Below are 70,550 nucleotides of genomic sequence, written 5' to 3' on the forward strand. Positions count from 1 at the left end.
GGGAAAAGAACTCCAAGTTTCAGCCAAAGTTATTGCTTTTGTTTTTTTTTTTTAACGTATTGCTTTTGTATTAACCATCGATTGATTTATTTTCTTAGATTTTATTTATTTGAACCTTCTTGTTTTTATAGGCTTGGCCACGTTCACAATAATTATTAAAATAAGACCGTATTTTGCTCCTTTATAATAAATATACATTTACGTTTTGAGTGACTGGTGGAATTTCAGCCAATAGAGCCAGAAGATATTCGACTCGTCAGCTGTCCGCTAGGATTTTGCCTGTGTTTGATGATGACTTTTAGAAGCAACAAGGAATGTGAAATATAGGCCCGGTTCATGTCGCTGTCACCGACCTATCACTGATGGTGACCTGCCATTGTCACTATCACGGATGAGATGACAGTACGTTCACATATTCGCAGGTCAGGCCAACGGTGGGAAGGACAGAAGTAATTCCAATAATTCTTAGATTCTTTTTTTTATTATTATTTAAAAAAAATTTTAATGTTTATTTATTTCTGATGGAGAGAGAGACAGAGCACGAGCGGGGGAGGGGCGGAGAGAGGGGGAGACACAGAATCCGAAGCAGGTTCCAGGCTCTGAGCGGTCAGCACAGAGCCCCACGCGGGGCTCGAACTCACGAACCGTGAGATCGTGACCTGAGCCGAAGCCAGACGCTCAACCGACCGAGCCACCCAGGAGCCCCACTAATTCTTAAATTCTTAAACTAATTCTCACTCATACTCTACCAGTTTCTATTTGGGTTATTTTACGTAAGGCTCAGTAGCACCCGACTTTGATCATCGACCCCCATTCGTGCTTTCATTAGGATTTTGGGTCCCAGGTGTCACCCCCTTTTGGTGCCTCCTCAGCCCCCAGACAGCCGTGGAGGAGACGTGGTCTGTCCCTCGCGTGGTGTCATAGGCCAGGCTCACATGTGGGTCCTGGAGGAGGGAGGTGAAGCCGTAAAGGACCTGGTTCCTCCTCTGTCAGACGCGGTCGTTAGCTCTGATCACTCAGAGCTGCTGCTATGAGGATTAAGCAAGAGGGTCCATGTGAGGACGTGGTGAGGCTGGTGCAGGGACCCTTCCCCCCCCACATCTGTGCAGACACAGACCGCTCCCTCAGCTCCAGCCACAACCAGCCAAAAATCTGGTATCCCACTGAACTTGTGCGACTTCCATTAAAAAATGAACTTTCATTTCGTTTCGTAAAAAAGATAATAATAGCTTTTTTTGCAGCCTTTGCTCTGTGCCAAGCATGGTGTATTCGGCCCTTATCAGCCACTCTACCGGGGAGAGACACGGCGGAAGGCCCTGGCCTGGGTCATGCAGCCAGGCAGTGGCAGAGCTGAGAGTTGAACCTCACGCTTGCACTCGAAACCACGTCCAGACGACCACGGTGATGAAAACGATAGTGACAAACAAAACTGCCAGCCGGTGTTTCCTGCGCGTGACAAGACTCTCTTCCGCCCAGGAGGGGCTACTTAGGGATCCCCACTAGAGGGGAGAGAAAGTGAGGCTGCGTGGGGCACAGTAAAGGACAGGGGTACAGTTTCTCCTTTGTTAGACTAACGACTCTCTCCCCACGCCCCCGACGGCAGCACCTTGAGCTGGGACAGGCCAGGTCTGTGGCCAACACTGAAGATTAGAAGAAACACAAAGCTCTCTTAAACCTCAGTAAGACCACTGATTGGCCCGATGAAAAGTGGGCAAAGGATACGATCAGCAAAGAAATCCCCACAGACTGGGGGGAAAGTATCTGCAAAACACGTTATCTGATTTAAAAATATATATTGTATTTAGAATATATAAAGACTTCCCAGAAAAGAAGTCAGTGATGAGATGGACAAAAGGGGAGCCTGGGTGGCTCAGGCGGTTAAGCGTCTGACTCTTGATTTCGGCTCAGGTCACGATCTCACGGTTTGTGAGTCCGAGCCCCACGTCGGGCTCTGCGCTGATGGTGAGGAGTCTGCTTGGGATTCTCTCTCTCCAAAATAAATACACATACACATTTGAAAAAAATAAATAAAACATATGGGTTGTAATAGTGTGTGGAAAGATGTTCAGTGTTGTTAGTCATTAAGGAAATGCAAATTAAAACCACAATGAGGTATCGCTAAACACCCAGGAGAATGGCCAAAATCAAAAAGACTGCTCACACCAAGTGCTGACGGGAATGTGAAGGTACTGCAACTCTCATGCACGGCTGGCCCAAGAGCAAAATGGTTGCAGCCACTTTGGAAGACGGTTTAATGGTTTCTTCAAATGTTCAGCATTTACTTGTCATACAATCCAGCAACTACACTCCCATACATTTACCCAAGAAGAATGAAAACATAAGTCCGCACAAAGACTTGTCCAGGAATGTTTATAGCAGTTTTTTTTAATGTTTATTTATTTTTGAGAGAGAGACAGAGTGCGAGTGGGGGGCAGAGAGAGAGGGAGACACAGAATCCAAAACAGGCTCCAGGCTCCGAGCTGTCAGCACAGAGCCCGACGTGGGGCTCGAACTCACGAAACATGAGAGAGATCATGACCTGAGCCCAAGTCGGACGCTCAACCGACTGAGCCCCCCAGGTGCCCCTGTTTATAGCAGTTTTACTTGTAATCACCAAAAACAAGAAACGATCCAAATGTCCATCCAAAGGCGAGTGGTTTATTCCTACACTGATACCATCTACACGGCAGTAAAAAGGAACAACCCTTGGTATATACCACGACACGGATGAACCTCCGAATAATTATGCTGAGTGAAAGAGGCCAGACCAAAAAAAAAAAAAAAAAGAGAGAGAGAGAGAGAGAGAACAGACCATAGAATTCCATTAATACTTCCAGAAAAGGCAAACTAATCATTAGTGACCAAAAGTAGATCATTGGTTGCCTGGGGGTGGGGGCAATGGTGAGGACGGAGGGAGGAAAGTCGAAGAAGAGGCATAAATCAGGAAACTTTCGGGGATGACGGATATGTTCACTGTCTGAGTTGTGCTAGTGTCACGCGGGTAGATATGTGTCAAAACTTAGCAAATTTCCACCTCTATATGTGTAGTATCGTATGTATTCTGCCTGGAGAAAGCTGTTAAACACAGGCACACACATGATGAGACACTATGTCTCGCCGATGAGAATGGCTAAAGTAAAAACAAGAACAAACACTGAGAATAGAAATACGTGAAGCAGCTGGAACTCCCTCCCCCATTTCTGGCGGGAGAGCAAAATGGCACCGAGCTCGGGAAATCAGTTTGGAAGTTTCTTGTTTGTTTGCTTTTTTAATCAAGTCAAACACATACTTTTACTCTACAACCCAACGATCCATTCTTAGGTATTTACCCCAAAGGAATGAAAACTTAGGTTCCCATGAAAATCTCCATGTGAACACTTATAGCAGCTTCATTCATAACTGCAAAAAAACAGAAGACAAAAAAACAAACCTGGAAACAACTCAAGGGTCCGTTCGCTGCTGAATGAATAAACACCGTGAAACAGGCAAACAGCGGAAGACTTAATCAGCACGAAAAAGGAACACGTTACCGACCTGCTCCACGATGTGGATGAATCCCGCAGATACTGTCCCAAGTGAAAGAATCTGGCTTCTATGGGACTGGAATGTTCTGTCTCTTGTTTCCTGATCTGGGTGCTAGTCTCACAGGTGGATTCACTTTGAAAAAAGGCATTGGGCTGAACACCTCCGAGGCACACGCCTCTCTGCACAATTGTTCACTCTTAAAATAATAATCATCCAGAGAGTTCAGAAAGAAAAATGTGACAAGTCAGTCTTCCTCCTGCCCCTGACCCCAGCCTCCAGTCTCTTCCGCAGAGGCCACCAGACACAGATGCTGACACATGTCTGTATTTACTCCTGAAATGTTCTAGAAGGGCCTCTACCGAGAGGAATTCTTCCCGGACGCTGGGGTCCCTGATTTTTATTTTTATTTTTCTAAAATGGCCTTTTGAGGACGAAAGGTTGGACGAGGACTATGCAGCCAGGCAGGTCTAGGTTCGAATCCCTGCTCTGCCATTGGGTAAATGCCACCTGCTTCTGAGACTCAAGTCTCCTCCTCTGTGAAATGGGGATGTGATAGTGACGGGGTATGCAGTCCCCCGAGGGCTGGCTGGTGCAATAAGCTTCATTCCTAGGTTCTAGAACCGGCTGCTTGACCTTCGTCAAGATCCCAGAGAGCCTCTGCCCTCTTCCCGCAGGCCTAGGTAAAAAGGGAGAGACTGAGAACTCAGAGTGAACTCAGACCTTCCTTCCTCTAAACTCCTCTATGGCTCCCATATTCTCCACCAAAGAAGGTAGTCCACAGCCTTCTCTAACTAATTCAACAACTGTTTATTGAGATCCTGCTATGTGCCAGGCACTGCACCAGCTCATGCCGGCCCAGACCTCACAGTCGGCAGATAGGGAAGGGTGGTGGGCCAGGGAGGGAATGGGGCAGGAATATGCAGAGTTCAGGGTCTGTCCAATCGGGTGCTAGCGTGAGGCATGGGGGCCAGGACTCAGGCAACATGGAGGTCATTGGGAGGCTGGGAGAGATGGCTGGGAGAAGGTCAAGTGAGAAAAGAATTCTAAAGAAATACGTTGCAGGGGTGCCTGGGTGGCTCAGTCAGTTCAGCCTCTGATTCTTGATTTCAGCTCATGGTTGGTGAGTTCGAGTCCCACACTGGGCTCTGCACTGACCGCACAGAGCCTGCTTGGGATTCTCTCTCCCTTTCTCTCTGCCCCTCCCCTGCTCTCGCTCTCTCTCTCAAAATATATAAATAAACATTCACAAAAGAAGAAATATGTTTCATTGCGTCGTTTCCTTCCCTGTCTCCTCTCCAGAGGCCCAGTTTTGTCAACGGGCACCACCCTGCTTTTCAGGGCTCAGCCCCACATCTGGCCTCGCTAGGATCCCTCCTCTCCCTCCTATTCATACTCACTCCCCCCCCATCAGTCCCTCTCCACCCGCCCCCCCCCCCCAGCACAGACACAAAGCCAACTCCCACCCCTTCTTCCTCCCGGCTGTCCAGCGGAAGCCTCGGCCTGCAGGTGCCTCCTCTCTTGTCTCCCACTTCCTTTCTGTCCCTCAGTCTATTTCCCCCTCACAGAGGAGTCATTCCTCTGTGTGAAGTCCCCTGGCAGCTTCACAGGACTGAGAGTAAGATCTGAACACCCGGCCCATGATGCCCTGCAGGTGGGCCACTGCCGGCCCCTCCCACCCCATCTCCCACCTCTCTCCCCTCCAGCCACACTGACCTCCAAGCGCATCCCCACCTCGGGGCCTTTACGCTTGCTGTTCCCCCCCCCTTGCAGTGGCCTCCGCCCACTCAGTTCTCTCTGCCAGGCCGACTCCTACTCCTTCATCTGGGGGAAGGTTCCTCAAATACCCCCACATCCCTGACCGAGCTAGCGCCCTGCTGTCCTCCCACGGCACCCTGCGCTCTTTCCAGGCAACATCACCCCCTCCCTGGACTCTCCGAGACTGTCTGCTGCTGTACCGCTAGTTCCTGGAACGGGGCCTGGCGCACAGTAGGGCTCCGTGCACGTGCGCTGAATGCGGGCAGACAGGACCGGGCTACTGTCGCGGGGGCTCCCGGCTGGAGCTGCAGACCGGCCCTGTGCCCAGGGAAGAGACCCAGACGGGAGAGTGAGAGCACCCCGGCTTCTCCTTCCCAGGGGGAAGTGGGCCCTGCCAGCAGAAATCACCCTGACCCTGAGGCAGGGAAGATCCGCTTCAAATCCTGGCGTCTGAAGAGAGTCACCGCATGACCCCGAAATTCCAGTCCTTTATTTCCCAAGAGAAATTCAAACATCAAAATTTGTACTTTATATATGGCAGCCTATTACATGTCGGTTACACCCTGAGAAGATTGTCTCACACACACACACACACACACACACACACCGGCTAAGGTGGCTGAAATACAAAATGAAACCCTGATAAAACACAGTGCTGGCAAGGACGCACTCACAGTGCGCACAGTGTGGACGCGCTCACGGATTGCTCGTACAGGAGTGGGCACGGCGACTGTCCCCAGGAGAGCCGAGAAGGGGAAAGAACCCCGACGTCCATCAGCTGACAAGCGGATGAACAAGATGTGGCCTGCCCGTCAGTGGCACATCACTGGGCCAGGAAAAGAATAAAGTGCTGACGCTCTACGACGCGGATGAACCTCCGAAACATGATGCCAAGTGCGAGCAGCCACAGTGATTCCACGTGTATATGGAGCGTCCAGAAGAGCCCAGACCTCGCAGACAGAAAGCAGATTAGTGGTGGCCAGGGGCCGAGGGGAGGAGGAAACAGGGAGTGGCTACTAATTGGGGGGGGTTCTTCTTCCGGTGACGAAATGTTCTGGAATGAGATGGTGGGGATGGTTGCACAACCCCGTACGCGTACGAAAAACTGCTGAATTGTGCCTTGTTCGCGGAGGAATTGTACGGTAGGTGGATTACAGCTCAACGAAGCCATTAAAAAAATCCTGTTGCCACCAGTGGCCTCACAGCTGTGCGTTCTTGGGAAAGTCCCCCAAGAACTGAGCTCGGTCTGCCGCTCTCCCACTCAGGACCGACCGCCTACGGGTACACAGCCCTGCATGGTAAATACTCATGCTCTTGGTGAACGACGGCCGCACTGGGGCTGGAGAATGGGCTGCCCAGAGACACGGAGGCTGGGGACCAATTCAGCTCAAGGGCGATGCCCAGGACAGACCTCGAGTGCCAGCCGGACATCACCCTGCAGCCCTCGGGGAACTGACAAGGTGGCTGTGATTGCCAAGCGTGACTTCCTTCACTCTGGAAGGTTGCCAGCTCTTGAACGTCATTCTTCAGAGTGTGAGTGTGTGTGTGTGTGTGTGTGTGTGCGTGTGCGCGCACTTCTGTTGAGAAAGGAAATCACATGCTTATCATAGAAAATTCAGAAATCTAACAAGAGGAGAATTAAGGGGCACCTGGGTGACTCAGTCGGTTAAGTGTCTGACCTTGGCTCAGGTCATGATCTCGCGGTTTGTGAGTCCAAGCCCCACATTGGGCTCTCTGAGAGAATTAAAACCCCAGCAACCCCACCATCCAGAGAGAAGCACCATTGACCCCCAGGGCACGCACTTCCCTCTGCATGAAGGCGAAGGTGGGTGAAAATGGAGGTCAAATTCGACATAAGTGGAACCACACCATTTTTTCAAGCTGCTGTGCAAGTCGGTGCTTGCTCCTGTCAGTACATGTGGGTACCTTTCAAATCCACGAAAATATTGATTCATTGGCTGATGGTAAGGCAAGAGACGCTCACTGGAAGAAGCGATGATAATAGAAGTGAAAATTGTATCAAATGAAGTGCCCTCTGCTTCACGAGCACCTCAACCTACGCCCAGAGAAAATCACTATGCACAGGGGCATATCTCTTGCAGATCCTTCTTTTTTTTCTTTTCTTCTCTTTCCTGACCTTCTTTCCTTCCTGTCAACAAATACTGACTACTAACCACTCATTGATTTATTTAATCACTCAAGAAATATTTGGAGTGTTTTTCACGTGCCTGGCTTTTATTTGTTTTTGTCTGCTATTGTGCTACATACACAATACGCATTTTATTTTTTAAGTTTATTTATTTTGAGAGAGAGAGAAAGAGAGAGAGAGAGGACATGTGAGTGTAAGTGCGGGAGGGGCAGACAAAGAGAGGGAGAGAAAGAATCCCCAGCAGGACAGAGCCCGACACGGGGCTCAAACTCACGAACTGTGAGATCATGACCTGAGCTGAAATCAACAGTTGGAAGCTTAACCGACTGAGCTACCCAGGTTGTCCCTACACAATATATATTTTATTTATTTATTTTTTAAACATGTATTTATTTTTGAGAGACAGGGCATGAGCAGGGGAGGGGCAGAGAGCGAGGGAGACACAGAACTCGAAGCAGGCTCCAGGCTCTGAGCTGTCCGCACACAGCCTGACTCGGGTCTTGAACTCATGAACCAGAGATCATGATTTGAGCCGAAGTTGGACGCTTAACCGACTGAGCCACCCAGGAGCCCCCACAATACATATTTTAAAGGTTGTATCATCATTTATAATAGCTGCCAGTTCCCAGGATGCCCCAGGACCCCAGCTAACAGCCCGTGCCCTTGTGCTGGGCATTTGGGTTGTTTATGGCGTTCTGCCCTTCTGAAAAATGCTAGGCAGAATGTGTTTATGTACTTTTAATTGTATCATTGGGTCAAAGGTTGAACATGTTTTTAGTGATGTGCCAAGTGAAACCTGGAAGGGGCAGGGACTCATCCAGGGTCACGGAGTGAGGCGTGGGTGGCCCTCTCAGACCCACGAAGAAAGGATCGAAGTCCTTAGGAAAGCCCCCTGTCCTGCCTCCGCACTCCCACGAGCAGGGGGTTCCTCTCTCCCTGCTGCTGCCTTGTCGGCCCCCACTAAAGCGTGTATTTCAGGCCAGAGCACCAGCTCCATAGAACTGGGTCCGGGAGCACGGTCTCCCTTCCCTGAGGCCTTCTAGCTCATACCCGCAGAGGTGCATTCAACGCCAAACTTCCGTGGAGAGTCCTTCAGCTCCCCGGGGCCCTGGCCCGCTCAGGCCCCCAGACTTCGTCAAGGACCAGGAGACGCAAAGAGCCAGAAACACTAGGATGACCCTGTGGTGATCTTGGGAATTACTCTTTCAGAGCCTCGATTTCCCTACGTGTAAAATGGACATAATACCAGTCAGTGTTTACTGAGGTTTACTCTGTGCTAGGCCCGAGGCCAAGCAATTTGTAAATATCCACTCATTTAATCTGCGCAATGACCTCCAGAAGCAGGGGCTGTTCTTCAGATGAGGAAATGGACACAGAGAGGTCGAGCAATTTGCTCCACATCACACAGCAGGCAGGCAGTACAGTAGAGATGTGAGCCCAAGCAGTGTGGCTCCAGAACCCAAGCTCTTACCCACTGTGGGACCACCTCTTATACCCAGATCGCCCAGGGTTGTTGTGCGGATTAAGCCAGGTGGTCTGTGCAAAACAGATAGCGAGCCGTCATGCAATGTTTACTATTATAATCATTATTACTGTGATTTGCCTGCTCTTTGCCTCACTCTTTATTTCCCTCAGTGGCTGAAAAATCCAGACAAAGCGTCGTCTTTGTGCCCTCCCTCACTCTTCATGTCCGTAGGTCACCAAGTTTCCCAAATGTCTGTTGACTGCACCCTTTCCTCTGCCTCATTTCCACCAAGAGGGCAGGGGGCTCCCTGCTTCTGGCTTTGCTCCCCACACAGCCACCCAGAGTATCGTCCCAATCCACTTGTGTCCCTCCTCTGTGTAAACCATGCTATGGCTCCCCAGTGCCCTCAGGATAAATGTGAAATTTCTCCCCAGGCTGGCTGGCATAGCTCTGGCCCTAATCTCTATTGACCTTTCGCCCCTCTGCTCCCCCCATGCCCCCTCTACCTACTCACCCTGTAAGTCCTGAGACTGAGGACTGACTAAAACACTCTCCCTTTCAGAAAGCACAGAGGCAAAGTCTGACTCCCCAAATCTCCTCCTAAGCACCGCCCCACCCCCCCCTCCGGGTTTAGCGGATGACTAATAAAAAGATCCAGGCCTTGAGGAAGATTTGCCACTTGTAGTGGGTTAAATTGTGTCCCCCCAAAAAGGTATCTTCAAGTCCCAACCTCCAGAGCCATTCAACGTGACCTCATTTTGAAACAGGGTCTTTGCAGTTGTAATCACACTAAGATGGGGTCATACTGGATTAGGGCGGACTCTAAGTCCAGTGATTGGTGTCCTTACAAGGAGGGGAGAGGGCACACCCAGAGGAATAAAGTCACAGAAGGAGGCCATGTGAAGCCAGAGGCAGCGGGGTGGCAGGGGGAGGCAGCTATAAGCCCCCGAACACCAGGATCACCAGGAGTCACCAAAAGCTAGGAGAGGCAGGGGAGGAAACATAGATCACTCAACTGGAGATGCCCAGAGTGGGTCCAAGGCCCAGGGCACAGAGGGAGATTGGGCCAGGTGGGTGGTCCCACCCTCACGGAGCTCCTAGTCTGGAAGCTTCTCCTGGTCTGCAGGGACCACACAGAATGTCCCCACCCCATCCCACCCCACCCACTGGGGACTGAGCTCTCTTTTCCCTGGCCATTCCGCCCCCATATCTCCACATACTTTTGGCTGCCTACCTGGCTGGAGAAGGGTATGTGGTTTGTTTGTTTTTTAAGAAGACTGGGGATAGGACAAAATGAGCCCATCTGTGCCATGGCTGCTGGGCAGGCCAGGGTAGTAGGTGAAGACCCAGACTCTGTTCCACTGCAATTTAGAAGGTTTTAGCTCTACCCCAAAGATAGAGCAAAACGACAACAGTAATAAAAGAAGTCAGAGTTTGTATCCTTACTCTGCCACTTATTTGCTGGGTGACCTTGGGCCAGTTACTTAACCTCTCTGTGTCTTGTTTTTCTCTTTCTTGAGTCAGGTGTGACAGTGTAATGAGTTGATCCATGTGAGGCACTCAGTGCCCGGCACATAGAAAGTGCCCCGTAAGAGTGGTGACTGTGTTGGGGCGCCTAGGTGGCGCAGTCGGTTAAGCGTCCGACTTCAGCCAGGTCACGATCTTGCGGTGCGTGAGTTCGAGCCCCGCATCAGGCTCTGGGCTGATGGCTCGGAGCCTGGAGCCTGTTTCCGATTCTGTGTCTCCGTCTCTCTCTGCCCCTCCCCCGTTCATGCTCTGTCTCTCTCTGTCCCAAAAATAAATAAACGTTGAAAAAAAAAATTAAAAAAAAAAAAAAAGAGTGGTGACTGTGGTATATTTCCTGGGGGCACACATGTATTCATCATTCGGCAAAATTTTACCAAGAGTACACCTCCTGCACAAGAGAAATGAGGGATCAGGGATGGGACAGTGAACAAAGCAGATAAAATTTCCACTCCCGGCGAGCCGACATTATGGTGGGCGAGACGGTCAACACAGAAGCTGTGAATGGTGAAAATATGATTCGTCGGACGGTGACAAGTGCTGTGGGGAAAAACGTCAAGAGGGGAAGGCACTGGATGCAAAGGGGAGACGGATGGCTGCCAGGACCCAGCCTGTGGTTCTCTGAGAGGAGGAAAAGAGGCAAGTGCAAAGGCCCTGAGGTGGCAGGGAGCCTGGGAGGCTGGAGGGAGTGAGGGCATCGGGGAGGGGATAAGGCAGCGGTGAAGGGGCAGAGCCAGCACTGTGGGCCAAGGGGAGGGCTCAGCTCTTCCTGTGAGCGAGACTGGAGTACATGCCCACGTAAATATATATATTTATTTTTTAATTTAGACAAATACAAACTGAGCCCTTCACCACACTGGGTACAGTAAAGGCACTAGGATAAGGTGTGTTAATCACACGTCAAAGGAGCCTCCCATCTAATCTTTTCAATGTTTTTTTTTTTGTTTTTTTTTTTAATTAAAGAATAAACTCCCGGGGCTCCTGGGTGGCTCAGTCGGTTGAGCGTCCGACTTCGGCTCAGGTCATGATCTCACGGTCCATGAGTTCGAGCCCCACGTCGGGCTCTGTGCCGACAGCTCAGAGCCTGGAGCCTGCTTCGGATTCTGTGTCTCCCTCTCTCTCTGCCCCTCCGCTGTTCACACTCTGTCTCTCTCAAAAATAAATACACTTAAAAAAAAAAACAAAAAGGAGCAAGTAGGACCCGGATCCCCGCCTGCCAGAGTACCCCCATCCCAGCCCAAGCATTGCCCTTGAGTAGCCGCCAGGTCCCTAATGGGGCCCAGATGTGCCCAGAGGTGGCCCTGGCCCCAGCCCTGACCGCCTGGACCCTGCGCGGCGATCAGCTTTACAGCCAGTTTCTTTCCTGGACTCGCCTTAAAGAAGAGCCCAGGGGAGGATCGAATGGCCCCGCCAGACCCTGCTTCCCACTCCATCTCTGGGAGCCCCACGGCTCTGAGCTGCTTGGGCCCAGACAGAGGGGGCAAGTTCTGCCCTCTGGTAGAAAGCCAACCAGTAAAAAGAGAAGGAACGGCGGAGCTAGAAAATCGCCACTCGGCAACCACCACAGTAATAACTGATTTAGGCAAAAATCGCCAGTGAGGCCTGGAACGGTCGGTGGAAGTTTGGGGAGTAACGGGATATTCACACGGCCTTGGAATGTCTCCCCACAAGATACGGATTAAGTACAAAAGGGGAAAAAGAGGAACTTTATCCCCGCAAAACCTGGCAGACCCTCCTTAACCAAGTGGTCGAAGTTGACGTCACCCGAGACGGAACAAGGGGACCTCGTGTGCCTCACGATACCTTGCACTGAGAAAGACACAACGCCACTTCTGTGGTTTCGCCAAAAGCGCACCGCCCAAGCTTAATCGCGAGGAAGCATCAGGAACGTCTAAACTGGGGGACATTCTACAAAATAGCTGGTCTGGACACTTCAATAACGTCAAAATCGTGAAAGGCCAAGAAAAGAGCTATTCCAGGATAAAAGAAAATAAGGTGACAGGACCAGCGTGGGATCTCCCCTCACCGGCACCCCCCGCGTGCTGTGGGAGACATCACTGGGACAGCTATAGAAACTTGGTTATGGCTGTGCATTGGATAACAGTATTGCACCAATGCTCAATTTCCTGATTTGGATCATCAAACTATATGGTTATATGAGAGAATGTTCTTGTCCTTAAATATCCATGCTCAAAAAAAATTTTTTTTGAGAGGGAGAGGGAGAGAGAAAGCATGAGTTAGGGGAGGGGCAGAGGGAGAGAGAGAAAATTTTAAGCAGGCTCCGTGCTCAATGTGGAGCCCAACACAGGGCTCGAACCCACGACCCTGGGATCATGACCTGAGCTGAAATCAAGAACCGACTGAGGCACCCAGGTGCCCCTCTATGCTTAAATGTTTAACAGTCAAGGGGCATCAATGTCTACAACTTGCTCTCAAATGGCTCCAAAATAAATAATGTGTGGGTACGTGTATATATATGTGTATACAGAGAGCAAATGCAAGCATAAGAAAATATTCAATGTTTTGAAGAATCTGAATGAAAGAGTCCAGCTTTTTGTACTTTTCTGTCAGGTTAAATTATTTCAAAATACAAAGTACTTTAAAAATCTAAAAAACTGGGGCACCTGGCTGGCTCAGTTGGTAGAACATGTGACACTTGATTCTCCAGGTCATGAGTTCGAGCCCTACATTGAGAGTAGAGATTACTTAAGAAAAAAAAAAGTCTTTAAAATAATAATAATAATAATAATAAACTCTAAAAACTGTTTCCCTTCTCCTTCTCTCTTTTTCAGACCACCCCATTCCACCTCCTGTGACTCCCTAGAGAAATGCTTTTATTATTTGATTGTAAATCCAGAGTTTCCATATGCAAATACAAACAGGAATGAAATACATGTTTATTTCCACCTCCTCTTCTTCCCACAAAAGGGAGCATGTACTGCAAGTCATTTTTCACTTAGCAATATGGCTGAGCGGGGACGATCCCATATCAGGACGCAGGGACGCCCCTCATTCCTTTTATCCCCACCCACCTGGGCTCCCCGGGGCCAACAGCCCTTTTTGTTTTAATAACCCCAAATAACCCTCACCTACTAGCCCTCAGGTGTGCACCCCAGCCACCCGGCCTCTTGAATCAGTCTCCCACGGCCTCTGTCACCCTGGGCCGGGCCAGCATCATCTCGGCCCCGGGACCTTGGGATTCCCAGCTCATCCCCCCCCCCCCACCCCTGCATTCTCCACCAGGAGCCGGGCGGGCGAGTAAAGCAGGCTTCACTCCCTGCTTGGGTGCCCACGGCTGCCCAGAGGCTTGGCGGCTACACTCCCGAGTCCTCAGGAGGCACACATCCTCTCCGGGATACGAATGCTTCACCCATCCCACCCCGTCCCCCTGTCCCCGGCCCCCTGGTCTTGCTCTGCGTGGGGCAAGTTCATTCCAGCCTCCAAGCGGTCGTGCTTGCTGCTCCCTCCCGCCTGGAACTTTCTCTCCCTTCAGGTCTCAACTGGACCGTCAATGCCGCCCGCCCAGGGCTCTAGTTCCGCCGCCAGCGGCCTGCCTCATGGGGTGAGCCTGCCCCATCGCTCGAATTCTGTCTTGGCAGAGTGTCACCGGAGGAAAGCGGCTTGTGTGGTCAGTCACTTGTTTTCTGTCTCCCCCACTAGAACCGAAGTTCCACGAGTGCAGGGGGGACTGTGTTCACCGCTGTGCCCCAGGGGCCTAGAACAGGGCCTGGCACACGCAGTGCTCCTCAAGACCTACTGAACGAAGGTCCCTTTCCGGTCTCCGGGAAGGAAGGCACAGCCATCACCCCATTTTATGCAGGCAGAAACTGGGGAGCCCAGAGGGGCAGCGCCTGGCTCTGGGCCCTGACAGGGGCACAAGCCAGGCATCCCTGACTCCCAGAATGCTCGGAGCCTGGCACACCCCATTCCGGGTGTCGGGGAGGGGTTTCCAGCAGGCCTGTCCCCCCCCCCCCCGTCCCCACCCCGGAGTGTGGGAAGTCATTTATTCCCTCACCATTGGTGTCGGCACCTACTGTGGGGTGAATATACATGATGGCCCAGGGACACGGGACACAGTAGGCCCTCAGCAAATTGGTGCCCAGCCCCCAACCCCCGCAACTCCCTAACTTCCCTTCAGGGAGGCCAGCTACAATTTGGCGATTGTTAGAGAACTTTTTTTTTTTTTCTTTTGGGAGGAAAGCTGCAAGTCATTAAGGGCTGCTCCCGGCCCGCGGGTCACCATTTCCTGTTTAGAAGAAAGAATCATCTCTCCTTTGGAACATGAAGCTCCCCCCACCCCCGGCCTGACTCTGGGGCTCTGGGACGCCTGGGAGTCCTGCTCGGCTCCCCGCAGGAAACTGGCACCTTCAGCACCTTTTGTGCTCAGAACGGACACTCATTTTCTCCTGGCCCCAGGAGGGCCCCAGAGGTGAGGTCACCGTGACAACCAGCCAGGAGTGAATTATCCCAGCCTAGGACGCAAGCTAACCGTCTTCCCGTCCTGTCCTCGAGCAGGAAGCTGAATGACCCCTACCCTTTGGCCTGGCTTCTCACCCTCTCGGCTCCAGCCAGCCAATTTCCTTGCATCAAAGGCCATTTGGTACCCAGCAGCCAGACAGAGGTGTGGGTCCGACAGGGAGGCCAGAGTGGGGCCCGGAGCCCTTGGAAACAGGAAGCACATCCTCTGTCCCCTTCGTGCTCAGCGCATTCCACTCCCTCATCTGGGAGAAGCAGCCAATCCCTCCCCAGACCTGCAGTGCTGGGGCAAAGCCGGCAGCCTGGGAGCTGGCTTCTCACCCTGTGGGCCTGGTCCGCCTCAAAATGGAAGGATGAATCGATCAGGGTCACATGTAAAGTGCAAGGAACCTGCGCATCCCCCCCCCCCCCCCCCCCACTGCTCACTGGCCCACAGGTGTTCCCACCCTCCCCATCAGACAGGACACGCAGGCTCAGAGGAAAACCCACGTGCACGAAAAAAGTCCCTGACAGTCAAGTCAGAAGTCCAAAGCCACATGACGTTTAAGAGAACAGGATTTAAGCCCGTGTCGGGAATATCCGAGCTCCAAGGACCCCTGGCCCCTCCTCCCTTCCTGAAAGCCCTTTAAAACACCCACCCCTCTAGAAAACTAAGTAGACTTTCTTAATACATAAATTAACCACTTTATTGAATATCAATAAACTGTACATATAACTATACAAAACGTTTCCTTAGTACAAAATGTTGCTTGCAATATAAATACCAGTGTACCTTTAAAAATGTAAACATCTTCCTCCCAGGCCCACCTGTCAGACCCCAAAAATAGTTCTGGGAGACACATCGGTCAGGCTGAAGCACCCCACTCGGGCCCCCAACAAGTGACAGCAATTACTCACAGTCTCTTTTGAGACGTTGTTAAATTGCCCATGAAACAGGTGCCACCATGACAAACAGGAGGCTGAAATAGCTGCCCAGGCCCGGGGGCAACCTGGGGTCCAGACCAGTCCTTGTGTCAGTGACCGCCCCCACAGGCCCTGGGGGTGAACCTGCGCGGTTAGTCACACCTCCTGGAGGGGTGGCCTGAGGGTTCCGGGTGGGGGAGGAGTGGGTTCCCCTGAGTGGGGGGAGCTTCCTATCAGTCTGTCTGCTTTTGTCCCGGAGCTCAAAGCAGCTGTATCCAAACACCTCTGGATACACAAACCCACACAGAGAGGCCAACTCCAGAACACTTGGCTGCAAGCCACCCTCCCCACCAGCCGTTCACAGAAACGTCCAAGGGAAGGCCTCTCTCAGAGCCCACCGAGGCACCAGGGCAGAGAGAACTGGAAAAAGGTCCTCAGAGTCCTGCGGGGCAAACGCAGCCAAAAGGGGGAGCTCAGAAGGGAAATCCGTGGCAGTTGGAAGGATGGAGGCCGCAATGGCCGGGGGAGGGTCTGGAGAGGCAGAGGAGCTTTGAGGGTCAGCGGGGGCCCCCCGAGCAGCCTGACTCTTGGTGCTTGTGCAGCAGGGACATGCGGGAAAAGGTTCGGGAGCAGGTCTTGCACTGATACTTCTTGACATCCGAGTGGGTCTGGAGGTGGGCCCGAAGGTTGGAGCGGTCGGCGAAGGCTCGGCTGCAGTGGGAGCAGGAAAAGGGCTTCTCTCCTGAGGACAGAAAACGGGAGAGTCGAGTGCTAAACCACTTGGGGTAACAGCTGGCATTTATTTGAAATCCTGGTCCCCCCACCCCGGCCTTTAGAAGCCAGATCACCCCAACCCTGAAGGAATCCCATGACCCAGAAAAGCCAGGCCCTATTGTCTGGTGCCCAAAGCCCTAGATGTGATGGGGAGTTCTGCCACCTCCCACCGGGTGACCTTGAGCAAGTCATCTGGCTTCTCTGAGCCTCCATTTGCTCATCGGTAAAATGGAGCTGTTCACCCCTGCACCTATAGGAGTCAGTAATCCAGAGACGGTAAGTAAAGCCCTCATCATGGCAAGCTGGCCGGGGGTGCTCAGCCCACCATGACAATGATGGTGACGGAATTTACTGAACACTTACTTTGTGCCAGGGACTCTCGCCTCATTTAGTCCTACCTCTGTCCTCAGTTTAGAAACGGTGAAACTGAGGCACAGAGAAGCCACGTAGGATATGCAGGGTCACCCAGCAAGAACCAAGCACCCTGATTCCAGAGCCCTTGATTTTAACCACTACACAGACGGCCTCTCAGGTAAGGGGGCTCTAGTGGGTACTCCTTATTATCACGCCTGGATTGGATTCACTTCATCGGGGGACAAAGCTGGAGTCAACCTTAAAGGCTCCCGGCCACACCCCTCCCCCCAGCAGGTTAGGCCACTTCTCTGAGCTGCTTCCCCATCGCAGTGCTGCTGCCTGCCGTTCTTTCCTTCCCTTCGTTGTCAGTGATCTCAAGTCTTGAAATTCAGGGATCTCCCCTGGATTCACCCCAAGCCTCTAGCCCAGGGCCTGGGACCCCGCCACAAGGCGACAGAAACCTTTTACCTCCTGACTTGTTTAGAACCCCTTTCTACCTGTGCCCCTCGTACCACCTGCCTGGCCCAGGCCGTGCTGAAAAGAGTCTTGCTCCCGGAGCTAGGTACACAGTACGTGCTCACTCAAGAAGTGTTTATACGAAGAGAAGTCTGTTGTTTTTTAAAGCCTCAGAGGAGCCTGACCCCTCAATCACCACCAGATAATGCTGTTCACCAATTTTTCCTAATTCCTGCCCCAACGAAGACGATATAGTACACAGTCCGAAAACACTGACAATGTTATTGTGTTTTCTTGGGGGTGCAGCATTTCCTACTAAATAAGAAGGCCAAATAGTAGCTCATTAAACAAGTACTTATCAAGCTTCCACTATGTGCCAGCCAATAAAACTGAACATTCTTTACTACAAAGTAAAATTCTACCCTCCCACTCTCAGCCTGATATGCCCCTAGGCCATGGCCCACTGGTTAAATCTGTGTTGGAATTCAAGACCAGGGAATGAATGAATTCCATCAGCCTCTGGGTGCCTGGGGCACTGTGCTGGGCCCCGGGAGGGAGGGGTCCAAAGTCAGATGCCTGAGGCTGACTGTGGAACCGTCCACTCAAGGGCTCAGTCTCCTGGGGCAGAGAGACAAGGCAACAGGCCACACCACGGAGCAGGGGGACTTAGCAGGAGGACTAGGGAAGGGATGTCTGAGTTAACTGGCTTGGTCACTATTGAGCACCCTCTGCATACTAGGCCAGGAAGGTCTGATGACTGCACAACAAGGTCCACATGAAGTTCTTCCTCCTTCACACACTCCCTGGTGAACTAAGGGCTTACTGGACACAGATCTGGGTAAGGGGGCACGGAGTCCTATTTCCCCAGGGCACGGAGAGCCACTACCCTCTCACCTCCTTGACAGAAGTGAAGCGACCCTGGCTCCAGCCTTCTGAGCTGTGACTTGGGAAAGTGATTTCCTTCTGTGCCTCAGTTTCCTGATCTGTAAGGTGGGGGTTACAACGGCACCTCCTTCCTGGGGCTGTCGATTTATTGCATTAACCCAGGTAAAGGAGGCCCTGGGCAATACCCTTCCCACACAGCAAGTGCTCAGTGAACGCTACCTTTATGCTGCGTAGGATCAGACACAACCGTGAACAAAGGAGGGAGGCCTTGGTAGGATGTGATGGGGTGGAGGGGTCTGTGTGTGCAAGCAGCAGGCACAGACCTGCACCCCTTGCAGATCCCCCACCCCCGCAGACGTCTTTATGGTGATCCTGGCGAGTGTGAAATCGGCACCAGGCCGGCGGGGACAAAGGCCGCCGAGGGGGGCACTGTACATGCGATACTCCCCGGATTAAAAGGGGCCTGACACGCTGCGGGCCAGCAGCTGAGGCCGGGAACAGGTGCTGGGCACCACTGGCCCATGCACCTGCTCCACTCCCCCAGCCCCCACCCACTGGGCCCACCATTAAGACACACAATGGGAGTCAATGAGGATGGTGATGGTGCATTTCAACAGGCTTTTTGTGTCTGAGCCATGCCTTTACATGAAAATAATGTCAGGATGGGAGGGGGGAGAAGCTGGGGGGCTCAGGGGAGCACCCCAATGGTTTCAACTCCCCCAAATAGAGCCCTCTTCAGCCCAGGACAGAGGCCTGGCAGTTGGCGGGACCTTTACATCAGGTCCCTTTAAAATCAGGGCTGTGTGTGCACGAAGTGAGAGAGACAGGGGTGGGGGGAGGTGGGTCGTCTGCAAGCGGGGGGGGGGGGGGGGGGGGAGGGAATGCCCGGGACACTTTGTGGGAGTCATAATATCAATAATGCCTGCAAAACGCCAGGCCTAAACAAACCACCCCACTGACCCTCATGGCTCAGAGGTCGGCCACTGGGCCAGGAAATGCCAGAACTGAGGTCTCCAAACCCGTCAGCCTGACCCCAAAGCTGCTAGCTACGACCCTTGAACCTTCTCCCAAAGTCACACCCCAAAGAGCAGCCACCTTTCAAGTTCTGAAAGGACGCAGCGGCTACCTTTTCCACATTTCCAGAGAGTTAAAGGATAGAAAAGTCTCCATTTCACAATTTTCTACACATTTAGTCTCATGTTTTTGAAACACAGGTAGAACTGTGTTTTCTGCCGGCAAAGGTATTCCCAGGGCCGCAAGATAGGACTAAGTTTATCTAGTCCACGGTGGGGGCAGGGAGAGCAGCCCTGAGAACCATGATAACAAATTATTATGAAGTGATTAAGGAGACACTGAATCTTGATACCCGCCCTAACAAGTGCTGTCAGAGTCCTGAGGCTCAGAGAGGTTCAATAACTTGCCCAAGTTCACACAGCACGGAAGCGGCGCAAACACCAAAAACATTTCTGTTCAGGGGGCACCGGGGTGGCTCAGTCAGCTGGGCGCCCCAACTCTTGATTTCAGCTCAGGCCACGATCTCACGGTTGTGTGAGTTCGAGCCGCGCATCAGGCTCTGTGCTGACCGTGTGGAGCCTGCTTGGGATTCTCTCCCCTCTCTCTGCCCCTCCCCCACTCACCTGCTGGCTCTCTCAAAATAAACAAACATTAAAAAAAAAACATTTTCGGGCGCCTGGGTGGCGCAGTCGGTTAAGCGTCCGACTTCAGCCAGGTCACGATCTCGCGGTCCGTGAGTTCGAGCCCCGCGTCAGGCTCTGGGCTGATGGCTCAGAGCCTGGAGCCTGTCTCCGATTCTGTGTCTCCCTCTCTCTCTGCCCCTCCCCCGTTCATGCTCTGTCTCTCTCTGTCCCAAAAATAAATAAACGTTGAAAAAAAAAAAAAATTAAAAAAAAAAAAAAAAAAAAACATTTTCATTATCACGTATCGAGTGGTGGCCCAGGTGCTTTCTGCATATGCTTTCTTTCATGTAACCCGTGCAGAACCCCCACAGGCTGGTCTCATGCTCATTTTACAGACGAGGAAACTGAGGCCAGAGGGGGGACACAGCAGAGCAAGGTTGGAAGAAGTTCTCCAAGCAGGATTCTGAGCCAGGTGGGGGGTCTGACAACATCCTGCCTGGCTGGGGAGGGGGTGGGGTTGGGGGTGGGGAGGGCGGGGCGCGGTGGGCTCCTTCACACCTGGCCCCGACAGCTAGGTGTTGGTTGCACCTTTCCCCGGACCCCCAACTCCAGCCCATCCGGTGAAGGATCGGAGGCTGCGGAGTCTCACAAAGTCACCCACCCAGCCCATCTGCCTGGCTGACCGGCGAATAGTGCATGTTGCCGCCCGGCGTCTCTGAGCGCCAGAGCAGGCCCGAGCCTCGGTTTGCGCACCCCGAAAGCGGCAGCCGGCCCGGCCCCCCACCCTGACCTCGGGCCGGCCGGCCGACAGGCGGAGGCGGGGGCGCGGGCGCGGGCGGGAGGGCGGCGGCCCGCAGGGACACTCACCGGTGTGGGTCCGCACGTGGCCCTGCAGCAGCCAGGGCCTGGAGAAGGCCTTCCCGCAGGTGCCACAGACGCAGGGCAGCGTGTGGCTGCGGATGTGCATCTTGAGGGCGCCCAGGCTGAGGTATTCCTTGTTGCAGTACTTGCAGCTGAAGGCCTTGCGAGTCTGGGAGTCCTTGGCCACGGAGAGCCCGGCCAGCTGCGCGGGCAACCGGCCCAGGCCTGGGAAGGCAACGTAACCCTCGGCCTCCAGGGAAGAGGCCGAGGTGGAGGAGAAGGACGAAGGGGCCGGCGAGGGGGGGCTGGGCGGCTGCGAGCCTTTCCCGCTGTCGTCGTCCGACAGGGAGGTCAGCTCCGCAGCCTTGGGGACCTCCTGGGGCAGAAGGGCGGCCCAGCCGATGGGCTGGGCTTGGGGCGCCAGGAGAGAGTCCCAGATGAGCGTGGGCAGAGAGGCCGTGGGGTTGAGGACCTCGGGAGGCGGGATGGCCGCCAGCAGGTGGGCCTGGTCGTAGGGCTGCTGGAAGGTAAACTCTGGGGGGAGACGGAGAAAAGGGCAGGGTCAGGCATTCGGTCGGTCGCGCAGTCAGTCAACAAACCGTAGCCTGCTGGGGGCGGGGGCGGGGGCGGAGGGGGGGGGCGGCGCGCGGGGCCGGCGCTCAGTACTTACTGAAGGGAGGAAAGAATCGCGGCCCCGACGGCCCGTCCTGCCCGCCCGGAGCCCCTCTTCACCCCGGCCGCCCCGCTCGCCCGCCCAGGCCTCCAGATCTCACGCGCAGGGCGCCGCCCAGCCCCGACTCGGGGGCGGGGGGGGCGGGGGGGGGCCCTGCCCCTGCGTCCCCGCCAGGCCCCGGCCCCCTCCTTTCCCCAGTCGCCCCGCCCCGCTTCTCCCCTGTCGGCCGCCGAGCAGACAACTCACGCAAGACCACCGCCCTCGGAAAGCCCTCCTCCAACCGTCCATTCACCTGCCCCGGGCTCCTCACACCCCTCCGCACACCGCCCCGCGCCCGGCCCCTTGGCTCCATTTTGGGCCCAGGATTTTGCCCCCGAGTCCCCCCCCCTCCTTCCTCCCTCCCAGCCAGCCTTCGCCGGTCTCCCCGAAGCCCCCCGGGGTCCCTCACCCCGTCCACTCACCTGGAGAAGAGTCGTGCAGCTCGCTGTAGTTGGGCCTCCGGCGGGAGCAGGCGGACTTCCTGACGAGGAAAGAGCGCGGCATGGTGGCCAAAGCAGCCGGGGGTCGCCGGTTCGCACAGGGGTCGCGAGGCACTCCACCCGCGAGGCCGTGCCGCTGCGCTCTGAGTGGAGACGCGCCGCCAACTCCTTTAAGTACTCCAGCCTCTGGAGGGGCGTGGTCGAATGATGCCACGCCCCTTTGTCACCTCGGCGCCAATCGAGGCGCGCCTTCGCCGGAGGCCACGCCCCGAGCAGGTGCGCCGGGGCTGGCGGGGCTCGCGCCGCGTGGCGCTGGGGGCCGGGCGGGGGCCGCTCGGAGGCCCGGCCGCGGGCGCTGCTCCGATCGCCCCGCGGCGGATTGCCGGGGGCGGGCGCAGGGAGCCCCAGGCGACGCGGGACCCCCTTCGGTACTCCGCGCGCCCGCCTGCCCAGCGATGCACGGTCGTCTGCTTCTGGCGCCCCCTGGCGCCGCCCGCCGCGGGTCTGGGCACCTGATGTTCCGAAACCGCCTCCGCCTCAGGCTTGGGGAGGGGGCGGAAATATCCTCGGCCAGGCTGGCGCCTCGCAAAGAGCGTGGGATTCACGAAGTACTATACACATTTCGGGGGAGGCTGCGAGGAAATGAACACCTTCACGTGGCTGCTGGTAGTGTGAAATGCCACAGCCTCTTTTGCAAAGCAATCTGGCATCATCTAGCAAAAGGCATCCGTTCCTTCACTTAGCAAATGTTTACTGAGCACCCGCTACGTGCCAGTCACTATTCCCGGAGCTGGGGACACATTCCTGAGCAAAACACTCGGGGTCTCTACCTGTAAAGTGTAGCTCGCCGTACGGTGGGGGAGAGAGACGAAAGTAAACAGATAATTATTAAGCAAAGGGAAGTGTGCTTTGATGGGGGGAGGCCACAGGACGCTGTGACAGTCAAGAAACGGGTCACCTGACAGGGGGTCGGGGCAACTTCCCAGAGGAAGTGAAGAAATACCGAGGGGAAAGGCCCGAGGTAAGACTCGGCCTACTTCAGAGTCTTTGAGAGCAGCTCCCAGGGATGGGGGTGGGGTGGCCAAGCCTGAGAGGTCAGATCTGCTGGGCCTCCAGGGCCTAGAGGAGTTTGAACTTTGCCCCAAGGACACTGGGAACCAAGACAGGATTTTCAGCTGAGGAGGGACCTGTTTAGAGTCTGGTTGAGAAAGATCACTCTGGGCAGGTGGGAGAAAGAAGTGGGGAAGGGAAGGGCTGAGGCAGGACTTCTCGCCTCTCTGGGGCGTCATCAATACTGTGTCTAAAGGATCTAACGCTGGGCTCCACAGTAGGGGCACCGACTGGTCCCATGTGGCGTGGGCCCAGGGGAGGGACAGCTGGAACCTCACCCTCAGCTCTCCTAGGGACCCACCACTCCAGAGAGGGCCATGCCAGACCTGGGGTGGGGGTGGAGGTACAGAAATAAATCCATAAATAAGTCCCATCCCACTTGTTTTCATCTATGAAGCAAGGACTATGAAAACCTGTAAGTCCCACTACTCACCACCTAGAATGAGGGCAGGGACAATTGTCTGTTTGGGACAACTGTGTTCTAGTTGCTGAGTCGAATCTAGGATGGGGGGAGAGATGGGCCATATGCAGTCACTACTTAGAATACACCCCTCTCCTGTGTCTATTTAGTTCCAAAATATGATTCTCTGCATGCAGCCAGAGGGAGGAGTAAGACCATGTCTCTCCGCTGAAACCCTCCCATGTTCCTGTCTCACCCAGAGTAAAAGCCAAAGTCCTCACCACAGCCCTCCGCCCTGCTGATCTGACCTCTGCTGACCTTGTCTTGAGCCACTCTCCCCATTCCCCAGGCACAATGATCCCCCCCCCCCACTTCTTTGTGTTCCTCCACATCCCAGCCCTTTACCACCACAGGACCTTGGCACCTGCCAGCCCCCCCCCTTCCCCCAGATCTTCACCTGGCTGGCTCCTTTTCAGTCTCTGTTTCAACATTTTTCACCAATGGCTCAGCCTCATCAGTGATGAGAGAAATGCAAATTAAAACCACTGGTGAGATACCATTTCACCCCCATCAGAAGAACAAAAAGTTAAAATTTGGTCAATATCAAGTGTTGAGGAGGGTGTGAGGGCAGCAGGACTTTTGTCCCATGCGGAGGACGGTGTCAATGGGCACAACCACTTTGAAAAAGCTTGGCATGAGCTAGTAACAGTCTACTCCTAGGCCAGCGGGCATCCCAGGGATTCTCAGCCCTGGCCGCAGATTAGATTCCGCTAGGGAACACCCAAGCCTGGGCCCACCTCCACATACACCCTGATTTAATCAGTCGGGGGGGGGGGGGTGGTGACTGATTAATAATAAACATATTAACATGTTTTTCAAACTCTCCAGGTGATTCTACTGAGCACTGCTGCCCAGCCCCAAACTCGGAAGAAACAAGAGAATATTCACTAAACCCTTGCTCCTAATAGCAAGAATTTGGGAACGACCCAAATGTTTATCGACGGTATCATGGATTAACGAACGATGGTACAATCCCATAATGGAAGAATGAATAACCCCTATCTCCAGGGTAAGGAGTCCAGGGGCCGCTGGTGCGCAGACACCATCGCCTGGCCTCCGGGTTTCCATTTTCCTGGGTCGGTCAGGCACCTGCGCTCGGGAAGGGGTGGAGGGCGGGGGAGGACCTTTCTCGGATCAAGGCCGTCCCCTCCTTTCGGATGGAATCGTCCCCGCCCTCGCTCCCCTCCCTCTTGGAAGCGGCGGAGACCGCGAGGTGGGAGGGGGCTTCGAACGAGGCCCCGGGGCCACAGACCAGCTCCCCGAGGTGCTGCCCCAGGGCCATATGGCAGGGAAAAGCGAGGCGACACTTTTGATGCAGTGGTGTCAGGTCCTCCCGGAAGTGGGCGGCCTCTGGGGCGAAGCTGCAGCGAACCGGGCCGGGCCGGGCGTTCGCTCCCTGCTCCCCGCCCTGGGGCACGGTCCTCCGGCGCCCTCTGCTGGCCGAGGCGCTCCCTGAGGCCGCTTCTGAGCCGCCAAGCTCGAGGCTGGGAACACATGCCACTAATGGGGGTGAAAACTGGTACACCTGTCTTGGAGGACAGTCTGGGAATATCTAATGTGACCAGGAAAGGCCTCTGAGGGGAAGACACATTTGAACAGAGGCCTGCGTTTTCCACAGGTGTCCGTCCCCCACTAAAAGTAAAAACAGTAACTAAAAATGTGACACCCAAACAGAAAAGAAAGTCTCCTTCATCCCAGATATCCATTTCTCTCCCCAAAGGCAATTATTTTTAACCAGTGCTTTGTATGATCTCCCGGGGGGTCCTTATAGAAACAAGGAGACATATATGTAGACTAACGTACATGCCTTCTTTAGGTACCACAAATGGGAGCCCACACGCTAGCCTGTATCTTGCTTTATCCTCCCAAGTAACAATATTCAGTATCTTGAAAATTGTTCCAGATCATTACATGCAGTTTCCTTAATCTTCTGCAAGACTGAAGACCCTTCCATTGTATGGATTATACTACAATGGCAGGATGTATTTAACAAGAGGACTTTCCCTCCCAGAGCCTTCAGGTTAGATTACAATTTTTCCGCTACTATAAACAACGTGGCAATTTCCATGGATGTGTTGAACACACATCTGTGCACTCTGGGTCAAAGGTGCCGTTATATAAAATGTTGATACATTTGTCCAAACATCGTCCAAAAAGGTTAAACTATAGTTCCACCAGCAGGGAAGTGAGGGCCCCTTCTTAAAAACTGGCCAGGCAGGGTATACTCTCACTTTTTTATCTTTGCCCATCTGATAAAGGAAAGTGAGACCTCCTAGTTGCAATTTGCATTTCACATGAATGGGGTGGAGCATTTTTACGTGTTCCAAAGCCATTCTGTTTCTCCGTGTTCGAACTATCCCTTCATGTCCTTTGGTCATGGAATTGATGAAATTCTTAATTGCCAAGAACTCTTTGTATATTAGGCCACTTGGCCCCTGTTGATTAGATCATTAATCGGGTGGCTGAATCAATCAGAGTCAAAGAGTTAATCTTGACCAGGAAGAAGACGATGTCTACAGAAAGTTCAAGGAATGAGCCAAGGCTCAACCACCACCCTTATCCTTCCTTGATTTAAAAAAGAAAGCTTCTTCGAGTGTCTCACACTTGCCTGAAAGCAAACAGTGATTCAGCCTTGGGCCTATGACCCCATAGGACCTCTGAAGGAGTCAAAATCACCATCCCAGGATATAAATGGCTTTCAAGGGAGATTTTGGGTCAAAGTCTGTTGAATGTGGCCCCGAGTCGGAGGCTCCCAGAAAAGATGTGCAAACCCTTTTCGTTCCAATTTGCTGAGCACCTCCTGTGTGCCTGGTTCTGTGCAGGAGCCTCACTCCTATGGTATCTCTGTAGCCTCCCAAGGTAGTATTTGATGCTCTTACACTCAAGCCAATGCCCATCTGGAGACCATTTAATATATTATGGTGCAGTCATACTACACACCTGTCAAAAGGGAGAAAGCTCTGCATGTAATGGATGAGGGATCATCAAGACATGAAGTGGTAAAAACCAAAGTGCAGAGCAGCATGCACAATGTAACACCATTTGCATAGAAAGTGGGGGAAATATGTAGGTATTTCTTAGAGACACAGAAGCCACCTCTGGAGGGAGACACAGGAAACTGGTACCGGTGATTGTCTCTCAGGAGGGGATCTGGGTGGCTGCCAGGCAGGGGTGGCAGGGAGAGGCTTTACCACATCCCACATCCCAGGTCTTTTTCTTTTTATCATGTGCAAGTATTAGCCTCATTAATTCTAATAGGGTAGCACAAGTCATCCATCATAGGACTTGTTAAATACCTAATAGTCCAATCAATGGAATATTTACAGCTGTTAAAATGTCAAAGACCATCTGTGTATATAAACCCTCCATGGCTCCCATCTCATAGGAAAACCCAACGTTTGCATTACACCAGGAGGTCTAATGCAGGGTCCGGCCCTCGTGGCCCCTCCGAGCTGATGAGGCACCAGCCACAATGGACCACACCGGGCATGCTCCGGCTCTGGTAACTTGCATGTGATGCCCCCTTCCCCTGGAATGTTTTCCCTCCCGAGGGCCTCCAGGCTCATCCCCCTCATCTCCTCAGGGAAGCCTTCTCTGGCACCATTTCGTCAGCCACCCACCCCTTCCCTCTCCAGTCCTCATTCCCTTATCTCCCTCCCTGTTTGACTTTTCTCCCCTGCAACTCAACCACTACCTGACATTGTGTATGTTTTACTTATTTTGCTGATTGCCCTTTAGACCAGAGGTTGGCAAATACAGCCCATGGACCGAATCCAACCTAAGGTTTGCCTTTTATGGCCCCTTGTGCTAAGAATGGCTTTTACAGGAGCATCTGGGTGGCTCGGTCGGTTGAGCGACCAACTCTTGATTTCGGCTCAGGTCATGATCTCACGGTCTTGGGATGGAGCCCCGAGTGGGATTGGGCTCCACACTGAGGGTGGAACCTGGCTGGGATTCTCTCTCTCCCTCTGACCCTCCCCAACCTGCCTCATTCTCTCCCTCTCTCCCCACCCCCCGCCTCAAATAAAAAAAATAAAAAGTAAAATAAAAAAAAGAATGGCTTTTACAGATGACTGTTTGCAATCGATTTGAGGATGGGGAACACTAACTTGGAATCCCAATTAAAAGCAAAATGTAAATCTTCAAAAGAGAATTCCATTCCTCTCTTTCGTAGACCTGTATTATCAAAAAATTCTTTAAATATTACATTTTTAAAGAATGTTTACTTACTTTTGAGAGCGAGAGAGCATACACAGAAGAGGCAGATAGAGGGAGACAGAATCCAACGCAGGACTCAAACTCACAAACCATGAGAGCATGACCTGAGCCGAAGTTGGGACACTTAACTGACTGAGCCAGCCAGGTGCTCCTAAATACTACATTTTGTCAACAAAAAAAATTGTGGAAATGTATTTTCTCTTATATAGGTACCTACATAATGTCCTCAGTACTGAGGCCTAAAACCTAAATATTCACTCTCTGCTCTAGACGGCTCCATCGGGGCAGGACCAGTTTTATTCACTGCTCTGACCTACGTACCCCGAGAGGAGGTGCTTAATAAATATTAGCCAAATGGATGAATGAACTGCTAGACTTTTAAGTGAAAAACAAAAAGTCAAGGGAACAGCATATCTAACAGGCTGCCTTTCGTGCAGAAGTAAATAAGATAATATCCACCCCGTGGGCACAGACTATCTGTGAAAGGTGACCCAAGCATCTGGTAGCATCTGAGGAGGGAAGAGGACAGGGGTAGGAAGGAGGCTTCAGTTTTCTTTTTTATGTTTATTTTTGAGGGAGAGAGAGAGAACAAGCAGGGGAGGGGGAGGGGCAGGGAGACAGGTGGGGGACAGAGGATCCGAAGCAGGCTCTGTGCTGCAAGAAAAGACAGCCCAATGCGGGGCTCAAGCTCACAATCCGTGAGATCATGACCTGAGCCAAAGTCGGACACTGAACCAACTGAGCCACCCAAGTGTCCCTTCTCCTCACCTTTTCTGAAGGATATGAATGTTTTATTTTAGATACACATGTGACAATTACAAATAAACGGCTTTGTCATGAAAAAAAGCCAACCACAAAACCAAGACTATACTGATTGCCCCTGAGACGTGGTTTCTTTATCTATTCATTGGGGCAATAAGAAGGGGGTGGTTCTGGAACAATCCTGGGTAACTGGAAGGAGGTGATCACCCTGGTTCAAAGGCAGTTGTCCCAGGCCTCGAGGGCGGCAGGTGTCTCTGTGTGTGGGCTGAGGGACGCCCTGCAGCCGGGCCTCCCCACACCTGGCGTGCTGGTGCTCCCGCTGGTGCTCCAGGCCCAAGACGGGTCAGAGTGAGCAAAGTGAGGTGAGGTCAGAGTGGGCTCTTCGCTTCAGACTCAAAATAAGCTCCAAACCCTGCTCGTGGCCCCCGAGCGGCTCCATCACCTTCACTCTCCCCGCCTTGCTGGCCTTCTTGCTCCTCGTCATACACGTTCTTTCCCGTAGCAGGGGGAACGCCCTTATGCTCCTCTGCCCAGGACAGCCTTTCCCAGCTCTTCCTAGAGCTGGCCTCAGTTCAAACATCACCTCAGAGACCCTAATACCATCTCACTCTCCCATCTCTTGCACACCGGCCCATTTGATTCCCATGGCAAGATTATCAGTCCCATTTTATAGATAAGGAAACTGAGGCTCAGTGAGGTGAAATACTGACGTGCCCAAGTCACAGCGAGCGAGAAGCAGAGGGTACCCAGCCTAAGAGGCTAGGATATGGTGATAACCCAGCCGGCCACAAACAAGGTCTCTGTGCCCAGTGGAGCTCACAGGTGAGGGAGGGAGATAGTAGCAGGCAACTCAGCAGCCCCAAGGGACCCCAGTTGAGTCAGAGGAGTGAGATCCAAACTGACTCCAGGCTGAGGTCACAAGGATGGGCAGGTGAGAGGGGAAGGGAAGTGAGAGAACATTCAGGCAGCAGTGACCATGATTAAGAAGCCCAGGGGCAGATGAGTGTTCCAGGATGGGAAAACAGTTCTCTCGCTCTGTTCAGAGCCCCAGGCCCAGGTCAGTGCTGCTGCTTTTTTTTTTTTTTTTAAGTTTATTTATTTTGAGGGCGGGGGGGTGGGGGGAGGAGAGCACAAGCAGGGGAAGGACAGAGAAAGAGGGAGAGAGAAAGAATCCCAAGTAGGCTCCTCACTGTCAGTGCAGAGCCTGATGTGGGGCTTGAACCCATGAACTGTGAGATCTTGACCTGAACCAAAGTCGGAGGCTTAGCCATCTGCGCCACCCAGGCACCCCCTGCCAGTTAAGATCAAAAATGTTCAAATGGAGTTTAGGAAATCACGATGTTTTTAATATTTGCATTTAATATATTAACACTTAAAAAATTTTTTTTAATATTTATTTTTGAGAGACAGAGACAGAATACGAAGAAGCAGGCTCCAGGCTCCAAGCTTTCAGCCCCAATGCGGGGCTCGAACTCACGAGCCGTGAGACCATGACCTGAGCCGAAGTCAGATGCTTAACCGACTGAGCCACCCAGGCGCCCCAATATGTCAACACTTTTAAGACATATACACAAATCACTACACAGCACAAAGCTGAGGCCCAGACAATAGACAAGTCCCATTCCCTCAACTACACCCACCACCCAGGTCAGGAGCTAAAATCTCCAGGGTCACTTCAGAAGCCCGCATGTGTACAAACACACACACACACAAGCCCTCTAACCTTCACCTGTATGTTCTCACGGGTCTTCAAGGCAGTTTTGCCAGATAAAGCCTAGATGCCCCATTAAATTAGAATTTCAGATGAACGACAAACAGGCTTTTAGTATAAGACTGGGACAGACTTATTCTTTATCTGAAATTCAGACTTAACTGGGCTTCTTGTATTTTTATTTGCTAAATCTGGTAGCCCGACTTGGAGACTGGCTCCAATGAGCACTTCCAGCATAATCTATAACCGGTCTTCTGTTGATGGGTAACCGGGTTGCTTCTCAAGAACAATAGTCCCCTGAAAATCCCCACACAAAGGACTCTGACCTTACCTACAATTGTATCTGCAGGGTGTGTTCCAAAAAGTGGCTTAGTCACTTCTCTGCCTGGATTCCTGTGGCCGGGCTGCTGGGGCCTCCAGTGCTTTGGACAAGCGCCCTCTCAGTCTCTGGGGCACGTTTCTCTTTCTCTCTCTCGTCTCTGCCATTTCTGCCTGTCTCTGCTTTTTTCCCTATTTCTGCCTCTCTCTCATCCTCTTTCCCTTAGATCCAGCAGCTCTGAATAATAAAACACTCAGAGAGCAGGCAAAAATGTGTTTGTAAGGACACCCACTCTGTCTCGGTCTAGAACAGTCAAGCTGGAAACAATCTAAATACTCGCTAAAGTACGGCCCCGCCTCACCAGCAGCACCATGCAGCCATTAAAAATAACACCAGACCGACACGGAAAGATGTTGTGGCTACATCATGGGAGTGAAAATGCAAGTTAACGAGACGTGAAGCATTTGCCCATTTTACATTTCAGTCAAAAATAATGATGGCTCAGAGCGCCTGGGTGGCTGAGTCGGTTAAGCCTCCGACTTAGGCTCAGGTCCTGATCTCGTGGTTCCTGATTTCCAGCCCGGAGTCGGGCTCTGTGTTGACAGCTGGAGCCTGCTTCGGGTTCTGTGACTCCCTCTCTCTCTCTCTCTCTCTGCCCCTTCCCCACTCACGCTCTCTCAAAAATAAGTAAGCATTGGGGCGCCTGGGTGGCTTGGTCGGTTGGGAGTCCGACTTCGCCTGAGGTCATGATCTCACGGTCCGTGAGTTCGAGCCCCGCGTCGGGCTCTGTGCTGACAGGTCGGAGCCTGGAGCCTGTTTCGGACTCTGTGTCTCCCTCTCTCTCTGCCCCTCCCCTGTTCATGCTCTGTCTCTCTCTGTCTCAAAAATAAATAAACGTTTAAAAAAAAAATAAGTAAGCATTTAAAAAAAATATATGGTGACTCAAGGACACATAAATATTCTACTATTGATGGGATTAGTTGTCAGTAGGGGTGAAGTGGTTTCAACTTTCTTCTTTGTATTTTTCTATCCTCCTGTCTTGTTATTTTCTTAACAATAAGCATTATGATTTTACGGGGCACCTGTGTGGCTCAGTCGATTAAGTGTCTGACTTCGGCTCAGGTCATGATCTCACGGTTCGTGGGTTCGAGCCCTGTGTAGGTCTCTGCTGACAGCTCAGAGCCTGGAGCCGGCTTGAGATTCTGTGTCTCCCTCTCTCTCTGCCCTTCCCCCACTTGCACTATGTCTCTGTATCTCAAAAATGAATAATGCTAAAAACAAATAATAACCATTATGATTCTTAACACTGTACATATTTGCTTCATAATTTTCAGCACTGTGTATATTTCCTATCTATACAAATTTATAAACAGGTATCACCATTTTTTTTTCTGAACCATTTAAGAGTAAATTAGAGACATCATGTCCTTTACTTTTAAACTTCTCTATGCGGGGTGCCTGGGTGGCTCACTCGGTTGAGCATCTGACTTCAGCTCAGGTCATGACCTCACAGCTCGTGAGTTCAAGGCCCAAGTCAGGCTCTGTGCTGACAGCTCGGAGCCTGGAGCCTGCTTCAGATTCTCCCTCTCTCTCTGCCCCAACCCACTCGCATTCTGTCTCTGTCTCTCTCAAAAATAAATAATAAAACATTTTTAAAAACTTAAACTTCTCTATGCAAATTTAAGAACAAGGATATCCCCCATGCAACTGTAATATAACCATCAAAATTGGGAAACCTAACATTGATACAATACTGTTCCTTACATACCACAGTCCATATTCCAGTGTCAGCAATTGGACCAATGATATCCTTTATGGTAACCCTCACCTATCAAGGATCCAAACACAGCACTGAAGTCAGCTACCACACCTCTGTAGGCTCCTTTGACCTTGACAGTTAGGAAGTTCTGGCTGTTTTGTAGAATGTCCCTCAATTGGGATGATTTGCCTGACAATTCCTTATGGTTACATCAGGTTAAATGTTTCTGCCGTATCTTCAGGTGTATCCCATCGAGTCACCCATGGTTTGCCCCATTATCGAGGATACTTTTTTTGAGAGACCGCGAATGGGGGAGGGGCAGCGAGAGCTGGAGACAGGATCCGAAGCGTGCTCTGCCTCTGCGTTGACAGCAGTGAGCCTGATGCCGATCTTGAACTCACGAACTGTGAGATCATGACCTGAGCCACCCAGGCTCCCTGAGGATGTTACCTTTAATCACTCGGTGAAGAAGGTGTCTGCTAGGTTTTTCCATTACAAAGCTGCTAATTTTCCCTTTGTAAATAATTTCTGGGGAGATCATTTGAGACCAAATAGTCCAGATTATTTTTAGAATCAGAAAAGGTATCACTAAAGTCTTACAACCTGTAAGGACTGAGCTTGTCCACCTGATTCTAACCATCACCTAAGCCGCTGCCCCACCCAAGCTACAACAGGTTTGCGGTAACACTAGCCTACCTCACATTCTATAATAGGATTTGCTAAACTAGCCTAAGGATGCATTTTACCTGAGGTCCTTTCTAAAAGATAGACTCCCAGGCCCCACCCACACCTACCAATCAGAATCTCCAAGGGAAGGGCCTGAGAATCTATTTTATAGTAAGTGACTCCCAGGTAATTCATGTCTTCAGGCCAAGTTTGGGAAACACCTCACTTAATAATAGCAGCTTAGTCACCAAACATTTACAGCTGCTAGCTGCTTAGGTGGGGCCGGGCACTGAGTGGTCTCAGGGATGGGTGGGGGGAACAGTGGTGACATTGGTAGCTCATTTATTAAGCACTTATTTTGCTCCAGGCCCTGTCCTAATGCTTTCTGTGGACTATTTAACTAGATTCCCATAACTCTATTAAGGAAGACACTCATTAATCCCATCTTATGGATAAGGAAACCAAGGCAGAGATTAGAATAATCTGTCCACTGGTCACAGAGCTAGTGGTTGCTGGGAATAGGAGGCTGTGCAGTGTGCCTGAGACCGTGCATCTAGTCACACTTCTGTGCTGAAACACCAAGTGCTGGGTCCCTGCTTGTGCAAATTACTCATCCTATGTGGCCTCCACTCCCTCATCTGTGTAACGGGAATGCTATTAGCGTCTCTCCTGAAGGGCTGGTTAAGAGGATTCAAGATAGGACTCTTCCAGAGTAACCTGAATGCCTGGCTTTGATCATCTTTCAGGAACCAGACGATTAAATCAAAATTATTTGCGGGTGGGGAGGTACTATGTCGGGAACCAAGGATGAGAAGGATTATCGTTATTCCTGTACTCTTAGTGCCCCGCTGAGCCCTATGTGGGACGCTCAGCAGACACTAAGGAAGGTTGGGGAATCAGGAGATGAACACAGGCAAGAAAGCATCCAGGGACCACATCGTCGAGGGCCTGGGCAGATCCGGTTTCCACCAGGCAGCGGCCATCTTCCCTTGCGTGCCGGCCTGAGTCTTGCCTCCTCTGCCCAGCAAGGCCCTGCTCCCCACAGACGGTGGGGCCAGCTCCAGACTCCAGGAGACACAGCCCCCTTCAGGCTCTGCTTACCACCGCACAGGCCCCTAATTCTGGGGGCCACTGAAAGGAAGTACCATTGTAAAAGAGCCCCCTCTTAGTTCCGTTTCCATGCTAGGAATATGTATTGAAGGTATTTGGGACCAAGTATGAAAGAGAGTAGGGCACAAGACAGGCAGAGTCCTTGCCCTCAAGAGCTTAACTTCTGAGTATGGGAGACAGCCATTAAAACAAGGAATTGTACAAACAATTATTTAGTTACTTTTTAAATATTTATTTATATTTGAGAGAGAGAGAGACAGAGACAGTACCCAAGACAGGAAGGGGCAGAGAGAGACAGAGACAGAATCTGAAGTAGACTCCAGGCTCCGAGCTGTCGGCACAGAGCTGGACGTGGGATTTGAACTCAACAAGCTGTGAGATCGTGACCTGAGCCGAAGTCAGACGCTTAACTAACGGAGCCACTGAGGCGCCCTCACAAAAAATAATTTAATGAGGTGTGAGTTGCCTAGCACATAGCAGATGTTCAGAACATTTGCCATGCTAATACACATTGAGTAGGGTTTACAGACTTGACCAGTAAAAAACACACAACACCCAATTAAATGTGATTCCTAACAAACAACAAATAGTATTTTTAGCATGAATATTCCTCGCATTCACTTCTTGACTTGAGCAAATTATACTTCTGTGAAATATTTCATACGTATTTATACTAAAGTTACTTGTTGTTTGCTTGAAATTAACATGTAACTGGGAGTCCTGTATTTTACCTGAATATTGAGCAATGGGGCCACAGAAGTAAATAGGAATCCTGACCTCAGGAAACTTAATAGTATAGTCCGAGTATTTACACAAAAGTTTAATAAATACTCTGGGGGCGCCTTGGTGGCTCAGTCAGTTAAGTGTCTAACTCTTGGTTTCGGCTCAGGTCATGATCTCGCGGTTCGTGAGTTCAAGCTCCGCGTCAGGCTCTGCACCAACAGCAAGGAGCCTGCCTGGGATTCTTTGTCACTCCCTTGCCAACCCTCGCTCACATGCTCACTCTCTCTCAAAACAAACAAATAATTTTTTAAATACACACTCTGATTAATATCAGAAGTTTCTAGAGGAACATCAGACATGAAAGTCTGATCTAGGAATCCAAACTGCAACTGGGAAGCAAAAACAGTGGGGGAAGTGGAGGAGGGGGCCAGCAGGACCAACTATTTCAGAGGAATAGTGGGAGACCTGACACGCTTGTGACGTGGAAAGGCCCGTATGGTCAGAGCACAAGGAGTAGGAGTGTCGGGAGTTGAGGCTGGAGAGGCAGGCAGAGGGCAGAGCACAGGGGGCCTGGAGGGGGGCCCTGGAGGGGGCCTGGAGGGCCACAGCAAGGTGGTGGGACTTTATCCGAGGGTAACTGGAGCCTTTGAAGGGTTTTCAAGGCTCCTTCTGGCAGCTTGGTGGAAGATGCAGTGGATGTTGGCTAGAGAACACTGGAGAGGCCAGAAGGAAAGCTGCGTCGGTAATTCAGGTGAGGTCATGGCGGGTTTTGAGATGCTGGTGGCAGTGGGATAGTGATATGGGAGCTAACATCATAATTTTGTAACATGGGGTGTTGAGGTATACAAAGGAGTTAAAGATGATGTTTAGGCTAACTCTTGAGCAACCTGGAGGGACGTGTAGCACCTTCTCTAAGGTGCTGGGGGGTGAAGGACCCAGCACGAGGTGTGGTAGTAAGAGGGCAGAGGAAGAGCTCATTCAGCTTGGGCCATGCAGAACCAAAGATGCTTTCGAGTCATTCTGCAGACAGGTCTTAGAAGAAGCTGGCTCTGTGGGCCTGGAGCTCCAGAGAGCTGTCTGGTTGAGAGCTACGGGTCTGGGCTCATCAGCACATGGACGGTAACGAAAGCCAAGAGAAGAGTGGTCAGTGGGGGGAGTCTGCCTGGGGAGAGGACATGGGGTGAGTCTAGGGCAGAGGCTGAAGAATTCCAACAGCTAAGGGAAGGGAACCGGAGATGGCAGCTGCCAAGGAAATGGAAAAGGAATATGGTAAAGAAATAGGAAAAGAAACCAGGACGGTGTTGCAGCAGCAGCAACGGTTTCTAAGAGGAGGGCCGGGTCAAGAGCACGAAACAGGCTAAAGATGAAGTGGAGGGGACTGACACTGACCTATCTGCTGGAGTCAGTGACGTGCCTTGTCCTGTCTGGTCTTTGGGGGAGGGCAGGGTTCAAAGCACAGGTTGGAGGAGCTGCGTAAAATTGGGAAAGAAGAGAAACTGAAGCAGTGGGGGAGGACAACCAGCTCAAGGTGTCTGGGTATGAACTTGGAGGAGAGGTAGGGGCCAGTAGGTAGATGGTGGGAGAAACCCAATCACGTTCAGATGCTATTTAGGAAGAGAGCCAACAGCAGGCGACACTCGACGCACTCGAGTGGGAGGGAGAAGGCCCAGGTGGAGAAAGGAGAAAAGGTCTAGATGATACTGTGAGCCTGCGGACTTCTGGCTTCTGGTTTCTTCACAAAGTAGGAATGTTTACTATTTATTAAATGGCTACCATTTATTAATCCCTTACCATGAGCACTCACCAGTCTGTAATTATACATTTGATTATATGTGAATCCCCAGTGCCTGGCACAGTGCTGGCACATGGTAGGTGTTCAGTCAATACTGTGTATGCCTGAATATGAAGACATCATCCATCTCCCCACTAAGGAAATTTTAAAAAGTTTTTTGGCCAAACTGAACATGAGACCTTTCACCATTGCAGATGAAATACTCAAATGCCTGCCGATTCTCACTTACTTACATACCTAAATCAAAAGTAAAAATATTTTGTCTAGTCCTAAGAAGTCAGAAGAAGGATCTTCTTTAAACCTAGACCAGGTCTTGTCACTCGAACCTCCAATGCTCCCATCTCACCCAGAGAAAAGCCCCAGATCTGCCCCCCTCCAGCAGCCGCCTGTTGACACGCTCCCATGACTGCCCCCTCACTGCCCTGCCCCAGTGTAACACACAGGCTCCCGTTAGGGCCTCTGAACATTCCCTCCAGGAACGCTCTTCCCTACCTGGTCAGCAGGCTTGTCCCTTGTTTCATTCAGGTCTCGGTTCAAATGCCATTTTCTTGATCTGTCTGGGATGACAAAGGACTTCAAGGACTGCCGCCGTGTGTAGCATTAGACCTTGTGATTTCCTGATGTGTAACCGGAGTCCAGGACTTAACTGCTTTAGCCAAAGGTGGGGGTATAAATGCAGGGGTAAGAAGACTCATGGATTGCTGGTACTGTCCGTAGCAAGAAGGAATGGTAAAGAGGGAGGGGCATGGAGGGAGGAAGCTGGAGATGCTGAACTCAGTTTGGGCCGTATTAAATTTAAGGTTCCCATGGGATTGGGATCGGAACGGACAAGCCCAGGGAGAGAAGTCCAGGAGCTGAGTGCCCACAATGCAGCAGGCGTCCTGCCAGGGTTTTGTGTACATTGCTCCTTGAATCCCAAGAACTTTAAGATGCAGCTATTCCTGGAAATGTACGACTAGATGAAAGCAACACTTCTAGGGGCGCCTGGGTGGCTCAGTCGGTGGAGCGTCCAACTTCGGCTCCGGTTATGATCTCACAGTTCGTGAGTTTGAGCCCCACGTCGGGCTCTGTGCTGACAGCTCAGAGCCTGGAGCCTGCTTCCGATTCTGTGCCTCCCTCTCTCTCTGCCCCTCCCCTGCTCATACTCTGTCTCTCTCTCTGTCTCAAAAAATAAAACATTAAAAAAAAAATTTTTTTTAAATAAAAAAAAGCAACACTTCTACATTTGTTTTAAATATATGTAATTAAAAATAAGTAGACATTTGAATAGTTCATTTGCAGTGATAAACGCTCTAATAGTCAATTTGGCCAAAAAACTTTAAAAATTTCCTTACTGGAAAAATGAATGACTTCCTTATATTCAGGCATATATGTTATTTACTAGGCATCTTTTATGTGTCAGCACTGTGCTAGGCACATATTAACTGTGTAATTATAAATTGATAAGGGATTAGTAATTGGCAGCTAGTTAATAAATAGCAAATATCTCCTACTTTATAAAGAAACTAGAAGCCAGAAACATCACTCCTATTTTATTGTAGAGAAACATTTAAAAAGGGAAAATATTTGCCAGATGTCCCACAGCCAGTGGCAGCATGCAGAACAAACATGCCATGACCTCAGATCTTAATGCACAAAACCCTTTACTACAACATCTCGGGGATGCTAAGTCATTGGAATGGAGCTGAAGCCACGTGTCTAAATAAAGCCTTATTTCATGGAGCACGATCACTTCTTGCCTCACCAGAACTCCCAGCTGTGACAAGTAGGGGTTGTGTTCATTTCCAAGAGAGGACAAGCTCAGTGAGGCCCCACTATTAAAGCGTCAGAACTGGGGCGCCTGGGTGGCGCAGTCGGTTAAGCGTCCGACTTCAACCAGGTCACGATCTCGCGGTCCGTGAGTTCGAGCCCCGCGTCGGGCTCTGGGCTGATGGCTCGGAACCTGGAGCCTGTTTCCGATTCTGTGTCTCCCTCTCTCTCTGCCCCTCCCCAGTTCATGCTCTGTCTCTCTCTGTCCCAAAAATAAAATAAAAAACGTTGAAAAAAAAAAAAAAATTTAAAGCGTCAGAACAAAGATCAGAGCCAGATGGGACTTGTGACAAACAAGAATGTCTCCTTAGAAAGAGCAACAAGGGGCGCCTGGGTGGCGCAGTCGGTTAAGCGTCCGACTTCAGCCAGGTCACGATCTCGCGGTCCGTGAGTTCGAGCCCCGCGTCGGGCTCTGGGCTGATGGCTCAGAGCCTGGAGCCTGTTTCCGATTCTGTGTCTCCCTCTCTCTCTGCCCCTCCCCCGTTCATGCTCTGTCTCTCTCTGTCCCAAAAATAAATAAAAAACGTTGAAAAAAAAAAAAATTTAAAAAAGAAAGAGCAACAATCTTCTGGAGTCTCCTCAGGCCCAAACCTCAGCAAAAGGTGGTTAATGAGGGACACCTGGGTAGCTCAGTCCTCAGTGTCCGACTCTTGATTTTGGCTCAGGTCACGATCTCGAGGTTCATGGGGTCGAGCCCTGTGTCAGACTCTGTGCTGACAGCAGGGCCTGCTTGGGATTTTCTCTCTCCCTCTCTCAAAATAAACGTTTGAAATTATAAAAAAAAAAAAAAAAAAAAAAAAAAAAAAAGTGGTTAATGAAAACAGGCATTACAGCTTGCCAATCGGATAAATTATGAAATTTATTTATATTTCACCTTTTAAAAGCCAGAACATAACAAATTTCACTTTCTGGAAAGTCATCTTATTAGAAATACATGAAGTGCACTTAATACAAGGAAATCAGTTTCTTGGTACCATTAGTGAGATGGACAGTCATTCGTTCCCTCAAATGAAGGCTTTGTCAAATTTCCCTCCAGATTCAGACCTCTCAAGTCAGGGAGGGCTAAGTGAACTTTTTCCAGAAATCACAGTGAAGGCGCTGACCTTAACATTTGGGCCCTCCAAAGCAACATCACATTAGAAAAGACTATTTTGCCTAGCAAAGGGCCCTGTCTTTGCTGGTCACCAGGCGTCTGCAGCCCCCACTGGCAGGCAGGGAGAGGCCCACAACAGCGGTGCTCACAGGCCCCAAAGCTCCCTGCCACTTACAACCTCAGCCACTGACCAGAAAAACTTCCCATGTTCAGAGTAGAGAGGTCTGACACGAAACAATGAACCTAAGTCCACGTCTTTTGGTTATGTTCCTACAGATTAGACTGACACCGCTCTCAGCCTTGTATTTATTAATATTCGCAAAACATGGTGAACTTCAAGTTTCTTGAGCTAGTTTCCAGCAGTTTCCATTAACAAGTGCTCACAAGAGCTGTGTTTGCCTTTTTAACAGTGCGTCTTGTCAAAAGGAGACAGCAGGCTGTGAGACCAGATTTCCCATGACCTCTGCTTTACAAGGCAGGTTTCACACACTGATTTACAGATGGAAATCAGTTTCATAAGGAAACCATTTATGATAGAAAAGCAATACTCAGATACTCAGTTTAATCTAAGTTACCAAAGAAAAGATAAAATAACTAGAGTATCTACTGGAGTCCCCAAACTTCTTCCTTCTTATTCATGTGAGGACTCCTTCTCGTGCCTCAAGGACAAGAATGTAAGCAGGTTCCCAAACAGAGAGGCAAACATGACGCAGTCCTTTGAAAATACCATGTTAGTTCGAAAATCAGAACCAAAAAGCTATGGCCCTCGCACTGCTCTTAGCTGACCCTCCTCCCCACTTATGGATAAATGGAGTTTAACTTTCCTAACCTAGAAACACTTATTGTCGCTAAAAAGATGTGGTTACACCTTATCCTAAAAAAGGCACCATGCAGGCATTTAAGACTGAACCAGTTAACTCTAAGGGTGTGCAGGAGCGGTAGGAAAATAGAACTAATCAAAACTTCCAGCATCGGATCATGCTAAACCCAGAACATTCACCCCAACAGGCCTTTTGCAATGTTTCCCAGGAGGGACACTCCAGCTTCCGGCAGCTGCTGCTAAGGACCAGCTAACAGAACCTCCGCAGCACAGAAGGAGCTCCACCACCGATGGGACACACGTTTGCCAGAGCTCACACACCTCACCTCAGGGACAAGGAGAGGAGGGAGGTGCTGGTCTCGTTTGTGCTATTCGTGACCCAGAACAGGTCCTGGCTGGCTCAGAGGACCTGAGAGATGCACACTAAAGGGGAGGAACGAGAGTGAAACAAGGGTAGGTGGAGAACCTGGATTCTCTTCCAGAAGGGGAAGCAGAAACTCCAGGGAGCAGCTGAGGGCAATCAAGAGACCAGACACATGACAGAGTTAACAGTAGGGGAGACCCCAAAGGAAGGGACGGCTCTGACCTGGGGACCTTTTTCCCTGTCAGAAGTGACCACAGCTCACTTCCAGGTCTGTTGTACATTGAAGGTGTAGGAGTCACAGGTTCCACGCCCAACACACAACGGACGCTCTGGAGCACGAGCTGGACAGTAGACACCGCTCACTGATCGATGATGGAGCGCTGCAACACCTGATTCATCATGTCCTCTTCATCAACATCGTAATCCTGAGGGCGAAACACAGACCCTTGGCCCCGGCACCTGTCACAGCCGCAAAGACTGTCGTTCAATGGGGGAAGCGGGGCGGCCCAGTGACAGGCTCCGGAGACGCCTGGCCCAGCATGGATCCCAGCTTGTTTCTGGTGCCAGCCACGGAGCTCTGGGCAAACCGCTCGACCTCTCTGGGCCTCTGCCGCCTCCTCCTGAGGATGAGAACACTGATGGCTCCCTTAGACGGGGACTGTGAGGACCACAGGGCACCTGTGCGCGGGCCTGGCACAGACCGAGTGCTCACATGGGAGGACTTTCACTGCAGTGAAACTGGACTTTTAATTCAACGAGGCCAAATTACCTACTTGATTACAACTCGGGAATTTCATCTGTCTTCAGGGCACTAACAAAAAGGACAGTTATTGGGAAGTCTGGATCTCAGACACTCTCTTAGACTGAGAATACACATTCTTAGGACAACTTAGGAAAGAGTCATGCTTTCCTTCTTGGGTCCTGAAACACAGCCATTAAGACTGAATGCTGTTCTAAAATCCTCACAGCATACATATATATATATATATATATATATATATATATATATATATATATATATATATATATAAACAAACGTTCTACTTCAAGGGTTTGGCCAAATTTATCTATTACTAGAATGCTAACACAACAGTGGGTCCCTTCAAACCACTCAGCACTAGGGAAAAGACACAAACCGGATGACTACTTTTGGCAAGTGGATGTGTTTTGACCTAAGATGCTCTAAAAAACATGTGACACTTCATATGGAATTCCGCCTTTCCAGCTTCTTGGGGTTGGGACAGACGGAGAAAGCTGGCAATGCTGTGCCTGTGTCTCTACACACTGCTGTCAGCGGGAGCTGATGGCAGCATGACATGCGTCAGGTGCCGTCTGGCTTGCAAATCCTCAGGGAGACCATTTCCATTACCTGCCTGGTCCCCATGGGCATCTGAGCTTCAGGATCCCAAGCCAGGTGCTGGAACGGGTAGAAACTACACATACCAAAAGAAAGTGGGAAAAACCTCTGGAAGAAAACCCAGGCGCAATCTTACATCGTGTCTCACTGTAGACACAACAAAGGCTCTGACCACTCAGTGGGCTCACGAACATAGACCACACAGCTGCTGTTCCAGAGAGCCCATCACATCAATGACAAAACTCAACAATGGGACCCACAGCTTTCCAGGTAAGAGAAAGGATGTTGTTGTGCTGTTACCCCAGGGGAGAGATCGGGCCCCGGGCTCCAGACTCACCACAAAAGTGTCGTAAGAAAACTGGTGCCGGCGCTGGATGTGCTCTATGAAGTTGGCGCTGCGGTAGTTGGGGTCTCCCCAAGGCATCGAGGCACATATCGGACAAACCTTTCAACAAAAAAGCACGGTCTCAGGCACCTGACCTTTGAGCTAACATTAGCCCTATGTGGCCCGTATCTGGCCTTTCTTCCAGGGCAGCTTTCCTGACACATCAGTTTAGGGCCTGGCCACTCCTTCACAGGTACGTTCGTATCCCAGAAAACACTGTCAGTCTCCCACTCAGGTCAAATGACACGTGAGAGTGCCTAACGGCTTTGGCCATGATACTACCCTTTCCTGATCCCCTACTGTGGTCAGGACAATGTGTCAGCCCAGTAGGGGCCTAGACTATGGCCTTCTGACCCAGCACACAAAATGATCCAAAAGCACAAAGAAAAACAAGGAAATGACAAATGAACAATAACCTGAGGAAGTAAAACACAACCTTCTGTGCTATTTTTACAAAGTAAATGCTGAGACGAGAGGGCTGACGTTGAAAAGCCCTCATATAAGAAGTCGATTTGGGAATTATGGGGACCACATCAAAATAAAAAGCTTCTGCACAGAGAAGGAAACAATCAGCAAAACTAAAAGGCAACCAACAGAATGGGAGAAGATATTTGCAAACATATCAGATAAAGGGTTCGTACCCAAAATCTATAAAGAACTTATCAAATTCAACACCCAAAAACCAAATAATCCAGTAAAGAAATGGGCAAAAGACATGAATAGATATTTCTCCAAAGACATCCAGATGGCCAACAGACACATGAAAAAATGCCCAACATCACTCATCAGGGAGATACCACCTCACACTTGTCAGAATGGCTAACATTAACAACTCAGGCAACAACAGATGTTGGTGAGGATGCGCAGAAAGAGGATCTCTTTTGCACTGCTGGTGGGAATGCAAACTGGTGCAGCCACTCTGGAAAACAGTACGGAGGTTCCTCAAAAAATTAAAAATAGAACTACCCTATGACCCAGCAATTGCACTACTAGGCATTTATCCACGGGATACAGGTGTGCTGTTTCAAAGGGACACATGCACCCCCATGTTTATGGCAGCACTATCAACAATAGCCAAAGTATGGAAAGAGCCCAAATGTCCATTGATAGATGAATGGATAAAGATGTGGTATACACACACACACACACACACACACACACACACACAATGGAGTATTACTCGACAATCAAAAAGAATGAAATCTTGCTATCTGCAGCTACATGGATGGAAATGGAGGGTATTATGCTATGTGAAATTAGAGAAAGACAAATATATGACCTCACTCATATGAGGAATTTAAGATACTAAACAGATGAACACAAAGGAAGGGAAGCAAAAATAATATAATAGGGAGGGGGACAAAACATAAGAGACTCTTAAATATAGAGAACAGAGGGTTGCTGGAGGGGTTGGGGGAGATGGGCTACATAGGTAAAGGGCATTAAGGAATCTACTTCTGAAATCACTGTTGCACTATATGCTAACTAACTTGGATATAAATTAAGTAAATTAAAAAATAAAAACAAAAATGAAATAAAATGAAAATAAAATAAAATAATAAAGAAGTCAGTTTGGGCGTTGAAGACTGGGAGGTATTTGGAAAGACACAACATGAAAGGGTGCTCCACAAGACTGGCAGTGGCACAGAGGAAAGGCCAGGAGTCAGCAGTACAGGCATTACAGGCGATCAGCTGGCTAGAATGGAAAATTCAGAGATGGACAGAGAGGAGCTGGGACAGGGAGAAGCAGGCCTCAGTGGTCAGCTTAGAGATGGAACTCCACCAGTAATAAGGAAGGTATCGTAACAAAAGGGATTAGCAAAAGACGAATCTGAAATGGTGGAAGATTCCTGGTGGAAGGAGCTGGGCAGGCAGCTGTGGATATGGGGCTAGATCATGGGTCAGGTCAGGAGACTAAGGAGGAGGTCACTTCCAAAGGGAAGGGCTGAAACATCAACAGTTAAGAAGGAGTTCTGTAAAGGGAGAAGGGATAGAACAGAGGGCCAATGGATGAAGGAAGAGAGGCTTCAACAGAGACAAAATAACCACAGGAATGTCAGAAAGCCAAAGGAGGGGAAAAAAGAGAAAATTAGGTTGTAGTACCAGAAACCGCAATGTTGGGTATAGAACTTACTTGAAAGGAAAAAGAGGAAAGGGTAATACTACTGAAAAGGACCACATTCAAACATTAAAAAAAAAAAACACAAAAAAACCCTACGTACCAGTCTGTGATACTTAAAGGAGTGATAAACACTTTCCTAGTAATTTTTTTTTAATGTTTATTTATTTTTGAGAGACAGATCATGAGTGGGAGAGGGGCAGAGAGAGAGGAAGATACAGAATCTGAAGCAGGCTCCAGGCTCTGAGCTGTCAGCACAGAGCCCGACACGGGGCTCGAACCCACAGACTGTGACATCATGACCTGAGCTGAAGTCGGATGCTTAACTGACTAAGCCGCTCAGGTGCACCATAATTTCATATACATTCCCTTTCCCCACAACTATAAAGATACTACTCTCAAAAGGAAAATGACAGCTTTACACAGAAGATACCTGGTGGACACCAAGCGATCCGACAAAGGGGCCAACAGAGATCACATGACCCCTGAAGCGGCACCTAGAGGACACATCGCTTATGGAACGTCCCTGCTTCTAACGATGAAAAAACACACAAACCGAAATCCAAGGACCTCTTACAAAACAACTGGCCTGTCCTCTTTAAAAATGTTAAGGTCATGGAAGGCAAAGAAAGACCTAGCACCAGAGACATGACAATTACGTGTAACACACAGATCAAGGACTTGGGGGCAGGAGGATATTGCTATGAAGGACGTAACAATGGTTAAAATTCAAGGGCAGTCCACTTTTTTTTTTTTTTTTTTTTAAAGTAATCTCTAGGCCCAACGTGGGGCTCCAACTCACGACCCCGACATCAAGAGTCGCATACTCCACCAAGTGAGCTGGCCAGGCACCCCTACAATTGTTAAAATTTAAACATGAATTTTATATTAGATATCAGATTATGTCAAAGTTACATCTCCTGAGTGTGACAAACACAAAAAACGTGATTTTCGAAGAAAATGCTCTTGTTCTTAGAAGGTATATGCTGAAGTGTGTAGGACAAAAGGTCATGGTATCTGTAACTTATTATTGAATGGCTAGCAAAATGTAGAGTATCACCCAGAGTATCATTAAGCATATACTGTAAAATGTTACCAATCTGTGAATCTAGGTGAAGGGTACACAGGAGTTCGCTGCACTACTCCTATTCATTTTTCTGTTTAATTTTTTTCCATAAAAAGCTCCTCTTACCACAGATTTGGTGTCCGTGCTATGGGACAGCTTGCAGTGTTCCACTAGCCCTTCCTGATCAAAGTTCTTCTCGGGACAGTACGGGCAAGGGAAGGTGTAACGGTTTGGGACGTTCCTGGAAGATGAAAGGCAGAACAGAAGAAATCTCTTTGTGAGTACCCTTCCACACTTCAATCTCCATACCTCCAAAAAGGAGCAGAGTTCAAAGTGTTATGACAGGGATTCTGACAATTACCTCAGAAGCACATCAACTGTTTTGAACATAACTTCATAGCAGAGCTAACATTTGAAGTGAACATCAGAGTTCTCCACACCCCACCCCAAAACGAAAACGGACAGATAATAGTTATACATCCGTAGCCAGCATACATCTGAATAATAACTATACATCCACTTCCCCAAACTCCTACAACTAAACCCTGAAACATGCAAAGTGTCCACTGTCTTCATAGCAGAAGAGGACCTCCACCTGAGGGAGTCATTCACCTTGGTTGAAGGGAGGCATCCTTGGTGGTGGCCTTCACACCTTCCATGATGTAATTCTGGTATTTGGAACAGGTAGCCACGTGGGCCCGGATCTTGGATAGGAAGAACTTAGGAAGAATGACAGCCCACAGGTTAGTCAGACCTTGGACCAGGTCCCACATAATCCCAAAACAAGGGCAAGGTGAAAACCAGACCTGTACCACCCTGGCAAACAATCTCACCAGACTCCCAGCTATGCTGACAGGGCTAAAACCACGTTTGCTGCAGGGGCTCTGTTAATACCAAAGCTGATGTCTTACTTGACCAATCCAGGATGTCTGCTTCCACTCGAAAATAACTCTCCTAGAGGTTTTTGTATTCAAGGTATGCTCTCTGCTCAGACACACTCCAAACCCAGGGAAGGTTTAAAAGTTTTACACATAGCATTTAAACTAGCCTCTTCACAGCAAGCCAAGAACCACATTCTATTATGTGCAGCAGCAAAAAGTAATCATTTAAGTATAAGAGATAAAGACCAGTAATTCTAGTTAAGGTACAGAATTCCAGACTGTGGTAAATAATATTTAAAAAACAAAAACAAAAAACAGAAATCCAGAAATGTGAATTCTATTTCTCCTACAGAATCTAGCCTTTACAAGTTGAAAAGAGATGAAGCACTCTCCTTCATCACAGGTGTTCTAAAAAGAAAGAAAAAGTATAAGGAATGAAGAAAAAGGGGAGGTAAAGGGAAGATAAACATTTTCTGAGGCAGAATACACGTAGAGATATGATACAATACAAACATTAATCTTTAAAATGGAGAATATCAAAAGTATACAGAAAAAGAAAAATCCATCACGCATAAAGTAACGGGTAACTTCATTTCAATATCCTGAGTTCCAAAATTAAAGGAAGGCACAAGAAAAAAAGGAAGTTTCAATATTTGAGCTCTGGTTTACCATAATGCTTCTTTCTGTCTTACCTCCAGCTAAAGAACTTGACTTCGAGCTGCCAACCAAAGAGCTCCCAATTAAAAGGGATGGTAAATATCCCTGTTCAGAACAGTAGCCACTGTGTACCCTTAGTGCTAAATCAATCTGAAAGGAAGGAGATGGGAACGTATATCCATCCTACGGCCATCCACACTAATGTGTTAAAGTAACGAAACTGACACGTTACACCAGTAAGTCATTAAGTGAAAAATTTTTTTCAAAAATGAGAAAAAGCTCTAGATTTATATACTATGATCCTATTTTGTAAAATTCTGACAACTGTATTTGGTAAAAACCTTAGATCTGCGTTTGTCAAAGGGCAAAAAATGTTTTGCAGCCTCCTAAACTGAATCACTTGTAAAGAGGTCATCTCTGGGGGCACCTGGGTGGCTCAGTTGGTTAAGCATATGACTCTTGATTTTGGTTCAGGTCACGATCTCACAGTGTGTGGGATTGAGCCCTGTGCTGAGCCCTGTGCTAGGCTCTGTGCTGACAGCATGGAACCTGCTTGGGATTCTGTCTCTCTGCCCCTGCCCCCGCCCCCACCCCCATTCACTCATACCCCCTCTCAAAATAAATACATTAAAAAAATAAAAAGATAATCTCTAGAGTAGGAAACAAGCCTACATTATTTTATACTTTTGTATGATCTGAAATTAAGAAAATCATAATGATTTTAAAACCTGTAAGGCTGTGTGTATCTCTTGGAAAATAAGAATAATATTTCTCCTTTATTATAGATGTTAAATACACTGGATTCTAACAAGATTGTACAACAGAATGGATGCACTTCAAATGTTTGGTATTGCTATTATAATCAAATAATTTCATACTGACCTTTATGTCATGATTCCTATCAAGTGCTAAAAAGTTCAAATATTAAGTTTTATATCTATATTGACACAGATGACAAAATTTTCCCTCAAACTCATTACAGCAGATAACTTTTTTGAGATGACCTCATCTTATGTTAAAACAATTAAGAAACAAAGGCTCCTGGATGGCTCAGTTAGTTAAGCATCCAAATCCTGATCTCATGGTTCAGGAGACAGAGCCCTGCGTCAGGTTATGCGCTGACAGTGTGGAGCCTGTTGGGGTTTCCTCTGACCCTTCCCAGCTTGCAAACGCGTGTGTGTGCTCCTTCCTTCAAAATAAATACATATTTAAAAAGAAATAAATAAATAGCATTGTCATTATAATCTAAAGTTACGCATAATCTTGGAAAAGCGCGTCTTTTAAAGGAACAAAATGGGATAACGTTTTAGTTTCCAAAGCTACGATATATAATATACTAAACCAACTCTTAAAAAAGCAAATCAAAACCAATAAAGGTATTAAAATCAAACAGCACAGCCACGGCTGCAGATAACTAGCATGCACACGTGCTGTTAGTCACCTAGTCATGCTCTAACTTGAGAAACACGTGGCAACAGCTCTGTGTTTTACCCCCTCATCGCAGAAGGACACCGACTTCCGTTTTACTTCCACATACATTTTTACGGCAGCCATGGCAAGAAGTCTCTGTGCTCTCGATCTGCCGCTCGAGCTCCGCGGCTCGGACGCCAGGTGCCAGAGCGCTGCGACACACCCCACAGACAGGCTTCTTCGGCTTCAGACATTCCTGCAGGCATGCAGAGCAAAAGCTAGAACAAGACACACAGAGAACCTGCGTCATGCATCGTGGAGACAAGACAACAAAAATGGATAAACTTTTAAAAAGACGTCAATGAGTAATGGGTTAAAAACACGTTGCTCCCTAACTCCTGATTCAAATGCAGAGTCCTCCCAGGCCAGAAAAGCAGGGGGTGGAGGTCCTGCAAAGCACACACAGGTCCACCAACAGAAACAAATGCAAAACAAAACGCCAACTATCATGGTACACGGTGAGAGGGGTCATGGCACAGTCTTCAAACCTCAGCACCTGCCACTGAGGGATCTGGGGGTTTTCCTGAACCTCGGTTTTTCCTCTGTGAAATGGAGACGGCAGTAGCTACCTCTGGGATTACTGGAATGGGATATGGATAGCAGACCCTTCTTAGTACAGTGTCAAGCACCTGTGAAATGCACCACAAACACGAGGTGCTACCATTAGAGGTGAATATAAAGCACCACGAGGACACAGAGAGAAGACCAACTAGTTGTGACCCAAGGAGGTCAGGGCTGGTAAGACTTCAAAGGCAGCATTCATGAAACAGCCTTAGAAGAAAGAGCTCAACTGCAGAAGGGAAGAATACTCTAGGCCCTTAGACTTAAAAAATTCATGATGCACCTAAGGAAATAAAAGTCTAACACTTTTCCTCAGAAACAGTAGGAACCCAGATGTTTAAAGATATCAGTCAACAAGGCCAAATCCAAGTTTTAGAAAAATAGCTGAGGTTATCATGGACAATAGAGTTCTTGGTTTTCATTTTTTTTTTTTTAAGGTGAGGAAAGACAGGAGCCTTGAAGTAGAACCAAACAGATAGCTAAGGCAAGGAATTCTGAGGGCCTGAGGCAACAGTGAATTAACTGAAGAAATGATTCAGAGGGGGAGTCAGCAGTACTTGGTAGCTTACTGAGTTTGGAGAAGGAAAGTCAAAGATGGCCAAGTTTCTATCCTGAAACTAGGCAGGTAATAATGCTGAGATAAGAATGAACGGACACACAGAAAGAATGGACACTAAGACATGAAAATAGCCCAGCTACATACCCAACCTGAGACACTTAAGGCAGGATAATAAAATCTGTTAGGAAGAATTCAACACGTATCATCAAAGGTAACCTGTGCATCTCACAAATTTTTACTGTCTCTAAGGATTTTCTTCCTCTTTGTCATTAAGCTAGGTGTTAACACTGCCACACGAAACAGACCAGGCTGGAAGAAGGTGAGGGGGCCTAGTGATTCATCACTGAGAGTAAAGCAGAGAAGGAAACAAAAGCCCAGTCTTGATTTTTTTTTTTTAATGTTTATTTATTTTTGAGAGAGCAAGAGGGAGCAAGCAGGGAAGGGGCAGAGAAAGAGGGAGATACAGAATATGAAGCAGGCTCCAGGCTCTGAGCTGTCAGCACAGAGCCCGACGCGGGGCTCAAACTCACAGACGGTGATATCATGACCTGAGCTGGAGTCCGATGCTTAAGCGACTGAGCCACCCAGGCACCCTGATGTTTATATTCCAAAGTGGAGAAAAACACAAATGTTAATTTGCAATACAGATGAAGTATACGAAGGAAATAAAACAAGGCAAAGAGATCAGCCGACATAGATCATACAGAGCTTCTTTAAAGAGGTAGTAATATTTGAGTGGCACCTGGGCGGCTCAGTCAGTTGAGTGACTGACTCTTGATTTGGCTCAGATCACGATCCCTGGGTTGTGGGAACAAGCCCTGAGTCAGGCTCCGTGCTGAATGTGAGGCCTGCTTTGGATTCTCTTTCTCTGGCCCTCTGCCTCTGAGCTGAGACCCAAAACTATGAGGACACAGCTACACAGACCTGGACACAAAGAGGTACACACAGAGATGATATACCAAGTGCAAAGGGGTTTCCCAAAAGCAGGAAGGGAGGCTTCGGGACCATGATGGGTAGACCACTGAGAGAGGGTAAGTGATTAGGTTGGAGAGGTAGACAGGGTCTTGTGGCCATCACTTATTGTACCTCTTCTCAAAGGCAGATCACCAGAGTAACCCAAGAGAACTGAGGGTCCCAGAGAAACGAAGCCTAGATGGTAGGTAAAAGCAGCTTCAAGCCTTCCTTCAAGCACACACCAGGATACACAGCTCGTTAACCAAATATGCACAAGCCACTCTGTGCCGGAGACATGCCCAACATGCAAGCCTTTTTTTTTTTTTTTTTTTTTTAACGTAATGTATTGTCAAACTGGCTAACATACAGTGTGTAAAGTGTGCTCTTGGTTTTGGGGGTAGATTCCCGTGGTTCATTGCTTACATACAACACCCAGTACTCATCCCATGAAGTCCCCTCCTCAATGCCCATCACCCATTTTCCCCTCTCCCCACCCATCAACCCTCAGTTTGTTCTCTGTATTTAAGAGTCTCTTATGGTTTGCTTCCCTGTTTTTTTTTCCCCTTCCCTTCCCCCATGGTCTTCTGTTAAGTTTCTAAAGTTCCACATGAGTGAAAACATATGCCTTTCTCTGACTTATTTCACTTAGCGTAACACCTTCCAGTTCCAACCATGTTGTTGCAAATGGCATGATTCCATGCTTTCTCGTTGCCAAGTAGTATTCCATTGTATATATAAACCACATCTTCTTTATCCACTCATCAGTTAACGGACATTTAAGCTCTTTCCATAATCTAGCTATTGTTGAAAGCACTGCTGTAAACATCGGGGTACATGTGCCCCTATGAATCAGCACTCCTGTATCCTTTGGATAAATTCCTAGTAGTGCTATTGCTGGGTCGTAGGGTAGTTCAATTTTTTGAAGAATCTCCACACTGTTTTCCAGAGCAGCTGCACCAGTTTGCATTCCCACCAACAGTGCAAGAGGGTTCCTTTTTCTCCACATCTTCCCCAGCATCTGTTGTTTCCTGAGTTGTTAATTTTAGCCACTCTGACAGGTGTGAGGTGGTATCTCAATGTGGTTTTGATTTGTATTTCCCTGATGAGGAGTGACGTTGAGCATCTTTTCATGTGTCTGTTGGCCATCTGGATGTCTTCTTTGGAAAAGTGTCTATTCATGTCTTCTGCCCATTTCTTCACTGGATTATTTGGTTTTTTGGGTGTTAAGTTTGGTAAATTCTTTATAGGTTTTTATACTCTTTATCCGATGTCATTTGCAAATATCATCTCCCATTGTTGTTTGCCTTTTAGTTTTGTTGACCATTTCCTTTGCAAGCCTGGTTTTAAATGGTTCCTGTGTCTTGGGCTGGCTTTCCGTTTCCCTTTTTTATTTATGGGCCTTGATCTAGTCCAGTCTTCTAGGTGCTCCACCCTTTCTGTTACAGCGGTATGTACAAAGTCCCTTCTCCAGCTATATGCCACTGAATTGCAGAGACACAGTCATTTAGGGCTTGAAATAAAGTTTTATAAAAACTCAATGCCCCATCCAGCCAGAGCTACAAAGATGCTGGTTTCCAAGCATAGACGTTAGCAAATATCTGCCACTTTTTGCTGAGCAAAAAGCACTTGGCTAGAGCTAAGGGAGACTTAGCTCCCCTCACAGGGGTGCATCTATCTGTCTTCAATCAGCAGAGTTGATGAACACCTCGAACTAGCCTGGTGAGTATAGAAAAGAGCCAAGGTTTAAAACCCAGTACTTCCCCCTTGACCTCTGACCTGGGGAAGGTTCATGTGGCTCAATAAAACCTCGAATTTTGCTGCTCTTCAGTTGCTAAATTGCACTAGATCAAGCCTCTTTATAAACATTAATGGTAAATGAAATCCAATGAGGCGCGCCTGAGCGGCCTAGTCGATTAACTGAGAGTTAAGAGCGGGCAAGGTCAATCTTGCCTCAGGTCATTATCTCTTAAGATCAAGCCCTGAGACTGGCTCTTTACTGATAGCACGGAGCCTGCCTGCGATTCTGTCTCTCCCTCTCTGCCCCTCCCCTGCTCAGTCTGTCTCTATCAAAAAAAAAAAAAAAAGTAAAGAAAAGAAATCCAATGAATTGGTCCAAAATTAGGTAAATGTAGAAAGGAGGGCTGATCCAAGGAAAAGAGGATTCAATGAGAACGCTATCTAGCCTCCACCGTAACTCACATGAGTTTGCTTCCACCGCCAATTTCTTGGTTCATCCACCCATTACCCAATCGCTCCCCTACTCATCCACACCACTTTGATCCCTGTAATATCCTCCCACCGCACAATGAATTTTCACAATACTTTGAACACTTGTTAGTCTCACCTACCATCAATTCACTAGACTGTAAACTGAGGGCACTATCACCTTGTTTCTTACTACGCCCCAAGAATCTGGCACATAGTGAGCACACACTTTAGTTGGCTGAATGGAAGATTGGAAGATGGATGCTCAGACACACGTTAGGCACTGGGGACACAGAGAGGGGCAATACAGATATGGTCACTGCCCTCATGATCTCGAGTTTTGCTCTGTGTAAGGACGAAGGAAGCCCCAGGAGTGAAGCAGAGTAGTTTAAGTAGGGATGGTGATAAGGGAGGTGGCTTAAACCGGGACTTGAAGTCTGGAAAGGATGTGCAGTAGTTGGCAGGGGAGATGCAGATGGGGTATGAAGAGTTCCAGGCTAACTCAGCTGCAAGTGGGAACAGCCCAAAGCCAGAAAGAGCTTAGAGGACTTGAAGAAGCAAAAAGCAGTCAGTGTGGCTGGAGAGCCCTTGCCAGGTGCCAATCATTCTCTGGGCTGGCAAGGAGACACCTGCAGTTCATCTGGGAAGGGTCAGACAATGGTGAGCCTGCCCCCTGCGAGCCTCGATGCCCTCACCTGCAAAATGGCTGCCAACCCTCTTCCTCTGCAGGACTGCAGCACAAATAAGAATACCTGTGAGGCCCAGCAGGCGCCTATCGTGCCTACTCTCCAGCAAAGGTGTCCTAAAAACGATACCAAGGTGATACCCATGATAAGCACTGCGGGAGACCACCGAGGAAATGCCAACTCCCAGCGGCGAGAAGTGGCCACATTTTCTACAGTTGTTTCAACTTAGGTGTGTTTGTGTGTCTGATGGAGCAAGGTTTGGGTTCAAATCCCGCCAACCTCAAGGCACCTACCCCAGCCCAGGGTCTGTACTATCATTTTCAGACACATTTCCTTCAGTCGTCCTAACCAGCGTATGAGCAACATGCAGGCCACGGAAGGTTAATCTCAAACAAAAAACGCAGCAAACCTCGCACACAAGTAGGAATGCCAACAATCGCTACCCGCAACTCCCAACCCCTTTCACAGTTAAAGGCAGACTGGTGAGATCTATTATCAAGACTTCCCTTTTGTTCTTTTAGTCTAGTTCAGCGTTTTTCCAGTTTCGGTGCACATTCGAATTACTTGGCAGAACTGGAGACATGACGCCATACGTGCCTTACTTTAGGAGCGACGCACAGGGTAGTCAATAGAAACTGCGGCTAAGGGCCGACTTTTTTTTTTTTTTTTTAAGTAAACTCTGACCACTCGAGATCCAGAGTCGCACTCTCTACCGATGGAGCCAGCCAGGCGCCCCACCTACGGCCGAGGCCGACTTGAGACCCTCCCTAATCCCCAGCAGGGTGCCACTCCACTATCGGGGGTGAGAAGGAGCCTGACAGGCCGCCTGGAACAGAGTAGGCGCTCAACAGACGGCGGGATACTTGGAAGCGAGCAGGGCGGAGAAGCACGCCCCGCCAACTTCCACAGACCTTCAGGAACCCCGGAGGGCCCCGCGAAGAGCCGCCTGTAGACCGGTCCTTGAGCTTCCGCACCGGAACCCTCCCAGCCCGGTCTCGCCCCTCCCTACCAGACTCCCCCCGACCAGGCCCAGGCTTGCCGCTTACACGTGACCACAGGGCACCTGCACCGGCTTCTCGTACACTTCTAAGCACACAGGACACGTGAAGCGGCCCAGGGGGTCGGCCTCCGCAGCGGGCCCAGCCAGCTGCGCACCACCCTCACGGTCCTGCTGTTGCGCCGCCATCTTGCTGCCGCGCAGAGCGGCGCAACGGCGGCCGAGAAGGAGGAGCCCGAGGGGGCGGGGCGGAGGTTGTAGGCTGGCGCGCGCTGGGGGCGGGGCTCGCGGCCCACGGTGGGAGGGACGGGGTGAAACGCTGTGCCGCCCGGGGCACTTGGGGCGTGGCTTATGGGAAGGGCGCGAGGCTGGGGAGGGGCCAGAGGATGGGCCACTCCTCCTGGCCCTCGGACCGGAGGCTGGGAGGGAGGGTGAGAGGAGGGGAATCTGGAAAATGTGGAAGTCCCATCCAGAGCCCGGAAGAACTGGAACAGGCCTTGTGTCACTGCAGGTGTTTCCTCGATTTAAATCATGACTGTCATCACTATTACTTAATATTTTACCCCAAATCGAGTTGCCTTTTCTTTAAACTTAGGCAAATTTTACTTACTTTTATTTTTTAGGCAAACAAATTTTAAAGGGAGACCACTCCTGAGCTACAAACAGAAAATTTTTTTTTAAGTTTATGTATTTATTTTGAGAGAAAAGGGGAGAGAGAGAGAGAGTGCATGTGAGGGAGGGGCAGAGAGAGAGGGAGAGAGAAGAACCCTAAGCAGGCTCCACACTGCCTGCACAGAGCCCAACACAGCGTTCGTTCTCACGAACAGTGAGATGATGACCTGAGCCGAAATCCCACTGAGCCACCCAGGTGCCCCAAAATCTGCCTTATTTCTTTTTTTTTTATTTTTTACGAGTGTTGACAGTTTATTATTTTATTTTATTTTTTTTTTAATTTACATCCAAATTAGTATAGTATTGGTGGTATAGTGGTGAGCATAGCTGCCTTCCAAATTAGTATACAGTGCAACAATGATTTCAGGAGTAGATTCCTTAGTGCCTCTTACCCATGTAGACCATCCCCCCTCCCACAACCCCTCCAGTAACCCTGTGTTTGTTCTCCATATTATGAGTTTCTTCTGTTTTGTCCCCCTCCCTGTTTTTAGATTATTTTTGTTTCCCTTCCCTTATGTTCATCTGTTTCGTGTCTTAAAGTCCTCATATGAGTGAAGTCATATGATGTTTGTCTTTCTCTGACTAATTTCACTTAGCATAACACCCTCCAGTTCCATCCACATAGTTGCAAATGGCAAGATTTCATTCTTTTAGGTTGCCGAGTAATACTCCATTGTATATATATACCACATCTTCTTTATCCATTCATCCATCGATGGACATTTGGGCTCTTTCCATACTTGGGCTATTGTCAATAGAGCTGCTATAGGGGCGCCTGGCTGGCGCAGTCGGTTAAGCATCCGACTTCAGCCAGGTCACGATCTCGCGGTCCGTGAGTTCGAGCCCCGCGTCGGGCTCTGGGCTGATGGCTCGGAGCCTGGAGCCTGTTTCCGATTCTGTGTCTCCCTCTCTCTCTGCCCCTCGCCCATTCATGCTCTGTCTCTCTCTGTCTCAAAAATAAATAAACGTTGAAAAAAAATTAAAAAAAAAATAGAGCTGCTATAAACATGGGGGTGCATGTGTCCCTTCGAAACAGCACACCTGTATCCCTTGGATAAATGCCGAGTAGTGCAATTGCTGGGTCATAGGGTAGTTCTATTTTTAGTTTTTTGAAGAAACTCCATACTGTTTTCCAGAGTGGCTGTACCAGCTTACGTTCCAAAAAAAAATCTGCCTTATTTCTAAGAGCACCTTAAAAGTACAGTGGAAACAAGACAGAATCATTAATTCATGCTGACGCTAAGAAGGGAAAGTAGCGATGACAAGAGGCGTTGAAGACAGGCCACGGCCACCCTGAACTGGCCCAGTGAAAGCAGAAATGGGAGGCTCGGCTCCCTCAGGAAGTCACCGTTTTTCAGTGTTGTGTACACACACTTCCTGGCCCTGGTGATGGGGCCCAACTCCTGCTCTGTGTAGACAGGGAAGCTGAGGCTTCCTGAGGTAGTTGAGACCTGAATCTCACAAGAAGGCGGCAGACCTGCAGCCCAGATGTTTTGAATTCCAACTTTCTCCACTTTCTACTGCACCAAATTGGCTCTTGTGGCCAGCCCATTTACCAAAAGATACATCTTGTTAAAAGGCAGGCTCCCTAACAATTCTAACCAGGTTTTCTTAACCAGGATAATCATTGATCAATTACACTTCCACTCTGAAAGGCCACAGAGGCCTCACAGTCTGTAGACTACACAGGGCAAATAAATCCTGTTTGTTAACCCGGTTAATTGAATGCAAGAGGATTATTTTTAGCGATCCATGTGAGCATCTTTTCACCAATAAATAACTTGGCACGTATATGCAGCAGCCCAAGGGGGGCCATGTTTACACTTTACTGTTTCTTTTTTCTGTTCCTATGGCAGGCATCCATGCATCTGATCTCTTTCCAGCCAAATATGCCTTGTCTCCCCTCCAGGGATGGGGTTGCCTTGGCAGAGGCAGAGACGTGCTGTAGGTATTTACAAGACTCTCTGTTAGCCTTGTAGCTGCCGCCAGACCCTGGCAGGGGAGCCCCAGACCTGGGCTTCAGTTTGACCGCCTCCAGTTTGGGCTCTTGAGATGAACTTACCACGAGCTTATACACGTGGTCACAGAGACAAAAGGACAGGATTGAAATATTAATAGTGAACTTTTTTTGTGCTTATCATTCTAGGCATTTTACATAAATCCTCATTGCAGCCTATGACTTAGGTTCCACTATCCCCATTTTACAGCTATGCACATTGAAGCAGAAAGAAATGAAATTACCTTTTAACACAGATGGAAAATGGTACTCAGGATTTGAACAAATGCAGTCTGGCTTCGGGACCTGTGCACTTAAGAGTATCAGTCACCTGGAAGGCTCCTTAAACCACCAATTGCTGAAGCCAACCTTGAGCGTTCCGGATGCAGCAGGCCAGTGGAGGTAGGGCCAAGGATTTACAACAGTTTTCCAGGTGAGGCCTGCTGCTGCTGGACTAGGGGCCATGCTTTGAGAACCGCTAGCCTACACTATTCCCCCCTCCCCCCATCAGTGCTGAGACTAGCTTGAATGTGCTACATCACTTCCTGTTTTTCCTAAGCATCCCCAGTGAGAATTTCTTCCCTATCCCTTCTCAGCTTGCAAATGCGTTGCCAGTTCTCACCTCCACACTCATACTCGCTGTTTTTCAAACCACAATCAACCTAATAATGTGTGTTAAATCAACGAACCTTCCCTTCTTAATGTCCTCAAGGAAACCATTTCCCACAACAGTCTCTTCCTCTCCTGGAGCCCTTGTCAGCCTCTCTCAGGCTGCCCACATCATCTAAGATCTTCTGTGAGCCTGGAGTGGGGGTGTCGGTCCTACTCAAAGACTTCACAGAGTTGATTTTCTTTTTAAGTTTTTTTTATTCATTGATTTTAAGAGAGACACACACACAGAGGGAATCCCAAGCAGGCTCTGCACTGTTAGTTCAGGGCCCGATGCGGGGCTCAGACTCACAAACTGTGAGATCATGCCCTGAGCCAAAATCAAGAGTCAGATATTTAACCCACTTGAGCCACTCAGGCGCTCCCTGGCAGGCTCGATTTTTGCCACCAACGTAGACTCATTCATTCAGGCAACAAAGAGTCCCTGAGGGTCTCTTGTGTGCCAGGCCTTCTGCAAGGTTCAGGGAAGAAATATGGGGTCTCTAATGGGCAATGAGGTAGGTGGATGGGGGCAGATCCTTTAAAAAGTTATTCAGCTAAATAATGATCCTAAGGAAATCTGAAGGAGATCTGTCTTCTGTAGCTTGAGGTGAACGAGTGAGTCATGCCATGCCCATGCTCCTCACCCACAGAAACTGTGAGATAATCTACATGTGTTGTTTAAACCACTAAGTTTGTGGTCATTTGTTATGCAGTGATGGACAATATAATCTCCTTTGTGGGCCATTTCCCTATAATTATCTAAGTTACAAGAGCATATACCCTTTGATTTATGTCTTCTATTTTCAGGACTTTATCCCATAGACCTGAACCATCCAATATTATGGTTATTTAAATGTAAATAAATTAGGGGCTCCTGGGTGACTCAGTGGGTTAAGCGTCCAACTTTGGCTCAGGTCACGATCTCATGGTTCATGGGTTTGAGTCCTGCGTCGGGCTCTGTGCTGACAGCTCAGAGCCTGGAGCCTGCTTCAGATCCTGTGTCTCCCTCTCTCTCTGTCCCTCCCCTGCTTGTGTTCTGTTTCTCTCTCTCTCAAAAACAAATAAACATCAAAAAATTTTTTTTTAATTTAAATAAATTAAAAACAAAACTAAAGATTCATTTCCTCTGTCTCACAAGTCATATTTCTAGAGCTCAATAGCCACCTATAGCTAGTGGCTATGTATTGGATACAGCAGATATGGAACATCTCCATCACCACAGAAAGTTCTGTGGGCAGTGCTGCTATAGACCTACCCACACATGTGGCACACAAGCAATTTTGAGCTTTACATACTTTAAAGCTATTTAAGGCCTAACTCTTAGAACCCTACCAAATTTTTGGACACCTTGTAAATTCCGGATACAAATCCTTTACCAGATATATGTATTGCAAATATTTTTTCTCAGTCTGTGGCTTGCCTATTTATCTTCTTAACTGCGTCTTTTTTACATATATGTCACATTGTAAAACTTATTATGGAGAATTTTAAACATATGTAAAAGTAAATTGAATGGAATGATAAATTTACATGTACCTATTGCCCAGCTTTATTAATTATCAACTTATGAAGTTTTATTTGTTCTATACCCTCCTCAGTTCCTCCCTTCACCCACCACCTGCATTATTTTGAAGCAAATTTAATTTTCTTTTGATGAGCAGAAAATTCTAATTTCGATAAGGTCTTTTCCCCCCGCTTTTATTGTTAAGGCTTTGTGTCCTAAAAAAAATCCTTATCTGCCCAAAGATAGTCTCCAACATGTTCATTTAGAAGTTTTGTGGGTTTAGCCTTTATATTTAGATCTATGATCTGTCTCAAATTAATTTTTGTATGTGGTGTGACGGGTGGATCCAACATTAGCTTTTCCAGTTGTTCCAGCACCATTTATGGAAAAGTCCACTCTGTGACTCCAATTTTCCCTAAAGAAAAAATTTAAGTAAAATTCACAAATTTTTACCCAAAAGATATATAAACATATGTCCATTAAAAGATTTGTACGAGAGGGGCGGCTGGGTGGCTCAGTTGGTTAAGCGTCCGACTTCGGCTCAGGTCATGATCTCACAGTTCGTGAGTTCGAGCCCCGCATCAGGCTCTGTGCTGACAGCTCAGAGCCTGGAGCCTGCTTCACATTCTGTGTCTCCCTCTCTCTCTGCCCCTTCCCTGCTCATGCTGTGTCTCTCTCTGTCTCATAAATAAATAAACATTAAAAAAAAATAAAAAAAAAAGATTTCATTTGTACGAGAATGCTCATAGTAGCTTGTAAGAGAATGTTCAAATAGATCTAACCTGGAAATACCCCAAAAGTAAATCAACATGTGAATGGGTAAATAAGTTGTGGCATCTTCATACAATAGAATACCACTCAGTAATAAAATGGAACAAACTATTAACATGTTATACTTATAATGTGGATGAGTCCCCCAAACAGATGCTGAGAGTAGCCAGACCCCAATGATTATACTTCCATGACATTCCAGATTAAACTAATCATGGTGAAAGAAATAAGAACAGTGATTGTCTCTGCGTGTGGACTTAACTGGAAAGGACGTGAAGGAACTTTCTGGGGTTTTGGAAATGTTTTATATTTTATTTTATTTTATTTATTTATTTATTTATTTATTTATTTATTTATTTATTTTCAATTATTATTGGTTTTTTTATGTTTATTTTTGCAAGAGACAGAGTGCGAGCAGGGGAGGAGCAGAGAGAGAGAGGGAGACACAGAATCCAAAGCAGGCTCCAGACTCCGAGTGGTCATCACAGAGCCTGCCGTGGGGCTGGAGTTCACGAACTGTGAGATCATGACCTGAGCCAAAGTCGGCTGCTTAACTGACGGAGTCACCCAGGCGCCCTGGAAATGTTCTATATTTTAAAAGAAATGGTGAGTGCATTTGTCAAAACTCAGTGAATTATAACTTGTTAAGATCTGTGCAATTATAACTCAAAATAAAAATTAAAAGACAAAAAATGCATGTAAAGAATTTACTACAAAGGCTAGCAAATATTAACATTTAATGAGAATTATCTCCTAGTATCAAAAATTTTAAGTTAGGGGCGCCTGGGTGGCGCAGTCGGTTAAGCGTCTGACTTCAGCCAGGTCAGGATCTCGCGGTCCGTGAGTTCGAGCCCCGCGTCAGGCTCTGGGCTGATGGCTCAGAGCCTGGAGCCTGTTTCGGATTCTGTGTCTCTCTCTCTCTGCCCTCCCCCGTTCATGCTCTGTCTCTCTCTGTCCCAAAAATAAATAAACGTTGAAAAAAAAAAAATTAAAAAAAAAAAAATTAAAAAAAAAAATTTTTAAGTTATACACTTCTAAGTAAGAAAAAAAGAAACATGTCTTTTCAGATGATATTTGCACTTGCCTATTTGCCCTCCAGCATAATTACATTTAAAGTAACATAGCTGGGTGCCTGGGTGGCTCAGTCGGTTGGGTTGCTGACTCTCGATTTCATCTTAGGTCATGATCTCATAGTTGGGTTGGTGAGATCAAGCCCCGCATCCGGCTCTGTGCCGACAGCGTGGAGCCTGCTTGGGATTCTCTCTCTCCCTCTTTCTGCCCCTCGACTGCTTGCACATGCGCGTGTGTGCTTTCTCGCTCTCTCTCAAAATAAATAAACATTTTGAAAAAATTAAATAAATCTCGGTTCACATTTTTGTGATACGGCCAACTGAGAGTATGTTCTTCAGTTTATTTTGATACTTGCTTTTCTCAACCTTTTGTTTTTTTTTAATTTTAACTTGGAGGAAAGGTGCAAGAATAATACAATGAACCTTGGTATACACCCTTCCTTCACCCACATTCCTGGATGTTCCTATTTTGCTGTGTTTGTTTTATATTAATATATATATTATATTTATTTATATATATTTGTGTATATTTATATTTATGTTTGCTGCAAGGAAGCAGCAAAGTCCAATCTAGGCATTCTGGTTCCAGAGTCCAGGCTTGTAGAGGGGCTAAGAGAGACTGAGTGGCTTGTCCAACTCATGGGGCTACTAAATGCAGTACCAGGGACTTGAACCCAGGTCCACTGGCCGCAGAGTCATTTCTATTCCATTGCACCATATTTCTAGGGGCCTTACGTGCTGATTTCTTGTCTACCAAGCACCAAACACCTGGTCTGGAGAGCAAGGGCTGTAACTACCATCCTTCCTGCTCACAGACTTTCAGTGGTTCCCCGGTGCTCACAGGGGCAAACCCAGACTCTTGGCCTGACATTTGAGGTCCTCAGAGACTGGGCTGCCCTTCTATCAACGCATTCTCAGCTTGCCTCATGCATTCATCTCTCTAACTAGGTGAACTAACTTGTTGCTTCTCATCCACCCTTAGTGCGGGGGTCAGACCTGGCACCCAGGGCCACATGTAGCCCTGGGGCATGTTCCTCTGCCAAACACAGCATTTCGTGTTTTTATGTTTAGTATTAGTACGGGATCATGGTTTCTTCCCCTCCCTCCGAAGTATTATAATTCATCAGTATCATTACTTATTTTGATGTTCAGATTGTCCCAGATTTGGACAATAGGAACCTAGTCTTATTAATATTCTCTTTCTGGTAAGGAGACTATACATTCCTTGAGGCAGGGGCTGTGTCCATCTTGTTCATAGTCATGCCCCTGAAATCTTAACATCAAACCCGGCATTCAATGAAAATTTCCATCAGAAACAAATACTGTTGGGACGCCTGGCTGGCTCAGTCCGTAGAGCCTGGGACTCTTGAGCTCAGAGTCATGAGTTCGAGCCCCACTTTGGATGTGGAGCCTTGCTTAAAAAACAAACACACGAATACTGTTGAACCTCCTATTTTGTGTGGGGTAGTATATGTATGGGGGATAGTGTTGATATAATTGTGAGAAAAACAGGTATAGTTATGTCCTCATGGAGCTTACTTTTTTTGGGGGGCAGATATTAATAAAAATCATATAATATGTATTTGTAGAATTATTTAAAAAACAAATGATCGAGGGGCACCTGGGTGGCTCAGTTGGTTAAGCGTCTGACTTCAGCTCAGGTCACGATCTCCCGATCTCGCGGTCCATGAGTTCGAGCCCGGCGTCGGGCTCTGGGCTGATGGCTCAGAGCCTGGAGCCTGCTTCCGATTCTGTGTCTCCCTCTCTTTCTGCTCCTCCCCCGTTCATGCTCTGTCTCTCTCTCTACCTCAAAAATAAACGTTAAAAAAATTTTTTTTTAAATTGTTAAAAAAAAACAACAAATGATCGGTATTTGCATTATTGTCTCCTATTGACTTTATACATATACACATACCTTTAGAACATATATAATATTGGTTGATGTCTTGTATTCTATTTCGGGGGATGTCTTTCTTTTTTCATTCCACAAAATGTACTGCAGAGTAAGGTAGGTTTACATGATCTTTTTTAAGTGATACATAGTATTCATTAGGATGGATACTTCATTTCCCTATTGATGAGCATTTAGAATGTTCTTGGTTTTTGCTTTTGCAATACCAACAAGGATGCAACAGGTCTGTGTACTTATGCTTGCTTCTCTGGTAGATTCCAATAAATCAAATTGCTGGGTCATAGGGTTGCTTTCCTTTTTTGTTCTAAACACATCTGTATCATTGAAATTCATGCATTATTTTTTTGTGATAAAAAAGTAAAAAATAGAAAGAAGTAGGTAGATTTTTCGTGTTGTTGGCTCTGAGGAAGTAGAGGTGCCTAATCATTGTCACATGTCTATTATATAATCTGCTAATCGTTATGTAATGAAATCTGAAAAGGATGCTTCTATCATTCCACATCACCAAGCAGAGAAATCTCAGGCCTTCAACCCTGTCTAAAAGATGAGAAACATGACTCCCTTGGGGAGACTTTGGGTCCTTTCTGATATAAAATGTCACTGCATCTCAGTGACCAGGGTTTCCTACTAGTAAAGCCTCCTTAAAAATCTGTTTCCCTTTTGGCTGCCCCAGAACCACAGAGCTGTAAGGGACTTCTTAGCCACCATTGTGCAGTCTTGTAACAGTTTCCAAAGGAAAGTTTTGAGTTGTTGCAAAGGCAGAGAGTTCTGTGGGACAGTTTTCCTCACCATCACTTTGCAGATAATTAAGAGAGGAGCCTAAACCTGAGCTGATAAAGGTTGAAGTACACAAAGACCTCGAGTGGTGTTCAGATAGCAACAGGTATAGTCATCACTGCTGTTTGAATAGCGGGTTGCTGGTTCTCCAAATGTTTCCCTGTGTATTTTGTCATTGGCTCCTCTGAGACAAGACCCAGTGGCTTTAGCTGGCGACACTAAGACTGAGAGAGAGAATCCTGCAATCAAGGAACATCTGTTGGGCACATCCAGATCAGACGCGTGCAGAGCTCAGGGGAAACACAGATGAGTAAGGAGCTCCAGGTTTTGTGGGGGTGTCAGGTTTAAAGCGAGTCTGTCTATCTATCTACTTATCTATCTTGGGAAGGAAAGAGGTGAGGGGGAAAAACATTTACACTGAGGGAACAGCATATAGAGGCACAGAGGCCAGAAGGGTAGAAGGGCATGATGGAGGAAGAGAACAGGGCATGGAGTGGGCTCCGAGACTTCAATAAATGTCTGGGGTTAAGTTTGAGAGACAGAATCATGGTCCAATCGCAAATATGTCTGACAAAGTCTTGGATACGTGTTAGACAATCACTAAGGATTCAGTGGAATGGTGAACCACAAAAACTGAGTCCTCGGTGAGCTCACGGTCAGTATGTTTGGTGGGAGTATAGACAAGTCCAAGCCACACCATGATTGAAGCCAGTGTAGACCATGCTGGTACTAAGGTGTTTGGTGAAAAGTCGCAAAGCAAGGAGGCAATATGAAAGGCAAGTGAAATAGCTGAGGCTCGTATAGGCGAGGTAACTTGCCCAAGGTCACGCCCCTAGTAAGTGGCAAAGGCAAAGCTGGGAGCCCCGTTCTTAAAGACAGTCCTCTCAAGGCCGGATTCCATCTCGCGTGATCCTGGCACCTCACTTGCTCTCTTTAAGCCTCGGTATTTGTGTCTGTAAAATGGGGTGAGGACTCCAACTGTCAGCTCCTGCTCAGGCTCAGTCGGGAGAGCTGCTCGCAGATCATCTGGACAAGGGACGAGTCCGGGAGGCGGAGGCCGGGGATCACTCAGTCGGCGCTCGCAGCTCCTAGCCTCCACCGCCCGGCTCCACACCGGTTCCCATGACAACCCGGCCAGCCACCATCCCGGGGCTGGCGTGCGTCACGTCCGGCTCGTTTGTTTCCGGGGCTAGTCCGAGTCGAGGCGGCGGCCCTGCAAGCCCCAGAGCCGGATTCCGCGACTCCTCCGCTCGTTCTTCTACCTCCCGCTTCACCCTCCGTAGCCCGCGGCCATCGGCCTCGCTCCGGTACGACGCGCAGCCGCGGCCCAGCCTCCCTTTGGACCCGCCTCCGAGAGGCGTCACTTCCTGGCCTAGTGTTTCCGGGTCGCCGCTGGTCTCGGGGTACTGGCTTCGGTCCCTTGCAGCCGGCCGGAGCGGCGAGAGCCCAGCGGGGCCCGGCTCCGGCGGCGGCCGCGGCTCCTTCTGGATACCCTCGGCCGGGGCGTCCTTGGCGGCAGTGCCGGGTGAGTGCGGGGCGGCCGCGAGCGGAAACGGCCTCCGGCGCTTCCCAGGGCAGAGGGGGCGCCCGATTCGGCGGGGCTCGGCCAACCCGAGAGCGGGGTCCCCTTGCGGCCGGCGGGGGCGGCGGGCGGGCCCGCCTTTTCTGCGTCCCGAGGGCCCGGCTTGTCCTCAGGATCCCCACTCCCCCGGAGACTGCCTCGCAGATTCCTGGGACCGGCCATGGGTGGCTCAGGGCAGCTCAGGAGGAACACCCCCTCTTCGGCGACTAACCAAGTAGGAGGCCACCCGACCCCACCGCGAGGCAGTTACCGCGCAGTGGTCCCCAGCCCAGTGTCTGGCAGCCGATCTGGGTTTGTACTTATTGTGTGACCTTGGACAAGTCATTTCATTTTCTGAGCCTCATTTGCCTAATTACTTAAATGGGAGTGAACCTGCCTGCTAGGGCCGTAGTGGGGATGAAATGAGATAATGCTTGTGAAGCACGGTCTCTGGCATACAGCTGGCGTCCAATAAGTGATAGCTGCAGTGAATTCATTCACAAAGCCAGATGGGGCCTGAGTTTGGGACTGGGGTGTTTTTTTACAACTGATACGGCCCTCAGAGACTAGGAATTACCAGCTTGGGAATAGCAGCCGCCAGCTCCTGTCCCCAGCAGGGAGTGGAAACTGCTTCCTTCAGAGCCTCTCTGAGAGGCAGCTGCCAGTAGGGAAGCCCGTTTTCAGCAGGTTATAGCTGGTGTTATTTTCAGAGGTTTGCAAGACCTCTCTCTGAATCTCTCTGGAATCTGATTGGGGTATGGGGGCCCTCTGGTGTTTCACAGGCAGTGCAAGGTGCCTTGGATGTGTCTCAGGAACCTCGGGTTTGGAATGTGTGCAAAAGAGTGGGGTACGGAGGTGGAAGAGGTTGAATGGCTTGCTCTCCTCTTGCTGCTGTTAGGAGGCCGAGGGAACTCTGAGCTGGCTGAAGCTAGACCAGAGATCTATAAACCTGTGGACTGGGGCAATGATGCGTCCTAAATAGCCTATGTCTGTGCAGGGAGGGGGCTCCTTCAGATGCTGCTTGGGGGATGTTTGTGCTTGAATGGGCCAGCTAAGGTAAAGCCAAGCTAATGCTTTGCTACCCCAAATCATTTCAGTTCCTTTCAGTGGGGTTTGAAACAGATACAGCTTTCCTTTGACATTATCATTAAAAAAACAAAAACAAAAACAAAAAAAAACCATTAAAAAAATTATCATCGTCATGAAAAAACCACCATCTCCCTGAGTGTATATGTAACATCTTCTCTCTTCATTGAGTTGCTTTTCCAAGGGAGTCCAGATTGTGGGTGCAGGGAGTGCTGACCAGGCCTCTTGGCTCTGGGCACCCGCCTGACGCTGTTAGGGATGTTCACAGTGCCATTTCCCGCCCCCCCCCCCCCACCAGACTGGCACGTCATGGCGCTCCAATCCTTGGGTTGCTTGGAGAAATTAACGGCTTCTGTCATTGCGCTGTCTAGTCTCCTGTAACCACGCTGTTTTTGCAGAGAGCGTGTTTTTTTGTTGTTCTTGCAGAGTGCTGGGAATAAATTGCTGGCTCTATGCTCAGAAAAGACACCAGCTATGACCAGCTACAATGCAGCCTGTATTCTCAGAAAATGTATTCAGGAGGGATGATGTCAGCTGCTTTACCACTGGCCGGTCTGTGGCCAGCCTCTTCCCTTGGCCCTTGAGCTTACATCTTAAAGAGATTTGCAGCTCTTCCAGCCCCCTTCGGTGTGGGAAGATGGGAATTTTGCTACTATAGCAATTTTTAGAACTCAAGTCTGCTTGCCCTGCCATGGGATGTTCTAACTTAGCCTAGCCCTTTCAAGTAGAGCTGTCCGGCAGGTGCAGCCCAGAAGCAGCATAGAGCTTGAGTCAGGGTTTGGGCATCGGACCTTGGTGCGGACCTCAGATCCTCCTTCTTCCTTCCCTGTGATTCAGGACAAGTGATTTGGCCTCGCTGAGCCTCAGTTTCGTCTTTAACCTTGGGGCTGTCCTGTGGCTTTCACTGATTTTCATTGAGCACTTAGCAGAGGGCCCTCATGTACTGATCCCTTAGTGAATGGTAGATTGTAGCAATAAATGAGTGGGGGAAACGGGGGAAAAAACCCAGGCCTCAGGGCCTGCCAACCCAAGTTCAAATTCCAGCTCGGACCCTTGGGAGCTCTGTTGGGCTGGTTGTTTCATGGCTGAACTTTGGCTTCCTCCTAGAGCTGGTGTGAGGATTAAATGGGATGATGCAGGTAAAGCAGAAGACCCAGTGCTGAGTGAGTAGTAGGACCTCAGTGATGATTCATTCCCGTCTCCCTTTCTTTAATTACCTCTTAGCGTTCATTTTCTTTCACCTTTTTACTCACCTACCTAGGTTCACTCAAGATTCATCATAGATGGGTTTCCCATCCTTGACTTGAGGATTTGGAACACCAACACCGATTGGGCTATTTGGATCCCTTTTCCTTGTTTATTGTGTGCCAGCAACAAACACGGGTGTGGACTGTGATGTGATTACAGAGCAGCAGACACTGAGCTTGAGAGTGGCTGACTTTGTAAAAAAAAAAAAAAAAAAATCAGCCTCTATAGGCTCAGCGCTGACTTCGTCAGAGAAAAATCACAGCCGCATTTAGGAGGCTTCATGTCCCTTTGTTTACATTTTTCTCAGATGTACCAAAAAATAGTCCCTGGGACCAGAGGCAGGATGGAAGTTTCTCTTGTAAATACAAAATAGGAAATACATACCGGTTTTTATTGGTAAGGACAGTGATGTCTTCTCTCGGCTTGCGATACATACATTGATAGTGACCTCTTGTAGGTAGGATTGAGGGCAGGGCTGTGGCTTCCCAACTGCAGCTCCCCCCCCGCCCCCGATTATCCCCCCACTGCACCCATCCGAGGGCCTGGCACGAGATAGGTGCTGCATAAATACTTGTTGAGCCCAGGAGTCCTGGAGGTATGGGAGGAACACGGGTGCCTCAAAAGGTCAGGCTTGGAATCTTGGGTCCAGTAGCTCTGGCTACTTAACAGCATGTCCTGTCATGGAGCTGACCTCCCTGGAATCTTGGGAGAGCTCAATGAGAAACTGAAGGCATGGCGTCACGAATGCCTCTTTCATTTCTCCTGTTTTATCAAACGCCTACTGTGTGCGAAGCTGTGTTCCAGGCACTGTGGTGAATGAAACAGATGTGGTCCTTGCCTTTGTGAAGCATGCTGGGTTACGGTGGGGGTACAAAGAGGGGAAGTTAGTAAATGAATAACGACACTTTCAGCTGGTGATTACCCCAGGATAATGGGGTAATGAGGGACTAGGAAAGTGGGAGTCACTGAGCTGGGGTTGTCAGCGAGGACTCTGAGGGGGGACATTGGAGCTAAGGCCCGAAAAACGAATGTGAGCCAGCTACGGGAAGAATCAGAGGAAGAACATACAGAAGGAACAACGCGGGCAAAGGTCCTGAGACAGAAGTGAGCTTTGTGTGTTTGAGGAACAACAGAAAGGTTTGTGTGGGTGGAACTTGGAAGGGGAGGACAGCTATGAGAGATGAGCAGGGGTAGACCGTGAGAAGCCTTTGGCCTTGGTCAGGAGGTAGAATTTTATCCTCATGGATTTTCATGTGCCTCCTGTGCTCCTTGGGTGTATGTGTTCTTGAAGCATGGGGCTCCCTTGGGAGGGCAGTGGTTGGGAGAAAGTGGCCTCTCTGTCCCCAGTTCTCCTGCACATCTCACCCCTCACTTCCTGGTTAAGATCCTTGGAGTCTCCCCAAAACTGTGAAGAAGCCAGGTGAGTGGCTCATTGAGAGTGGATGATTTTATTGACCTCATGATCGTTGCCAGGTTTGTGGGCCCTTAGCACTTCCTGAGCTGAACTCAGATCTGAAGGACTGCTGGGCCTGTCCCTTCTCACTGTAGCTTCCTTCTCAGTCCCATGTGGTCTCCACAGCCAGCAGGAGCCTCCTCCACTTAGCTAGCAGGTGTTTCTGAAGCACGTTCCCTGCCCGCCTCTGGTTCTGTGCTTAGTTACCTTACTGAGTAATTCAGTCAGGGTCCTTGCACCCGTGGAGCTTGTGGTCAGGATGGGCGACTGTGAAAATGCACATCCCCCACCTGGCTGGAGATATTTGCCCACGCTCACCTTACCTTCTTGAAAATGCTTGGCATTTTAGGGGTGCCTGGGTGGCTCAGTCAGTTAGGTGTCCGACTTTGGCTCAGGTCATGATCTCACTGTTCACGAGTTCGAGCCCTGTGTCGGGCCCTGTGTTGACAGCTCAGAACCTGGAGCCTGCTTCAGATTCTGTGTCTCCTTCTCTCTGCCCCTCCCCTGCTTTTGCTCTGTCTCTCTCTCTCTCAAGAAAAAAATAAAAGAAAACGCCTGGCATTTTGGCAGGGGTATAGCACCTTCAGATACCAGGAATAGCTGTTCGTGTTTTTCAAGGGCGTATTTCGAGCCAGCCCTCTGTGAAGACCTTTATATACTGATCATCATCCTTACACCGACTCTGAACTCTAGGTACTATGATCAACCCCCACTGTCAGATGAGAAAACAAGCCCAGAGAGGCTGAGCAATTTATCTGACTGGCCCAGAGAAGCAGACCGAGGATTCACACTTAGGCAGTCAGGCTTCTGGATCTGTTCATAGATCAGATCTGTGCTGTGCTGCCTCCTGGGGCCCCGGCAGTACCCTGAATGAATGCAGGTTTGCTCCCAGCATTGTGGCACCGACCATGCTGGTTACTCTGTGCGTGTTCTAACCAGTGGCCCCGCAGACAGCAAGTGTTCAGATTCGGGCGCCTGAGTGGCCCAGCAGTTGAGTCAGTTAACTTGATTTTGGCTCAGGTCATGAGCTTACGGTTCATGAATTCGAGCCTCGAGTCAGAACATGCTTGGGATTCTCTAACCCCCCCCCCCCCCGCCTCGTGCACATGTGCACTCATTTTCTCTCTCTTAAAATAAATAAATTTTTTTAAAAAAAGTACAAATTTGGTGTGCCCCAACTCAGAATGTTCTGTCCTGTCCATTGGAACTGTAAACCTCTCCTAAGTATAGGGGAATAAGCTATAGGTATTGGAGAACTGTAAACCTTTCCTAAGGTAGCAGGCTGTCAGAGATCCTCCAGGGGGCACCAGCCAGTGTGGT

General features: G+C 49.0%; 3 protein-coding genes across 3 annotated transcripts in view; 1 reads left to right on the plus strand and 2 right to left on the minus strand.

The window, feature by feature from the left end:
• Positions 1 to 15,558: 15,558 nt before the first annotated feature.
• Positions 15,559 to 22,194, minus strand: SNAI1 (snail family transcriptional repressor 1). The gene is made up of 3 exons (XM_030309419.1): positions 21,899 to 22,194; positions 20,771 to 21,298; positions 15,559 to 16,539 (listed from the first exon to the last, which is right to left on the minus strand). Exons 1-3 carry the CDS (start codon positions 21,978 to 21,980, stop codon positions 16,355 to 16,357), a joined length of 795 nt encoding a protein of 264 aa, XP_030165279.1. The 5' UTR covers positions 21,981 to 22,194; the 3' UTR covers positions 15,559 to 16,354.
• A 17,002-nt stretch (positions 22,195 to 39,196) lies between these two features.
• On the minus strand, positions 39,197 to 54,743 carry RNF114 (ring finger protein 114). The gene is made up of 6 exons (XM_030309422.1): positions 54,579 to 54,743; positions 48,635 to 48,785; positions 46,172 to 46,278; positions 45,686 to 45,800; positions 42,327 to 42,434; positions 39,197 to 41,057 (listed from the first exon to the last, which is right to left on the minus strand). Exons 1-6 carry the CDS (start codon positions 54,716 to 54,718, stop codon positions 40,992 to 40,994), a joined length of 687 nt encoding a protein of 228 aa, XP_030165282.1. The 5' UTR covers positions 54,719 to 54,743; the 3' UTR covers positions 39,197 to 40,991.
• Positions 54,744 to 65,209: 10,466 nt separating this feature from the next.
• SPATA2 (spermatogenesis associated 2) overlaps positions 65,210 to 70,550 on the plus strand; it is an 11,299-nt gene continuing 5,958 nt past the window's right edge. The window contains exon 1 of the mRNA XM_030309420.1: positions 65,210 to 65,407. The gene's annotated coding sequence lies outside the window, so the exon portion shown is untranslated. The remainder of the gene's footprint in view (positions 65,408 to 70,550) is intronic.

The sequence above is a fragment of the Lynx canadensis genome, chromosome A3, assembly GCF_007474595.2.
Source record: "Lynx canadensis isolate LIC74 chromosome A3, mLynCan4.pri.v2, whole genome shotgun sequence".
In the NCBI taxonomy this organism is placed as follows: domain Eukaryota; kingdom Metazoa; phylum Chordata; class Mammalia; order Carnivora; family Felidae; genus Lynx; species Lynx canadensis.

Coding starts and splice junctions, on each gene's coding strand:
- SNAI1 (XM_030309419.1), bottom strand. CDS start 21,980: ATGCCGCGCTCTTTCCTCGTCAGGAAGTCCGCCTGCTCCCGCCGGAGG. Junction 21,299..21,898: donor GCTGCACGACTCTTCTCCAG/GTGAGTGGACGG, acceptor GTCTCCCCCCAG/AGTTTACCTTCCAGCAGCCC. Junction 16,540..20,770: donor CCACGTGCGGACCCACACCG/GTGAGTGTCCCT, acceptor TTCTGTCCTCAG/GAGAGAAGCCCTTTTCCTGC.
- RNF114 (XM_030309422.1), bottom strand. CDS start 54,718: ATGGCGGCGCAACAGCAGGACCGTGAGGGTGGTGCGCAGCTGGCTGGG. Junction 46,279..48,634: donor GCCATGGCTGCCGTAAAAAT/GTATGTGGAAGT, acceptor ATTCTTCCTAAG/TTCTTCCTATCCAAGATCCG. Junction 45,801..46,171: donor GATGCCTCCCTTCAACCAAG/GTGAATGACTCC, acceptor TTCATCTTCCAG/GAACGTCCCAAACCGTTACA.